Below are 72,089 nucleotides of genomic sequence, written 5' to 3'. Positions count from 1 at the left end.
AAATATAGGGGCAAACAACAAATTTAACTGAAAATTAAGGGACCTAAAACTAGTATTTTAGTTTATGCAATGCATAAAATAAATATTTAATTTTATATAATTATAATTTATAATAAATATTTATATATATATTGATTATATTTAAAAAAATTATTCAACAAATATTTTAAACATATAAATTATAATTTATATTGTGATACAAATTTACTTTTTAACTATTGATAATTTTTTAAAAATATATATGAAAGTTAAATTTAAAAATAAAGATGAAAAATAATATATTAAAAGGGATAAGCGGTTAAAGAATACAAGTATACGATTAAATTAAAGCCAAAAGGAGTGCTTTGATAGGGCCAAGAAAGAAAACTTTTTAGCTATATGTTAAATCAAATTAAATTTGAAATTAAAATTAAAATTATATACTTTAAATAAATCAAAAAGTAAATATATTAAGACAGAGTAATTATATTTAGATAACCAAAAAATTTCAAATCCAATCAACAACTCTCTTTTCCCTCTATTAATTCCTCTCTTCCCATCACTACATCATCAATTAAATCAATCATTTATTTCTCCTTTTATTTCTCTATCAAATTGTAGACACATTAAGTTGTGCAAGAAACAATTTTCATTAAGACAAGCAGTTTAAACATGGGTAATAACAACTCTTAAAAAGCACTATCTTTAAAGAAAAACTCTTAAAGATATTATCGTTAAAAATAATTTTAAAAAAAGCTATCATCCAAAAACAAAAACTGTAAAAAAAATAAAATCAATCATCCAAGATAAGAATTAGGAGTAAAACATTTAATACATTATATACAAGTGTGCGTGCACTTTTTTCTTTTCTTTAAACATCATGTGTATCTTTTAGAAGAAAAAAATAACCGTGTGAATATTGTATTTGGAGTAATAAAAACTAAACAGGATTGAACAATTCTAAGATCGAAACACATTATAATTACAAACGATTATTAACAAAAATCAATCCCTAAAGCAAGATATACTTTGAATGTTCTTGGTGGGAGAAAATTCCCTAGAGACAAATCTCATCCGTTAGTACTAGAAGATGAAGATTCAAAATGAAAAGAAAAGGGAGAGAAAGAAAATGACGAATCTATTCATTCTAAAATAAGGAAATTCTTGCTTGGGAAGCATGTCCCAAAATTTCCAATCTAATATTGTGTGACTACTAAGTCACATTTAATTTTATATTTGGAATGTAGCAGTACAACGTTGGATGCCATGACGTAGGAATGAGGATAGGGTGGGGTCTTCATTTTCTGGTGAAGCTTATCCGCAACAACAAATGTTAGGTGGGACCCACCTTTCTGACAAATTCAACATTTTATGGCTCTCTTGTCATTCCATACCATACCATCATGGCATCATCATGATCTTTCCTCCCAACCCTCCTTCTACCCTTTAAGCATGTTGGATCCACTCCCACTAGGAAATAGGAATCCAATAATTTTAATTTTTTTTTTCTTTTCACATGTCTCATCTTTTGAAAACATTCCTATTTAAAATATAATCAGACACTAAATATATGAACTTTTTTTTTTTTAACAAAATTTTGAACATTGATTTCGTTCATTACATTATAAGAGATTAGTTCTTCTGGTTAGACTCAATTTCCTTGGTAAAGTAATTCTAATTAAACATAATTAAGATGTAAAATAAAATAGATTATTGTGCTTGTTTTAGATCATTAAAATTCATATTTTTAACATATATTATATAAAATTAAACTCATTTTAATGTTACTTAAGTTTTAAAACATTTTTTCACTTCGTTAACCTAAAGCTCTTCAAAGATTAGTCTCATACCTTCTAAGATAAATGTTTGGAAACATTTTATGCTTTATGTAATCATATATTATCTTTTTATTAGAGTAACATTGAGGTCATAATGACGAAAGTTAATTTTTCAGTTAAGATTTATAACAAATTTTACCAGCCTTAAAAAAACAAACACGTGTTCAACTTATCGCATTACATTACACGTCATTTCTAACACGTTGGTGGTAACGAGTCACCATCCCCAATTCACCAACAGCTACTACTATCTTTTGTTGGTCGTAAACCTGCACCCACTGTTTCAGTTTCAACCCTTCAACCTTTGAATGTTTTTCAATGAGTTAAACAAAAGTATGCTTCAATACATGTACGGAGAGAAAAGAAAGATTCACAGAAAAAGAGCATGAAAATAGGATCAACATACACTTAAATTTTAGAGTAAATTTCACTAACACCTCTTTTAAAACTTTAAATGTTACATTGCACATGATTCTTCTCTTCTCTTAAATCCTTATAGGAATACACGATATATATTTTTCAAATAATTAAGAAAGATTTATATAATATATACAAAATGTCAGTAATATTTTTTAAATAATTAAATGAAATTAATGTACAAATAGAAAAAACAAGGAATGTTATATATAATATTTAAAAAGTAGTAATTTCATCCTCATAAAATTTTTCATATTAATTTAACTCTTATAAAAATAAAACATATTTTTTTATTAATCATCCATGATAATTCTGTTATACGATTTTTTGACGTAACTAACATGTAATTAATTTTTCTCTATCATCTTAAACACAAGGACATCAGAATTTTTATTGTTTCATTTTCTTCTTAATCTCAACATAAAGTGCAAGAAAATTGTTTGTTGTGATAAAACATGATACTCTAACCAATTAAACTAATAAATTAATAAATTAATTATGTTAGAAAATAATTAATATCACTATATATAACATTAAATTTTTAATGTATATTTAATACATATATAAATTTACTTAATAAATTTTATAACAATTAATTTTGATTTAATAATATTTTTTTTTACACATGTAATTTGGATTGTCAATTCATATAAGTTATATGTAAGAACAATGTTAGAATTATAAAAAATAGGCTGAGTGTAGAAGAAAAATGACTGATTCAAGAAAAAGAAAATCCCTGTATATTGTATATTGTGGTGTAAGTTGTAACAAAAGTTTAAGTTCGAAACCAGGCCAACCGGGTTTATGTTTTGAAGCCCAAACTCAAGCCATCTTAAGTTAAAGCCCAAGCTCAGATTTTAACTTCTTCATTACTCGTAAGTTGTAATTAACCGAGTTACTAGTTCAATATACGATATTATTTATATTTAATAGTAAAGATGATTCAAATTTTACTTGATGAAAAAAATTCAAATATAAATTAGTAAATAATTTTCAAAAATATTTATAAAAGAATATTTGATCTATAGTGTAAACATTCTTAAATACTGATGATAAATATTAATTTTTTTAATTTATTAATTGTATGATAGATTTTTTTTTTATTTGCAATCTACTACTCACTATTGCAAGGTTTATTTTTAGTAAATATTAATTCACGTTTTTTTAATATGAAGACATTTTTTTATTATATTTTCTGTTTCGTTTTAGCACAGGGTTTGTGTTTAGTAACTCCTTCATTATCATAATTCTTAATTGCCTTAATTGCCACTGTATAGATTCTTAACATTTAACTTAATTGTATGAATATATTTACTTTTCTTAATTTCAATACATGACATAGTATAAATGAATAGGTTAATAAATAAATAAAAATCAAATTGTTTGATTTAAAGACATAATTTTTATACATTTTAAAATATATAATACGATTTAACTTTTGGAATTAAAATAATGATTAATAAGTAACACCAGACAACAGACTTGTAAATTAGAGAAAAAAATATAAAGAAAAATTATTAAAATTTGAAGAAAAAACTAACTTTTCTCAAAAGTTCAATTTAAAAGAAAATAAATAAAGTTAAAGATTAAGAGCAACTAAATATTAAGCATTTGTCACATTTTATTATCAGGTTGGGTTGACGTTAGCTTGGATGCAAAATTCCTAAACTCAACGCCCAACTTAAGGGCCATTACTTTGTGCACCCAGCAAAACAGTGAAATTCCATTTTCATTCTTCCGTAAAGCTGATACAGATTGGTGAATCCATGAGCTCAATACGAATTGACCAATCCATAAAAATATAGGTTTCATAAAAATTTATATATGTAAAAAAATTAATTATTAGATCAAAATTAATTGTCATAAAATTTATTATCTAAATTTACATGTGCATTAAATATACATTAAAAATTTATTGTTATATATAGCAACATTAATTATTTTATAACATAATTGACTTATTAGCTCAGTTGGTTAGAGCGATGTACTAATAACGTAAAAGTCACATGTTTAATTTTTGCATAGATCATTACTTTTTAAATTAATTCTTAAAAAATATTTTTGAATTTTTTTTAAAAAAATCGTTTAGGCCTCATACAGATTGATCAATTCGTATTAGAAATATGAATTGACCAATCCGTATGAGGCTTACGGATTGGTAATCCGTATTGGGCTTATGCATTCGTCAATCCATATTAGCTTTACAAAAGGGTAAAAATGAAATTTTACTGGCTATACCCACAATTGTGTCGGGTGCACAAAGCAATACCCCCAACTTAATTACTTTTGTTTCATTCATTTAGGTTGGATCCCATCTAGTTTTAGTTCAAGTAGGTGGAATTGACCCATTTCATGATTACGTTTTGGGAGTTGCTACGTGCACCCAGCATTATTGCTGGGGCACCCAGCAAACAGTGAAGTGGCAAAATTGCCCTTCAATAATTCTTCTTCCGGAAGAAGTATATCCGTAAACTTTTCGGAACAAGCTTTTCCGGAAAGTTTCCGGAAAAAGACTTCTTCCGGAAAAAGAATTTGGGAATTCCGGAAGTAGTCACAAACTTCGTCCGGAAGAACCTTCTTCCGGAACTGAACTTTTTTTAAAAAAAAAATTATTTAATATTTAATGCGTATGTAATGACGATTTTGCCCTTGTGTAATTTTCTTTAAATTAACGCGTAAACGCTTCTTTCTACTGCGCTTTCGCTTTCTTCGCTTCTTTTTACTGCCTTTCGCTTTCTTCTGCTTTGTTTCTTCCGGTTGCTTTGTTTCTTCCGGTTGCGCTTTCGCTATTTTGGTGGTGGTCCCGTGAAGTATTTAGAGATTCGGTGGTCCCGTGTTCGGTATTTGAAGTTTTGTTAGTGGCTGTTCTTCCTATTTTGTCGGAGGTACGCTTTTATGGGTATTTTTTTTCTTTTCCGGCTACTTTTTAGAGAAGAAAAGTAGTAAAAAAAATGTGTATCCGGAAGAAATTTTAGGCACTGACGCCTTTTCCGGATGAAGTGTTGCCGGAAAACCCTTCCGGAAGACCTTCTTCCGGAAGTTACTGAGGCCTATTCCGGAAGAAGTGTTTCCGGAAGTGTTTTCCGGAACCACTTCTTCCGGAATGGGCCTCAGTAACATCCGGAAGAAGGTCTTCCGGAATGTTAAATTATTAGATTTTTTTTTTATTTATGTTTTATAATTTATATATATATATATATATTTGTTTAATAATGGATTATTTGTTTAATTAGGTATAATGGTATATATTGTGGACATTAAAATTTATAACAATAAAATTCATTTAATAATTTTTTTGTTTTATAATGATATATATATATATATATATATATATATATATATATATTTCTGTTTTATAATTTTTTGTATTTCTGTTTTATATATGTTGTGGATAATTTAATTAGGTATAATGGTATAATATTAAATGATTTAGGTAACTTAAATGTATAATGGTACAAAAATGTTTTATTAGTTGTTTATTATAGTGATAAGTTTAGTTTAAGTAAATAATGTAGTTATAAATTTAGAATATAGTGATAATTTTAATATAGTCGTGTATGATGCATATGTCCTATTAATATGTTTGTTATTTAAGGTGTAGTAAATTTTTGGATGTGGTTATATGATAATTTGAATGTACTTGTGTATGATGCATATGTCCTTAAGATGGACGAAGATCAATGGAGGTATGACTTTGCGATGTCACAAGAAGTTCATATGGATTATGATTATGATAATCAAGAAGAATGTGGAGTGAATGAACCACATGTCGATTGTTCAAATGCTTTTAATACATCTCAGGTAATCATAGATAATTTGAGTCATTGGTTGAATTGATGGTTTGTATGAAAATTAATGTGTTAGGGTTGCGTTGTAGGTATTCGCTACTCGAGATGATGTTTTGCAATGGGCTCGAAAAGTTGCCCATGAAAATGGATTTGTTGCAGTGATTATGAGATCTGACACAGAGACCGGTAGCAGAGGAAGAAGTTCATTTGTGTTAATTGGGTGTGAAAGGAGTGGTACGTACAAGTGTAGAAATAAAGAATTCGTTAGAAAAGACACCGGGAGTAGGAAATGTGGTTGTCCCTTCAGGCTTCGTGGGAAACCAGTGCGTGGAGGGGAAGGTTGGATGGTGAAGTTGATCTGTGGGATTCATAATCATGAATTGGCGAAGTCCTTAGTTGGACATCCATACGCCGGGCGATTGACTAAGGAAGAAAAGAAAATTATTGCTGATATGACAAAGTCGATGGTGAAATCGAAAAACATCTTGCTAACGTTGAAGGAACACAATGCCGACAGTTACACCACGATAAAGCAAATTTACAATGCAAGAAGTGCATATCGTTCTTCAATAAGAGGAGCTGATACCGAAATGCAGCATCTGATGAAGCTTCTCGAACGTGATCAATACATTCATTGGCATAGATTGAAGGATGAAGTTGTGGTGCGTGATCTGTTTTGGTGTCACCCAGATGCAGTAAAGTTATGCAATGCATGTCATCTGGTGTTTTTTATAGACAGTACCTACAAAACAAACAGGTACAGACTCCCACTACTTGACTTTGTTGGAGTGACACCAACGGCGATGACATTCTCTGTTGGGTTTGCATATCTGGAGGCTGAGCGTGTTAATAATATTGTATGGGCTTTGGAACGATTTCGAGGCCTATTTTTAAGACACGATCGCCTCCCTCTTGTTATTGTCACTGACAGAGACCTAGCACTGATGAATGCAGTTAAAACTGTGTTTCCCGAGTCTACTAATTTGTTGTGCAGGTTTCATATCGATAAGAATGTGAAGGCGAAGTGCAAATCTTTAATCGGGGAAAAAAATGCGTGGGACTATGTAATGGATAACTGGGGTACTTTGGTTGATTGTCCGTCCGAATACGAGTTCCATGAGTCATATCAGAAGTTTCAAGTTGCTTGTTCGCCTTGGCCGATGTTCGTTGACTATGTTAACGACACATGGATTATCCCCCACAAGGAAAAATTTATTACAGCATGGACGAATAAGGTCATGCACCTAGGCAACACAACAACAAACAGGTATTAACAACTGATTTTATTTGTTAGTAACGATTAATATTAAATGGTATTTAATTGTTGTATATTTTCATGTTTGTTGTGTATTTTAAATGTAGGGTTGAATCAGCTCATTGGGCTCTCAAAAGAGTACTACAAAATAGCGTTGGAGACCTATGTAGTGTTTGGGATGCCATGAACAACATGATCACGCTGCAACACGTCAAAATTAAAGCATCCTTTGAAACCAGTACGCATGTGGTTGGCCATGTATATAAAAAAACCTTATACAAGAGGCTTCTTGGGATGGTTTCGAGGGATGCTTTAAATCAGATTGCTTCTGAGATTGACTGTCTACGTTATCTCGGCAACAATCTCTCTTCTTGTGGTTGTGTGATGAGAAGCACGCACGGGCTTCCTTGTGCATGTGAGCTTTCTAGGTATACTGCTAGCAGCATCCCATTGGAGTCAGTCCATCTTTTTTGGAGGAGACTTTGCTTTTCAGACCAAGGGTTATGTGAGACGGAAGTCACCATCAAGGAAGAAATAGAGGTCATATCTAAAAGGTTTGATGAACTTGATGTGGCTGGCAAAGTAAATCTGAAGAGTAAACTTCGAGAAATCGCATACCCTGATCATAACTCTATGTGCCCTCCTCCATCAAAGGTGAACACTAAAGGTGCACCGAAGAAACCGATGAAAAGAAGTCAAACATCCACAAAGCGTGATCCGTCTTACTGGGAGTATGTTGATGCTTTTCATTCTGTTCAAAGCAGCAACTCTCCAGTGAAACGAAGTGCATCATGTTCTCAACCGCGTCAGCCAACAAGGATCATCCCGATGTTGGATCAATTTGCGTCATTCTTTCAAGGTTTCATTCGTGACGTTGTGGATGTGAAAGCGGACGGTAACTGTGGATATCGGTCCATTGGCGCTTTATTAGGTATGGGGGAAGATTCGTGGCCGTTAGTGCGTAATGAATTGCTTAAAGAACTTGGCAGGTGGTCGCATGAGTACATGAACCTCTTCGGTGGCACAGAGAGATTTGAACAATTAAAGTTGTCCCTACTTGTTGATGGATTTTCAAAGGTATGTTTTTAGGTTAATTTTTTTTAATAACAATGTTTAAATTACTTACATGTGTATGTTTGGTTCATTCAGGTTAGTGTGGACAAGTGGATGGATATAACAGACATGGGATATGTGATTGTTTCACGGTATAACGTAATCCTTGTATCGTTGTCCCAACAACAAAGCATGACATTTTTCCCTCTTAGAAGTCAACCACCACCTGACTCTTCTGGCCACCGCATCATATGTGTCGGTCACGTGTTTGGAAATCATTTTGTTCAGGTACATTGAATATAGTTAGTGTAACAATTATGCAATGACTTCGCTTGTTCGTTTGGCACGGTCAGCGCATGATATAATGTTTGTTCATGTACAACAGGTTTATTTGAAAGACCATTGTCCGTTGCCGCCCCCAGCGCTGTTGTGGTCAACCAATTGTTATTCTCAGGCAAAGCAATGGGCAATTCCATATATTAGTAGAATGCAGGAATACACAAGCTTGATGTCAATCAAAACACACTATGTAGACCTAAATGAAGACTAAACATTCATTGTTTATTTATTTGTATTCATTATGCGATATAATTCGTTGTAACCCGTCACTAACCAATTAATATTATCAACTACTCGTTTGGTTAAGCAAGGAAATTGTTGGTCCAACAAAAATCATTTACGCGTACAGCATACATCATTGTCATAATTGACAACACATAATGACATGCATGCGTGTTACAGTTTGAGCGTGACAACACATTGGTTGACTTCAGTACACATTTTGAAACTAGCAGTCGCTCAACAACACATTGGTTGACTTGACTACACATTAGCGACAACACATTGGCTGACTTGACTACACATTTACGCGTGTCTATTTTTTTGTAAACAAAGTTATACAAAGGCTCGGTCACAACCATCTATATATATGGCAGACTAGGCTACTAAATCACACATTATCTTGCTTTCAAATAATCTCCCAACTGATACACAAACTATGGCATTTCTAGGAGAAACTAGCAGTCAGACGATTGTCAACTCAAGGTTGGCTTTCATTTATCCAAATGGATCGATTATTCACAATGATACTGGGGTTTACTTCCAAACTTCAACTCCGGTGCCCATTCGAGTACCAAATAGGTGTGATTTTGCAAGCCTAAAAACCAAAATACACAATACCCTTCAGCTATCCGACAAACAATTTTTGGATGAAATTCACTACCGGAAGCCATTCACCGATACAGGTAACCAAATTCGCTTTGAGTGTATCAAATTGATAAATGATGACGATGTCAACACAATGTTAATGTGTAATGATCAATTTTCTTGTGTTGGTCCGATTGAGTTATTATGCACCGTTGGAAGAACACCAGATGGAATAATAAACTTACTTGAACGCACTATGCCTCGTATTCATGACGCGATCCTGTATTACAACGGCAAATGGAACATGCCACCGCAGAACAAATTTGTTGGTTGCGCGTTCACAGGAAAAAATCCTAAGAAATTTCAAATTCCTTCAACATGTACCATCGATGAACTGAAGAATTTAATCAAGCAAGTTGCACCTAAAGGGATTCCCCCTCTTGGAATTCACGAATCACAAACAGTAAGACGATTGTTTTTCCGCCAACCAGCTCGGTTTGAGTATTCAGATACGGTTATAAAATATGAAATAAATGAGCTGATCACCAACGAAGAACTGCTGAAGGTGTTAGTACAATCTAACTACTGGAAAAAATATGGACCAATAGAAATTTTAGCTGTCTTTACTAAATATGTTGAAGACGAGGTCAGTGGGACGTCGCTAAACAACTGAATGTCATGTTTAATTTTTTGTTTTTTTGTTGATGTAACCTTTATATATTTACGGCGTGTTTAATTCCCATAATAAAGTTGAATGCGTTGTTTCAGTGGTCCAAAAATTTAATTGTTAAAAGGGTTCATTTCGTAGTTTTTTGGATTTTGAGGCTTTGTTTTGACGTGTTAGTTGACGGAACTGGGGAACGGGACTATTTTTTTTGGATTCTTTGACGTCCAAACATGAGAAATGGCCGCCCTCCATTGTCTCAGGGCACAGGCACACCCACGGAAAAAAATCCCAAACATGGGTACTTGAACATGGAAAAAGGGTTCATTTCCTATTTTTTTGGATTTTGAGGCTTTGTTTTGACGTGTTAGTTGACGGAACTGGGGAACGGGACTATTTTTTTTGGATTCTTTGACGTCCAAACATGAGAAATGGCCGCCCTCCATTGTCTCAGGGCACAGGCACACCCACGGAAAAAAATCCCAAACATGGGTACTTGAACATGGAAAAAGGGTTCATTTCCTATTTTTTTGGATTTTGAGGCTTTGTTTTGACGTGTTAGTTGACGGAACCATGGAACGAGACTATTTTTTTTGGATTCTTTGATGTCCAAACATGAGAAATGGCCGCCCTCCATTGTCTCAGGGCACAGACACACCCACGCAAAAAAATCCCAAACATGGGTACTTGAACATGGAAAAAGGGTTCACTTATGAATTATTAATCATTTTAAAAACTTTTATTTTTTATGTAATTCTGACAAACAAAACTCATGATTCTAGGTTCCCTTTTTTTAAAAATAAATTTAAAACAACCGTAAACTTCGCTTAAGGACCACAAACAATCGGAATAACAAACTATATTATAAAATAATAAACTGTGCAAAACACGTCAACTATATTAAACAAAAACTGTAATAATTACAAATATTCATGTCAACTACAACACAACAAAATAAATACAATGATCAATGGTCCGTGCGGCGTCTCTGACGAGCCCTGACCGTCCCATCAGCACTGGGTCCCCCTCTCGCGATCGTCAGGCAGTCCTGCATAATGTCATATAACTCTGTGCCTGCAGTGACTATCCTAAGGTTGAGCACACGCTCCAACCTCTGTGCAATCGCCTCATATCCCTCGTAATCATCCTGTCAAAGTCAGTAAAAACATTTATTATGAAATTCAAAATAAACAACAACTCATAAAACATTAAACGCGCAAATAATCTTACCACATATGGAGGGGGGTCAAATGCCACTGGAACCTGGGGGCTGGGCGGCTGTATGTAGTCCTCAGGGTCTGCAGCTAGTGCATCCCTCTGCTGGTCAGCTGCCTGGGTCGGTGTCATGAAAGGGTGAGATATGCGGAAAAACCACTCAATGTAATCCGCAGATACCTGCCCAGGCACTAGACAAGGCTGACCCGCAGGTAGTAAGTGATCCGCAAACTCCATCCACCTGTCATCTATCTGATCCTGTGACAATCGTGCACTAACAGGCGGCGGAGGGATGCTCTGGATGTAACCGAACTGGCGTACCACCCTCTCCGGTCGAACTGTGACGATCATAGGACCCCATCTGAGCTGACCCTGGAACGATGAAATCTCCTGAAACGCCCTAACACCCCGATGCTCCGTGTACGGCAACCAGGACACATCTGTGACGGTCAAACCATCACAACGTGCCCTGTAGGGTGCTCCTGTGATGCCCTTCATGTGCGCCTTCGACGTCAACCACCGGGAAGCACGTGGGGACGTCTCCTGGTATGTATCGTCAGTCACGCACTGATGCACACTAGGGAAGTGCTCATAGATCCAGCACTACACAATAATTGAGGTTAACATAACATAAAAATATGTTTAAATCATAATCGAACCTAACATATTAATAAACACAAAATTTACCTGAAGTAGCGTCAAGTACCCCGCAAGCTGTCGGGTGGTGGTCCTACAAGCCTCATCTAACTGGTCATACATATGAACCAGCGCGGCAACCCCCCAAGCGAAACCACCACTATGAGCGAGGTCCCGGAAAGCGTCAAGGTGGACCACATGCACGTATGTTGCACTCTTATTAGCAAAAAGAGTGCAACCGACAAGGTGCAGCAGATAAGCGCGAGCTGCGACAATCCACCGCCGGGCCTGACATCTGGTCTCATAAATGTCACGAACCCATCCTAATCGTACATATGCTCCACGTGTGAGTGCTGTCTCAGCTCTGGCCTCTTCCTCAGACACTTCCAGCAACTCCGTAAGCAAGAATCTGGCCTCCTCCGTAGAAAGAGCGTGGAAACTGTGCAAGGCGCCAGTGATGGGCAAATGTAGGATGGACGACACATCATCCAATGTGATCGTCAGCTCTCCTACAGGAAGGTGGAAGGTGCTAGTCTCACTGTGCCACCTCTCCACAAATGCGGATATAAGTCCAGGATCGCCAGTAATAACTGAACAATCTATCAGTGGACTTAATCCTGTGGCAGCCACCAGGCCTTCAATCTCAGGCACTGGCCTCCCAATCAGTGTCACCTTCCTCCCATGTGACACTAACTTCAAATCAGGACGTTCCTGATTTGAAGTACAAATTATACAATTATTAAAAAAAATTTATCATAAACAAATAAATAAACAATGACAAATAATTAACAAATTAAAATACCTGTCCACTCCACACGGCATGTGCAACATGCTCGGCAAATGATGTGAGCACTGACGGGTCTCGTGGACCACCAGGGAATCCCTCTGCAGCATCATCACCATCTGACCCCTCACCACTATCAGCACCCTGTGCGTCCACACGCATCTCAGGTGCCTCCGTAGGCTGCTCAGAGACATCATCAGTCATGTCAGCGACGTCCTCAGCCATATCACGTCCCTCCGCAGTCATCTGATGAACGCGTAGCCTACGGGCTGAGGCAATAGGCCTACGCCTCTCAGGAACATCAGCAGCATCCTCATCAGCAGGTCTATCTCTGCCTACAACTCTACCTATCGCACGACCTAAACCTCGTGTTCTGGCCATGATCTGCAAATCATGTCGAACACGTATTTTTTTCGGTCAAAATATACACAATTTTCTTTATAAAAAAACAACTTTATTTATAAACAAATAAGACTAACTTAAATCAAATTATTTTAAAACATACACAACATAATTTTTTTAAAAAAATTAAACTTCATTTATTAAAAAAACACTCCTAATGTAAAAAAAAATTATTAATAAACATCCACAACTTAATTTTAAAAACAAAATTAAACAACTTCATTAAAAAAAAACACAACTAAATTATTTAGTAAACATCCACAAGTTAATTTTTTTTTTAAAAATAAACAACTTCATTTATAAAAAAAACACAACTAATATAAAAATAATTCATTACTAAACATCCACAACTTAATTTTAAAAAAAAAAATTAAACAACATCATTTATAAAAAAAACACAACTAATGTAAAAAAAATTAATTAGTAAACATCCAACTCTTAATTTTTTAAAAAAAATAAGAAACTTTATTACTTAAAAAAACACAACTAAATTACTTAGTAAACATCCACAAGTTAATTTTTTTTTAAAAAATTAAACAACTTCATTTATAAAAAAAAAACACAACTAATATAAAAATAATTCATTACTAAACATCCACAACTTAATTTTTTTTTAAAAATTAAACAACTAATGTAAAAAAAATTATTTAGTAAACATCCACAATTTTTTTAGAAAATAAAATACTTCATTTATAATAAAAAAAACTAATTAATTTAAAAAAAAATAGTATTTTTATAAAACTTCCAAAACACACAACTTTAATTATAAAAATAGACAACTTCATTTTTAAAGAAAAAACACTAATTTAAAAAAATCAACAATAAACAAAAACAAACACAACCACTTTTATAAAAAAAAATTTACAAATTAATATTTAATAAAAATACACAATGTAAATTATAAAAAAAAACATGACATCAAAAATCCAAACCTCATTTTTCATAAAATCTATAAAACAAAATAATCAACAGAAATATAATAATTCATTTAAAAAAAACAAAAATCATTTTTCATTTAAAAAAAAAGAAAAAAAAAAACTTTCCGGAAGAAGTGTTCTTCCGGAATAATTCCGGAAGAACACTTCTTCCGGAAAGTTTCCGGAAAATGTTCTTCCGGAAGTTCCGGAAGAACCCCTAACGGGTCTTCCGGAAGTCTCGCCGTCAGCCCCCTTTCCCCATTTTTTCCGGCACCTCCTGCACTCGTCTTCTACCCTATGGTTCTGCTAACCTAAGGTTCTTTTAACCTAGCCTAATGCTACAACTACACAGTGCATAATAAAACCAAATGGAAGGTTAACGAAACTTACCTCGAACGGCAATGGCGTCCAGGCGAAAGAAGCAGCAGCTGGGCTCGCGGTGGCTTGCGGTGGAAGAGAATGCTCCCGGAAGAGGAAAGAAAAGAAACAAAAGCAAAAGCAGAAAGTGAATCCGGGAGAAAAGAGGGAGCCTTTTAAAATTTTTTAATGAAGGGCAAACTTGACCTTTCAATAAATTGCTGGGTGCACCAGCAATAATGCTGGGTGCACCTAGCATATCCCTTACGTTTTCCCTCTTGTATTATCACCAAGTTTAATTCCTTTTTTTACTAGTCATTTTATTCCTTTCACTCATTAACTTCCTTGCATAACCACCACCTTTCACCAACTCTCTCTAAATTCATATATAAATAAAAATAACTAATTTCACATTAAAAAAATAGTTCACACTATTTAATTTCATTAATCTCAATTATAAAATAAAATTATTCTAAAATGTCGAAGTTGTTATCATAAATAGAAAAAAATCACTAAAATAGAATTACAATTTTTAAATAAAAGATGTTTTATAAATGATTTTATTAAATATGGGTAAAATTAGTTAAATCTACCTATATTTGAGTTCAAGATGGATTAATTTGTTTAAAATTATTTGTTAAAATTAACGCTTATTTTAATAAAATAAACAATTTTCTATTTTTTTAGTATTTGTCTAAATTACTTCTACTTAAAAAAATAATTTTCTACATATTTTAAGAAACAAATCCTATCTGCTTTTTAATATATATATATATATATATAATGTTTATTGTAAAGTTATTTTTTGAAAATTTAAACAAACTCACCTACAAGATAACTTCTTTTTGCTTATATTTAAGTATAAAAGTAAGTAATTTAGTTCCTTATCATCAATTAAATCCAGTCTATCTATATTTAATTTATTCCCTTTTACAATGTCTTCAACACGTTGTGCCTCTTATGGTTTATAAATAGGATGCTTGTAATAAACATGAATGTACCCCTTATGAGTCATAGTTCTTAGTAGAAACATTCACCATCTTAATAAGGTCTGCATCTACTTTTAGCAGTTAACATAAAAATTTGATACATAAGGATATTAAAGATCATTAATGTACTAAAAACATCAAGCATATCATTATCATATCCAGGCAATACATCTACTCGGCTCCATTCATCGGCAAGTTTACCATGTTTTCCTTTAACAAAGTTACCTCCGTGATGTATGTGAATAGTTACCATTTGCAAAGGAGTTACTAAGAGTTTTAAACAATGACTAATCACCTCTGTACATAGTAACTGTATATAACTAATTAAAAAAATCTTAATTACATTGCACATGCAAGACACATACATTGGGGGACCATGAATCCATTTTTGGCAACCTACACAACTTAGCGACCTACAAGTTTAGGAAGCAGAGAAAAGAATCGGTTACCATGCAACAAACATAAAAAGACAAATTATACATACAACATAAGGATCACACCAGTCACATTTAAATTCAATAAACTCACATTTTTTGGAAGGACAACACATCTACCATGCGTTTAGTTATGTGTCCACTACAGTTACGCGTCAGCCACAATCTGATCCGTGTTCAGTTCAAAGCTTCTCTCTTTAACTTTTGCGGCTTATACAATTTTGACGTGCAAATTGGAACTTGTGTGCATTAAAAACGCCACTCCAAACACACGCTTAAAGTTTCATACATTCTCCAACAAGAAATGCTGCCAAGTCAATAAAATCTAATCCCTGCTTTGTATAGCATTTCCCGATCGTATCAACGGGAAATGCTAGTTAAACGCATTACTACACTGAATATAAAGGTAGCAAATACTTATTTGCTTGAGCAAACGGGCACAAACATTCTTATCTGCATTTTTTTCCTTTTCATTCTCTAAAACAGTATACATCTAACAAAAGGGATAGGGGCATCAAGGCGATGAAATGATATAATCAATAGGAACAGAGAACTTTCCAATGAAAATCCAATTTAAGCTATCCTAAAGACTTCTATGATTCAAAGGACAAACCTTGAGAAGTAATGCCTGCAAATGATTTTTAAAGCAGGTTGAAATCAATTTCAAGAAACCACTGCTTCTATAAGTTAAGGGTATACGCCAATTTGCCATGCTACCCATGTCCAATTGTCCATTCTAAAAGTAGGACAAGTGGATACAAAATGAATCGTTTTAGCACTTGTTAATAATATTTGCAGCATTCATGCCAATCTCCTTTTTAGTTTGTTCACACACAGGGACATCTCCAATGTACATGTCAAAGAAAGCCCCTGAAAGTTAAAATATGAGATCACCGAGTTCAGTTTGATACTCTAGACAAAAGAAATACAAAAATTCGAATTGGTGCAACGCAAAGACATGTTAGAATATGACTTACGACACAAATCTTTGCTGTGAACACTTCCTATCTGATTCCCACTAACTGTACAGGTAAAATGCACACTTTCAGTTCAAACATCACACAGAGAAGGCAGATCAAAACGATGAGTTTAATCCCCATCTGCCCTAAGGCAAACATTATAGACATGTTTCAAAAGTCAAATACGTGTTGGCAAAATATAACTCACTTTTAGTGATCAGACGTCCATCAACTGTTCGTTTGAACTCAATTACTGTTCCCTGCAACATCAAAATACATCTAATGTAACCCTGACATCATTAACAATTTAGTATAGCAGAGAAGAAAAATATTGGTAAATTATTACCAAAGGAATTGAGATATTCTCTGTGAAGTATGAACCAAATGTCTTTAGGCAACTAAAGTCTGTGGATGGATTTGCCTGACAAAAAATGGGATTCAAAGGATGTTAGAAATTAGAACTAATCCAGTGTAGAAACAACAAAAAATCATTTTCCTAGAGGTAGTGTACCTTTACTAATCGAGCTCGAAGTGATTTTTCAAAAGCACTGCAACCAAAAATACCAAAAAAAATCATTAGCCTGTTGCTTTGCAATTTTAATTTTATAATCAATTGTATTGCTTAACATCTTCATATTGAGGTAGCACCACTGCATCAGAAGAGCATCAGACAAGCTCTTTTATAAATTTCATCCAGTTGTTCCAAAAATTACTCAAAATGAGTCAAATCTAAATTAACTAAATCATGTTCTAATTCGAACATGATTCAGCAAATTCTTAGCGGGAAAAGAACAAACTTCTCAATATTGGTACATCAAGATTTGTACAATAGCAATATGGAAAACCGAGTGCAATTTATTAGGACTTCAGAAACATTCCAAAATAGTGTTTGAAGACTAAACACCAGCACAATTAAGATTAATTTTTTTATAGAAAAAAATAAAGTATATCAGAAACAAAAGAAATAAAGAACAAGCAGGAGAGGATAAGATATCTTTCAAAAAATGTGAAGGAATGCCAAATCTAATTGTTAGAAAAATAATTTAAAATCGCACAACTCAGAGGATAAAATTATTACTTACTCTTTCACGCTGTTAATTTTCATACCCCTGCAATTTGCAACAAGTCTAACAGTCATATTGATATCCTCCCTGCAATGTAGAAAGCACAACAGTTCCATTAAAATTAGGAGAAATCTTCCCCTCAATAAAATTTTAGAGATTTATTAAAAAAGAACACATGATGTTTGAGACCTGAGAAGATCCTTGTAGAAGTCATGATGGTTATTCAATTCATCAGCAGAAATTGATGCATATTTTGGCCCCAATTTCTCACAGAGGGAATATGGATGAACATCTGTCAAAGAACAAGTGGTACTCAATAAACAGGTACTTTTGCTAATAATATTACACAAGAAGCATCAATACCAATTCTTGTCTGTTCAAAAGGAAGGAGAAAATAATTAAGTAATCAAGAAAACTTACAAACTCCAAAAGCATAGACCTTCAGTGACTTGATTTTAACAATTGTCATGGTTCTGGATCCTGTTCCAACCAGGACCTGAAACAAGTTTAATAGATCAGTTTATGTAAAAACAGAAGGTAAATATGGAATCTCAACCAAAGCAAGTGGTAATACCATAATAGGCCAATAAATTCAATTCGAAAGGAATTAGAAAGTGGAAACTAATACAAGTTACCAGATCACACAACTGACGAGTCTTGGATTACTACATATGATGCAAGGAATTGGGAAACAAGTTTACTATTCTCATACACCCAATTACATACCCCATAAGTCACCAGATATGGTTCATGTTAAGTGTGACTAACTGGAACTTGGTTGGTAATCAGTTATTTCCATAATAACAAATCAATTTGTGATTCAGTAAATTTCAGTTTCTTCTTTCAATTCTCTTTCTCTCAAAAACCGTAGTATAGCTGTGTCCTCTCCATTGTTCATCCTTTTCTTTTCTTCTTTTTGCTTCTTTTTATTTCCTCAGAAAATATATCCAAATGTTTCCTTCATTTTCCCTCAGTCTCTTACTTCCATCAAATCAATTTCCATAGTTCTCAAAATTCTATTTCAAATCTTGTCCTATTTCTGATTCATGACTTGCATTTGGGATTGTTTACTATATCATTTGGTGGCCTATGGAGCCCGATTGCCAAGTGATTGGTGCCCAGTGATAACTCTGGCAGTAGATCTAACAATAACACTAGTGAAACTCATTTCAAAATAAAATTTTCAGTTCAATTTCTCTTATGACAATTCTAGCAAAATTCATTTTGATTGGGTCGTAAACCATTGAGATACAGGAATAAGAATAGCCCTAAAGAAAGTCCTACGAAAACTTCTAGGAGTTATGAACTTCAATTAATACAAAAAACTTCATCATTCAATTTCAGATTTGTTTCTTGTTAGCCAATTATGATTACAGCATAAATAGTTGCATTTTGCAATTAGTGTTTTATGTTTTGTTAATATGAGATGTATTGTTCATCCCAAAAGTTGGAATGCTAGAAAAACATCCTCTAGCTGGGAGGTACCATCACATGGTTCATTGGTTAGTTCAATGATAAGTTAAACGATTAGTTATTTCTCTACTTGTATTTAGGTCTTTCTTCTCTCAAGTCTCCTCTTTCTTCCCTCATTTTTTCCTCTTCTCTACCATTTTTCCAACACTATTAGCTATTTCTACAAGAATTTCCAAAACAAGTGTCTCTTTACACAATTCAGAGAAGCATCAACACAAATACATTCATGCAAGAAGCATTGACACTCGAAAGCACCTCGAGTCCTTGACAATGAAGGCGCATAAGGTGTCGGACAATGCCTCTTGCATTTCTCCAGGAAATGTGCTCTCATGTGGAATGGAAGACTTATAGGACAGGGACAACTCCACTAAGGTTTTGGCACCTTGGTAAGTGGTCCCCATTGGGAGTTGGCCAGTTGGGTATATGCAACCGTAGGCTTCCTTTGACTTGGAAAATAAGAAAAGAACGATTTTATCCTCATTTAATGTTGCCCCTATACGGCAGCAAAAGACATGCCATTTGCATCTGACAAGTACAACTCCCAACCATGCCAGGCTAAGAAGCCTAACTGAATAGACTTGGAAAGCACCACCTTGGCCATTATAATCCTCTTTTATATATACATCCCCCCTCTAAACTGTAAAACTTAAATCAAACAACAACACCAAGAAGAAAACCATGGTCAATTTGGTACCAGTCACTCAAGCATTTTTTTTTTAATCAGCAAAGAAAATATATTGATGATGATACAAGGGGTACCATAACCTCAAGCATTTGATTCACATCTTCTACTTCATATCATCCCCTCTTATAAGTATTTTCATGAACAATCTTGTTGTGTGGTAACCCACTCCAACACACTAGCTAGCCAAGTTCAATGCAACAAAAAAAGGCTAGCTAAATTTCTATTCAACCATGTTTATTTGATAGCCAACTTTACCAACTAGACATTATTCATGCAAAGAATCTAACAACTGAATCTTAACTAAAACTCCAAAATAAACATCAGCATGGAGCACAAAAATAATTCATAAGAGCAGAAGGCCCAAAAGAACCAGAAAAGAATTTTGCAAATAAAATATTAACCTCAGAGTTTAAGTTGTAATTCTTCTCTCCAGTGAATAGATTGTCTAGAACCAAAGGAAATTCAATACCAGTTTTAGGCTCCACTGCAGGTTTTGCCTGGCTCAACTCAAGACACGGTAGAAACGAACATCCTTGGCATTCAACTTCCTTAGGCACTTGGTCCATGGCTCCAAAAATTTGCACATCAGGATTGAGCAACGGGCTAGCTAGTACATTTGATGACCTATATGTAATTTAAAAAAAAAAAATTAAATGTCACAAAATCAAGAAAGAAAATGACACACACAAACGTAATCTAAGCTTGAATTGGTGAAAAGTTATGAAATCTAAGGGAATGCAAAAGTAATGAGGCCAATTACCATTGTTTAAATTTCTCTAAGTTGAAAGAAACACAATGGAATATGATATACTCTTTTAAATTATGTTCAATCCAACACACTCATTTTTCTCTCCCCCAATTTGGAAATGTAGGAATGGAACCACTATCATTCTATCCATTTTATAAGCCTAAAATAGTGTCATCGTCAACCAATTAGAGATCGTGACAACCAACAATTCGAGGCATAAATATCACTTTTAAGGTAATTATAATAATAATGTGTGATTTGATTAAAGTAACAAAAAGACTTTTTACTACTGAAGCGTTTGATAGGAGAGAAGTTTTTCATGCCTGGAAATCATGATTCTTGAGAATTATGTTTCTTGAGAAAGAGTAAAATTCGTTAGATTGATCATCGGAAACATGATTAGCAGGAATTATGATTTCAAGCATGAAAATACACGCCTCCTACATTCTAATTAAATTCTAATTTTATTTAATTTCATTTTATTCAATTCTAATTTTATTCAATTCCATTCTATTCAACTCCACAATCTCATCATTTCACATCCAAACATATCTCAAAAACTCAATCAAATCAATATCGGGGATGTTTAGTTTCCATTTTCATTTTCTATTTTCATTTTTTGAAAATTATTTTCATTTTCAAAATATTAAAATTCTGAAAACATGTTTGGTTTGATTTTTTGTTTTTTATTTTCAGGAAATAAAAATACTTAAAAGATATATTGACTTCTTGTCTTTTTTATATTTTTAGATTTGTTTAAAATTACATTCATTGTCATGTTTTCAACTGAAAATTAGATTTTATTATTTTCATTTTTCCTAAATTTATTTTCAGTAAAAATATTTTCAAAAATCCAATCAAATACATTTTTATAACCATTTTTTATTTTCAGTAAAAGTGAAAAAAGAAAACCCGTCAAACCAAACACCCCTTATGTTTTCATTTTGGAGAGCGACACGTACAAGTTTTGAAACGGTGGAACCAACGCAACAGCCAGCGACAGAACGGGGAACAAGCTAAGCCTCTTCGCTTCTCTCCAAATCATCCTCATCGCCAAACTCGAAATCTTCCCCAACCTCACACTCGAAAACGACGATTTCCACTTCGATCCGAACGGAAACCCGAACACGCGCACATTCGTCGTCGACCCAGCCTTAACCTGCACGCTACCGAACCGGAGCGGCGGCGAACCGCGCAAGGAACGCGCCACATTGGAGCTCGACGCGCGCGAGAGCCAGAACAGCAACGCGCCGGAGAACCGCGACACATGTCCGAACGCCTCCTCGAGCGCGAAGCTTCGGGAATTTGTCGCCAGCGAATGCAGAAAATGCGAGCTCAGAGAAGAGCTGCGGAACACGAAGGGTTCTAAATACGTGAACACTTCCGGATCCGAGTATAGCGATGGAAGCCAAAGGAAATCGTTGTTCATCGCGACGGACGCACGCACGCGATCGATCGCTGAAATTGAAAGGAGAATGAGAAAATGAGAAAACGGAAAGGAAAATAATGGGTTCTGTTTGGATCCGGGAATTGAATGAGAAGCGATTAAGCTTTTCGGTTTTCGCGAATCGCGACGTGAATATTGGCGATGTTTTTGTTATGAGAGAAAGGGAATTAAAGAAGAGGGGGAATAAGCTTTGGACAGGGAATGGGTCAAAGAGGATTCAATTCAAAAACAATCTTTTGAGGGTAAAAGTGGAAACGGAAAAATTGTAGACGCACTTTTTGGTCACGTCGTGTGCGTTTGACGACTAAGGAGTCTCGATGGCCCACCGTTTTGGACATAAAATGACCTTTGAAAGCGAGTTAATGACATTTGTGTCCTTCGGAATCTTTTTTATCACACGTGATGGTGGCAATTAACGGTTAGGTCGGTTGGGTTGGGTGCTTCCGGATACTCCCTCATAATAGTACTTAATTCATTGAGGTTATTTTTATATTTAGAAGTTTTTATTTATTTTATTTTAGTAAAATAATTCTGAATCTTTTACTTTAAAATAAAACAAGATTTAATATAACATAATAGCTTAATCATTTACACATATGACTAGTAATATAATTATTATAAAAATCAATTATTTTTCTATACGTAACAATTCATTATTGTGTATTTATACATTGTTAATTTAAAGGAATGTTAAAAGATTATTTTTACATAAAAAAATTTAAAAAGATAACGTATGAATGATATAATTTATCAGATTTTTTAAAAATATTTTAAAGATTTTATAATTTAAATTTATTAAATTTATATTATGAGAATTTTAAAAAAATTTATGAATTTATAAGATTTAAAATAATCCTATTAATTATTTATAAAATTTGAAATAATTCTATTAATTATTAAAAAAATGTTCAAAATTACAAGGGCCATTAAAATAAAGTTAGGGATTTTTATAAGCAAATACAACACAAAATGTGGACATATACCCAAACCTCATAAGTCTAAAAGATTAGTCTAAATCATAATGTAATCTCATAAATCTTTTCAATATCATAAAATCCCCTAATAGCATCATCCCGATTTTGCAATCCCCCAACAACATCATTCCAAGAACCAAGACCGTATAAAATTCCACAACATAGAAAATAAAATCTACATAAAAGAGGATATAAACAGTGGGAAACCGATGTTCAGATTACATGTGCGGGGAGAAAGAAGAATATAGAAAAACAAAAGTCTTAAGGTTTTTGTTGAAGATTGTTTGATGAATGTAATATTTATACTTTTTATTAAAAAGTTATATGAAATTCATCAAAATTTATAAAAAACAAAATCATCAAAATTTATATATTTGTGAATATAAGATGAGTTTTTATAAGTTGAAAAAAATCTTAATGAAATATTATCAGTTTTTTTAGGCTTTTTAAAAAATCTTAATAATCCTAATTGAATCCCACAATTTATATCATTTAAAAAGTTTTGATTAATAAAAAAATCTTTTAAATCTTTCAAAATCATAATTCATTACACTCCTTTAATATATATGTTTTTTTTAAAAAATATATAACAGTTTTGATACAACAATTTTTTTCATTATCGTTTAACCATAGTTCCTTCAATGAAGAATTTTTTATTGTATGTTAATTATATATTTTATTTATTTATTTTTGACATCACAAACCAAATCGGAAGTTATTTGTTTTCATTATTTGGTATGGATAAGCTTTCTTAGTTACTATAATTAGGAGAATGATTTTGATTTTTCTAGTTATCATTTTTAGTTATCATAATTAGGACATGATTTAGACTTTCCTAATTACCTTAATTGTATTATCAACTAGGATTTGTTATTTATGTATTTTTTTTACCCAAACTCTAATTGTGAATATCTAGCCGTGGAAATAGGCTGGCTCAAAGAGGCTTCGCTTAATCATGCTAGACTAAAAAATTCTTTTTCTGTGAATAAACTTCAAAATAATATATCTAATTAATGGCTTATGTGATATAAATTATTGTTAACTATTGACATTTTGAAAAAGAAACTATTGAAATTTAGTTTAGAGATAAAATATAGTAGAGCAATGAACGATTTAAAAAAAAAAAAAAAACGAAGTGTTTGGACACAGATAAATTTATCATATTTTGAGATGATTGAAAGGATGTGAAGATAGTATGTGAAATAGATGTAGAAAATATGCAATTAAAAATAAGAAATTATAATAATATAAAATAGATATTTGAGTTGGGCGGTGCCGTGTGCATATTTTACGTCATTTTCCTGAACATAATCTAACACCGATTTCCACGAAACCCGAGTAGCACACGAGAATTCGAACACCCCTTTTCCCATTCCTAGCCTTAAGTGAACATTTCACATGGGATAAACTTTTGGTTTACCATCAATTGATTGAGAAACTTAATTTTTTTTTATCTTTAATATCAATTTTTAAAAAATAATAATTCTGAAAAAGATGTTTTTTGAAAATATTTTTTAATTAGAAAAAATTTCAAAATCTTAGTTTTTCAAGTAACTTTTTTATTATAGTAAAAATATCATTTTACTCTTTATTAAATTATTTAATGTAATAAAAATACTACATAATTATTTAATTTCTACAAAATTTATCTTAAAATTTCAATGGTCAATCAAATAAATTTTATTTATTTTTAGAAAATATTAAAATTTATGATTTTTGAATATGAAAAAACTTTTCTGATACTAAACTTATCTTAATATTTTGTTTTAATAATTATGATATTTGTACAAAGTTATTTCCACCCCAAACAAGGATTAACTTTCATCTGAACCCATAAACACATCTTTCCAACAGAATCTATTTTATACCTAAGAGATCAATCACAATTCAAATCTTAAATCACTTCATTAAAGAATTCAAATCTTAAATCACTTCATTAAAGGACAGCCACTACCATTTGTGTCATTATTAATATAAAGATTAGGACATTAAACAGAGATAAAATGATACATACTTCATTTCATCATTAATCATTTGTGACATTATTGATATAAAGATTAGGATATTAAATATAGATAAAATGATACATGCTTCATTTCATCATTAATCATTCCATTTTAATTTAATAAATTAAAAAGTAAAATATATTAAAATTCCATTCCATCTCACTCATCCAATCATAAATCTAAACACAACCAAAGGATTAATAGACAAACTAAAAATTCGGACATGTCTTGTGCCTCCCTCAACCGATTGCCGTTCAACAAAGGTAGTCCTTAATTTGAAAATTTTGCGTTTGTATTACGAAGCATAAGTCAAGCACGTAAGCACAAGTCATGATAGCCAACAACAATGGTGCCAAAAGAAAACGTGTATATGTAAACAATGTGTTAAAATAGTGTGATGAAAGTGTCTCAAGCATCATAGAAAAGAATAATAGTACCAATGCCGACCAATATTCGAAACGAGTATTAAAAGCAAATTATAAGGTCTGAATTCAGAAGTCGACAAAGCCAGCACATGACACTTGGCACATCTCCAAATTATTTACACGTGTGCATGCATATGCATGATGCATGCACATCAACACAAGACCACTAGGAGGCAAAATATAATCACTAATAGTATGAAATATGAAATATATCATATGATTAGTGATTTTCAATCTATTAAAGCATGATCACAAATCATGATATCAAATCTTGAAACTTGAGTAGTAATAGACTAGTAGTAATAAATTTGCCCTTTGAAGATGGATGTGGAGATCAACTCCAAGAAAAGGCTTTTCTTTCTCCACAAGATTAACTTGAAATAATATTCAACAAATCGATTTAATATTTAGTATACCTGACTCCCTAGTATACCCAAAATCTGGTCACCTCTTCAATGTAAAAATATTGTTATCCCTTTTTATAACATATATGGTTCATCACTGCTCATAACAAGCCAGCCTCAAATAGATTTCTCCGCCTCAAAGTCTCATCAACAAGCTTGAAAGTCTTCTTCACAACCTTCTGATCAAGGGCAGTGGTCCGGTAGATCTTAAAGACGCGATCAACACGATCAGGAGCAGTGCTCTGGAAATATGACTCCTCAAATTTTTTCTTCACAAACCTGAAAAAAATAAATATCCAAGTCAATTAGTTGTGTTGATTATGAACAATTAATCAAGTACTAGGAATTTTCTATTTTCCCGTTTTTAGTAGTGGCTCTTTGAAGATAGCTAGGGCCGTTTAGTTCAAAAATATGTTTTCTGTCTTCACTTTTAATAACAAAAACATCTCTTTATTTCCTGTAAGTTTGTACATGAAATAATGTGAACAGAAAACAATAAAAAGTTGTTTCTAGTCATTCCTATAAAACATTGAGTTTAATTTCTATACACTGTCTTTGTAAAAAAAAAAAAATTATATTATCAACCAATCAGAAATCATGGGAAGACTTTTAAGGTAATAATTATAAAAGTCAGCAAATTTATCATACATGACAATTTGTAAATGGAAAATAGTGTAAAATTCAATTAATAGACTATTTTCTCTAAAACATTTGAAAAGAAGAAACAAAAATCTGCATAAGAGACAATGAAAACAAAAAACAATAAAAAGTTTCTAGTCTCTCCTATAAAGCATTTGAAAATAAGATAACATTTTTATAATTAAAAGTTAAAACATAAAATGAAAATAAAAATCATTTTCTTAAGCCTAACAGCCCTTGAGCAATTATAGTAAGGTCATAACCTTGCTTATTATGTTATATAAGGTCATCAACATGAGTATAAATATGGTTCTGATGAAAACAAAACCAAGATTCTTAAGGCTTATTCATGCAATAGAAAGCAGTTATATAACAATGCAAGAATGTCTAAAATTTGGAAGGCCTCTATTGGCCAGGATCAACTACTTTTCCGTCAGCAACATTCTTTATTCTATATGCCTCAGCAGTATAAAGAAGTTGCTTACTCATAAGCATGCTCAATTTCTTGTTTCCCTGTTGAAACTGGTTGGTAATCTTTGAACCACTCGCATACATTAAGTGGGACCTGCACAATGCAAGACATTATTAGACTGAAATGATGATACCGCTCCAGCAAGGATAAAATGTACAACATTCAGATGGTTCTTACTTTCAGGATCTTCTTCTCAAATATGTCAAACTTGTTTAAGAATAACATGAAGGATGTTTTCTGTGTAGAAAAGAGAATGACATCATTTTTTTGTGAGATAAGTAGAAAAGTTAACTGACAAAAAAGTACAAAGGGACCTGAGAAAGAAAAGTATGGCATAGAAATTTCTACGTAATTGTAGTAGAAGTTGAAGTTAAAAAAGACTATAAAAAGGAAACCTCAAAACATGGTTGCTTCAGGATCCACTCGAAAAGTTCCTTAGTCTCGGTCATTCTGTTTCTGTTTTCATCCTCAAAAAGTGTCTGATCATACCTGAAGGCAAGTGTGATGTCGATACCTTATTAGCTTTGTACGTTTAATAACTGTGATGCACTCTTGCCAGCAATATTGAAAGAATACAAGAATTAATTTGTTGACTCAATGTCCTAGCACAAACTATCTTATGCAGACCTTTTTTTATTAGTAACTAAACCAAACACCCACTCAAATAAAAACTTCAAGTGAACCTTACAAGTGCGAAGAACAGATGTATATGCAAAAACCTTATATGTGTTTTTGAGATTAGACAATTTCATATTAAAATAAAGAGTTAAATGGTAGACCATACTCGCTAATTGCAGCACAGAATATTACAGCTGAAACTCCTTCAAACAAATGGATCCATTTTCTCCTCTCATTTCTCTGGCCGCCAACATCAAAGAGTCTATAGACTTCACCACTTTTCTTACTTTCCCCAACAGGGCTGTCAAAATAGCAAAGACTTACCAATATATGTTGATGAGTAGTTCTACACTGTATGCCATATTATGTTAAAGAAAAAAGTAAAGTGATAGTAAATATAAAGTACTTTTTTTTAAGGGCAGTAAATGTCAAGTATATATATCAGTCACACACACTAAGACAAGCATAACAAAGATCATTTGAAAAACATACGGAAAAAAAAGTAATGCCACCAGTTTTTATCGCTTATAACTATTTGGATGATATGAGAAGGTGGACATGGATATCATGTAGTCTGGATAAGAACAGAGAATAACATAGAACCATGAGCAATGAGGACCAATTACAGCAATCAAATGTCAGGACAATGCTAGAACAAGAACTGTTAAAAGAATTATAGGTTTAGGATTAGGAAAGAATAGAGAACTAGGCAGCTCAAAAATATAACTGATAAATATAAATCTTAACTTATTATGATTTAAATTAAAACTATATAAAATTATTCTTGTGTTTCGCCAAACAGTTTAAGAATTGGGATAGTGGGTTCATGACAGAGAAATTGGGAAAGTCTTGCAATACCTCTTCTTCTAGATGGCCAAAACCACGAGACGGCTCTTGCTACTAGACTTTGACACCTATTATGGTAACACCATATTGGCTAACAACACTAATCTAAGGCAGCTCCACCTCACTTAAAGACTTTTCATCATAGGATAGGCCAACTATCTAGAAAGACTTTATCTAATGAACAACCCTTTCCTCAAATATATCTGGATGTGACTCCACCTTGTTGGAAGCTCCTTACATAGGCAGCTATACCAAACAGGCAGCTCTTTCCTCCCACCTCAAACATAACAAGATTCATCAAAGACAGTAGTAACTCTTACTAACAACCACAACTAGAAGAACAAAGTAACAAACAACAATAACAGAAGAGGAAGAGAATAAATGCCATAATTTAAGTATTACTTAAGGGATGTCATTCAGACATTCTCCAATTAATAGCACTCAGCAAATGTATAAATCTAATACAGTTTTTTATGTCCTATTTGGAGAATATTGTGAAATATATACAGAGAGAAATAGTACAACAACAAAAAGTCATTTCCCCCTAAGTGGGGTCGGTTACATGGATTAAACGTTGCAATTGTGTTCAAGTTTGTGGAATAATCATTTAGATCTAAGTCTGTCTTAATGCTTTCATTTAAAGCTTTTATTGGTCTTCCTCTACCACTAGATATTATTCCCATCTGATCAACTCTTCTTACCAGGCTTCTATTGGTCTCTTTGCAAATGACCAAATCAGAAGATTCTACCATCTTTGCCTTAATAGGTGCTACCACACTTTTTCTCTAATGCTTTTCTTATCCGAATCTTGTCTTGTCTTGCATTCATATATAGAGAAATGATGTTACTATAAATGATGGATTGTTCAACAAATTTGCTTCTTTGTTTTCCAGTTACCTCTTTAAATTAGCAAGAATCATTATAATCTCCAACCCCCCCCCCCCCCTCCCAAACAGGCCTTCATTCTGAATTTAGAACCAACAAGGACAGTAATAAGCATTTATTTGTATTATTTCAGTAGGACAAATGAAGCCAGCCAGCATGTTTACCTGAACTGGATCTCAACAACGCCAGAGGTACGCACTCTTGCATACAAAACATCCTCCTGCAGTTGTCAAACAAAGTGAGGAATTATGACAATTTTTTGAATGTACAACCATTTCAAATTTAAGGGTCTATGACTTCAAAGAGAAAATAAAAATTCAGTGAACTTCTTCCAAGACATATCCTCTATTTAGTCTGCTGAATGGGCACCAAGTTACTTTTGCAGAATATAGTATGATTAATATCACAACAATAATATACCAACAAGATGAGTTGATTTATGCACAAAAAGACAGCAAAATAAGGCCAAACAGGACATACTTACATACCACTAATTACTTGAGATCAAGAATGGCACACTTTATGACTTGATCTTTTTACAAATATGAAGCAAATAATTTTTTTCAGACCCTTTTAAATCACTTTTCTTATTGGTAATAAAATAGAAATGTCATGAGTTGTAACCCATGCCTGTTGAATGTTACACAAGCAAAGGTAAGAAGAGAAGAAAATTATTTGGATCCTCAAACCCAAAACATCAAGAAAATAAAAAATACCACACCAACCAGGAAGAAATAAATCAGATCTGCAATGTACCAAGGGCAGATAAAAATGAAATTATGAATTTGATTTAAATCTATGTAAAAGTATGATAGATTTTCGCTACCTTTGTTGGCACATAATTTGTGTCAGACAGCCTTTGCAAATTTTCCATGAAATAATCAGTACAATCTGGAATTTGAAGCTCACTACCACGGGCATATGTCTCCTACAGAAAGTAAAATATGTGGTACATAATACTAATTAACTGATGCCAAAAAAATAACTATAGCGAAATTTAAGAAAAAGAAACCAAAGTGTGCCATCTAGCCACCTGAATTGCAGGATCCTTCCACAGATTCTCAATTTCCTGTGCAAGCTCCTTGGTGAGATATGGGTAATCCAGCCTGCCTCCAATTTCTGATAACTTTTCCCCAATTTCCTGCCAGAACAATTCTGTCATGAACCAACTATCCCAAAAGCTTAAGCTGTTGGATGAACACAGGTGAGAATGGTTTTATACTATATTTCTACCATGCCTTCTCAGGCAATGGCTATTTGGGCTTGAAGTATGGATAATGAACATGGAAACCTACCTTGTGCCAAAAATTCAACTTTTTATATGAAGAATGGGGATGACAAGGATCAAACTCTAAACCCCTTGGTCATAGAGACTTTGATATCATGTCATGAACCAACTATCTCAAAAGCTTAAGTAGTTGGGTAAAGACATGTGAATGGTTTTATATTATATTTCTAATAAATTCATTGATAATTTGAGGAAAGCAAAAAAAATTCACTAAAAATAAAATTAAAATAAAAAAGAAGCCTGTGTATAATTGATTATAGTTCTTTAAAAAAATTTGTTTAACAAGATACCACATTCTAAAATTCTTGGTCATACTATAGTAAGGAATAATAGAGATGGTAACAGTAAACTACCTTATTTTCATTGGATATAACATACTTTGAAGAATCAACATCATTCTGGGCAAACTCCTTTGATCCATCATGCAGTAACTGTATAAACACATCAAGTACATATTAAGGATTACACTTTACTCAGTTAGCTCCAATAAGACCCGATTCACAGAAAACTTTTTTAAACTATAAGCAGTGGACACTGCAAACTCTGTATTTTAAAGAGAAAAATAATTAACACACCCTTTCAAGTATTGCGTACTTTTATTGTCTGATACACATTAGCATGAATGACTGGTAAGTAGCTTTTTAGTTCTGCCTCGTCAAAGCCAGTTTGAAACAAAAGTTTTATCTGCATATTACAGACAAAATAAACAAATAAATATCAACAATATAGCAAGTATATACAAAGCTAAAAACAAGGACAACTATGCATTTTCTTACCTGCTTAAATATTGTGGACTTCCCTGACTCTCCAGCTCCTAAACAAAAGGAAAATTGAAACATTTAAATAAGTCCAGAAGAAAAATAGCAAACGCGACTAAGCAATAAATTAAGCAATTATTGCATATATGATTCAATTAAATGAATATCTCAATGAATAGGAACAGGATAGACCACATAACTAACGGAAGTAGACATCCAAGATAAATAAGGATAACATGATATCCTGTCTGATCGGTTATTCCAAATCTTAAAGGCCTGAGCCATGATCATGAGTATAAAATTATCAAATAATTTCCTGAACAATAGAAACTAAAACACTTCCTGCTACAAAGCTTTTATTTAGAAGAATGAGGGATGAAAGCATTGAATACTTGACCACTTGGTCATAGAATCTCTAAATACTAATATCATGTTAATCACCAGCTATCCCAAAAGCTTGAGCTATTAGGTGAAGACTCGAATGATTTTATATCTAACATACATATTCTTATGAATCAGGTAAAGCTCAATAAGAAGATAAACAACTTTCTTTTTTTAATAGTAAAAGACCTTGTACTTCAGAGATTGCAGGTTTCTCCATAAAGGAGACAAAAAAATGATAACATAAGTGACAGTGCCATTTCTGAGCACCGATTTTTTTTTGGAAACACTCTAATCACCAGCAGAAACTACATACAAACAATATTTGGAACTCCTTCAAATCAGGGAAGCATTGTCACCACTTATACTATACTAGATTCCAAGTGCTTATCACTTAAATTGGAAAACTTTAACTTTACGATGTATTAGTGAAGCATACACAACAAATCGATAAGAAAACTGCCCAAGCAAAATGTACCAAGTAGTAGAAGTTTCTGAATATGCTTTTCAGCCTTCGTTTCTAATTCTATTCTTCTTTCAATCTCTGCAGTCTGCAGATGCACACACATTAGTCAAATTAAAGGCCATGTATGTAACACTTCAAGATTAAGAACTTAAAAAGTATTTACTTTGTTGACTATAACAGACCTGTGCACTTTCTTCAGCATCAGCATCATTATACCGGCGATTTCTGCTACAGAGTAAGCCCATGTTTTCTGTTACAAAAGACAGCATAGAAGATGACTAATCAAGCTCCACCAGAAATCACACTTTGTTTCAATGCCCTTCTCTAATGCGTACACACATTAGTGGGCTTGATTTCACCTAACAAAAAACTATGATAGTGTCAGCAGCCAAAACAAGACAAACACGACCTGCGTCCCTGCAAAGTAAGATCTCAAGTCACTTCATAAGTTGATATTCCACTCAAGCTAATAAGACAGCTGAATGAGGTAATAGAGATGCAGGCACAGCTAGATAACAGGTTGAACTAAAAGTCTAAAACCTGCATGTGCCAAAATACGCAGGCACAGCTAGATAAGAGGTTGAACTAAAAGTCTAAAGCCTGCATGTGCCAAAATATTTGCCACGTTGCATTTGAAGTTGAGAACTATTCTCAATAAGTTATTTTCCCAAAAGGCCAAAATGCTATTGTGAATGGACAATAGGAGATTCTCCACTCTTTTGCAACCGGGGAACAATTTACTGGATTTAGTGATCACATATGAATAAAGTATGAGTGACACAAAGGTCCAAGGCAGTAGCACACAGCAATGTACCCAGAATTTCACCACATTTGTGGCTAAGCCCACCAATCAGATAATCTCACAAGCAACCCCATGTTGAGGACAGGGTTATGAGGATAATTAAGATACCCAGGATTGTAATAGAAATTTACATGACCCACTATTTTGCTATATCTTAGAGTGTGCTTTTTGAGTTCCCCAAAATAATCAACTCATAAATCTCTTGTGTGCTAACCCCCCTGAACCCTCCCCCATCCATAGACATAAAAGAAAGTAATCAATTCATTTGGGCATACACTTTCATTTTTCCCTTTCTTGCTTTTCTTAATTTTAGTATTGGTCAGTTAGGCCCCATACCTAACAACAGAAACAAATCAATCTCTTCAAACTGAGCAAGAAAATTCAGCGGCTCAAATGCTACTAAAACCATTAGCATGCAATATTCAATCAACCCATGAAAGTTAAACAAAGAAAAGAGAATGCATTCCAAAATGGTACACAAATCAAATGCTAGATCACACGAACACACACAAATTCAAATGAACACATCCACATCTCGATGTGAATAAGCAAGTGCAAAATCAATTACAAAATCTCCTCAGCCAAAAGAAAATCCAACCCATCTCAAATTACCAAGAAAAGGAACGATCTTGAGAGAGAGAGAATAAGAATGCAACAGCAAAAAATAAGAGGGTTACCTAAAAAGAAGTAAAGGGTTTCTTTTTTTCTACTTCTTTTTTTTTGGCAGTGTTGTGAAAGTGAAGGCTGAGATATGCCACTAGATTTGGCTGATGCGTTGGATGAGAGATTGTTGAAGCTAAAAAGCAACAATTTCAGTTGCTTTGTTCATTGCATAGAGAGTAGAAACCAGGGAGATACATCACTCCAGTATATAAAAACATAACAACAACAACAATAACTTATTTTTGTTTAGTTTAAGGTAATAGTAATATAAAATAATGGATTAGAATATAATTTGTATTTGGGGTGTGTGGGTAATAATGGGTACACAAAACAACAAGTACTAGTGTGTCATAGAGACACAGAATTGAATATGATATGGGAAAAATTGGAAGGGAAGAAGGGAAAAGGAAAATAGATTAGAGATTAAAGAAAAAGAGCGCCGAAAGCTGCTAAGGTTTCTTCCTCTTCTTTGGCTTCGGTCAAAGACAGAGACACAGAAAGCGAGGCCAGAGCAATTACTAACACTTTTCTTTTGGAGCTAGTTTGTCGATTGTCCCTTCTTTAGTTGTCCATGTATTGTCTCCTTCAAAATCACATAGTTTAAAAATTGTATTATAAAATTAAATATTAACATAATTATATGGACAACATAGACATAATGGGAAAAAGAACAACAGAGAAGTCAATTTCTTTCTTTTACTATATATCTTATTGGAAAAATACATGCTAACAATAAGTTTTAGGCCTGATTGTAAAAAGAATCTCTAGTTTTTTTTTTATTTTATTAAATTAATTTTTCTATTTTTTAAATTTATTATTGTAGTTTTTTATTTTTTTCAAAATTTACTATCCGAATCTCTAGAGAAAAAATTAAACATTTATTGTTAGTTTATTTTATGTTAATCATTATCAGTGATTAATTAAACTAAATTAATTACATTAGGATAATTTTTTAACTGTATTAAAAATTGGTGGTAAGTAAAAAAAGAGGGACAAATTCCCCTTATCATACTCTAATTCTCAAACCCATGATTCCCAACCCTTCCTCCTTTTCACGTCCCCTTCCCAACCCTTCCTCCATCTCGTGTTTCGTTCTCAAACCCTTCCTTCATCATAGTTTTGTTCCCACACCTCATTGTGCCACCCTTCTCAAGCCTTCTTGTGGTTGTTTCATTCCCACACTTCGTTGTGCCTCCATTCCCAACCCCTCATTGTGTTTTCTTTTCCCAAAACCTTGTCGCATCTCCTATTGCCTAACACAGTCTTCGTGTTTGTCACTTCCTCGTCGATGTCGTTCCCATGGGAAGGAGTGCATTGTCGTACAACTCCAAGTCCCAAAGTCGAAGAGGTCACGCGCACAAAGCTTCCACACCTCTCCTTGTTCAACCACCAAGTGACAACGACTTCCGTCGAATCAGAAGCCCAAAAACTCGACAAACACCAACGAGGAGGAGACTAATCACCTCGCGCGTCTCGCATTCTTATTGCTCAGTTTGGGTTCGTGTTGCTGATTTTGGGAATTAGGGATTTTTGGAAATGTGAAGATTAGGGATTTTGGGTAGATAAAGTTTACGTTTTGGGGTTAGGGTAATTGTTTCTGAAATAATTATTAATTACCTAATTACTGATGAAGATAAATTCGAAGTCGCGTAAATAATTAATTATTTTAGTTACCAATAATGATATTTCCTAAACACATAACTATCTGTGGAAGCAAAGCTTTCCAAGTTTATTTTGATGATGTCAAGGAAGCAAGTTTCAAGAATCAAAGAGTCGTTCAATCAAGATTCAAGTGAAGATTCAAGAGAAGACTCAAGATATGCAAGAACTTCAAGAAAAACATCAATATAAGTATAAAAATATTTTTTCAAAAAAAAAGATTGAATATCACAATTTGTTCAAAAGAATTTTTCAAAGAAAAATCTTTTACCATAGTTTTTACTCTCTGGTAATCGATTACCAGAAGGCAGTAATCGATTACCAGAAGCCCAAACAGTTTTATAACTGTTTTACAAAGTAGTAATCGATTATCATGGGCATGTAATCGATTACCAATGTTTTTAAACATTGGATTTCAAATTTTAAAAGTCACAACTTGTGATAAAACATTTTCAAACTTGTGTAATTGATTACACAACATTTGTAATCGATTATCAATGTTTCTAAACGTTGGTTTTCAAATCTAAACATGAAGAGTCACATTTGTTGATGTGTAATTGATTACACTATAATGGTAATCGATTACCAGTGACTAATTTTGAAAAATAAATTGCCAAAAGTCACAATTTTTAAAGTGACTAGTTTCTGAAGATTTTTTCAAGAGTCACAACTTCTAAAGTGACTAGTTTTCAAAAGAGTCACAACTTTTAAAGTAACTAGTTTCTGAAGATTTTTTCAAGAGTCACAACTTCTAAAGTGATTAGTTTTCAAAAGAGTCACAACTTTTAAAGTGACTTGTTTTCAAGAGAGTCACAACTTTTAAAGTGATTAGTTTTGAAGAAATTGCCAAGAGTCACAACTTTTAACTTGGCTTTTTAAGAGCCATCAAATGACTATAAATATGTGACCATGGCACGAATTTAAAAAAAAAACTTTCTAATCCATTTCTAAACATCTTTCTAAGAGTTTTTGTTTAATACTTTCTTTGTCAAGAAAAGTTCATTGGTCAAAAAACTTGTGTTATTCTTTTGATTCATTCCTTCTCCCTCTTGCCAAAAGAATTTAAAGAACTAACCGTCTGATAATTCTTTTGATTCTTTCCTTCTGCTTCTTGCCAAAAGAATTCAAAGAACTAACCGTCTGAGAATTCTTTTGATTCCCCAAACAAAGAATTCAAAGAACTAACCGTTTGCGAATTCTTTGTCCAAACACTAAATTTAAAGAACTAGCCATTTGAGAATTCTGTGTAAGAAGCGGGTAACTTCTTAGTTGTAATAGTGAATACAAGGGAGGGTACATCCTTTGTGGTTCGCTTCAAGTAGAGGGTACATCTACTTGATTGTTCAAAGAGAACAAGGGAGGGTACATCCTTTGTGGCTCTTTGCTTGTAAAGGATTTTACAAGATTATTGAAAATCTCAAGAATCGTGGGTTGCTTAGGGACTGGACGTAGGCACGGGTTGTGACCGAACCAGTATAAATCTTGTGTTTATTTTCTTCTTCCTTACACTCTTTAAAGCCAAAATTGAATTTAGTAATATTAAGAATGATAATTTTTAATTAGTCAAGACACATTCATAATTAATTCAACTCCCCCTTCCTAATTATTTCGAGACCACTTGATTCAACACTATCTCTTAAACGACCAATTATATGCGGACATATGATAGTTAACGTTATAAGCTAACAATCAATGTTCAATTTTTTCTTCTAGAGATTCAGGTAGTGAATTCTGAAAAATAGGAGGATTTTCGATAGTGAATTAAAAAATAAAGGGACTAATTTAGTGAAATGAGAAAAATAAGGGACATTTTTGCAATTAAACCTAAGTTTTATTATAATTATTGTGTATAAAAAATTGTTTCAAAATCATTGTAATTTTAGATATTTAATGTAATATAATTTTTTTTTTCAGTTATATTTCTTACCATATTAATGAAAGATAAAAAAATGTATAAATAAAATAAATATTAATAATGATACAAAGTTAAAGCTATAAAATTATTATTCTTTTTTATTTTTTTCTCTGTAAAACAACCTAAAATAATTGACAAAAATTATTTTGAAATAGAAAAATAGTATATACTTAAATAAATTTGTATATTTAATTCTTGGTACGTTGAAAAATTGATTATGAAAATATTAAATTTATTTTCAATAATTACTGATTGAGTTAAGCATTTAATTAACCAACATGTTTGTTAGTCCGAATAGAACTACACTTAAATTTCTTAAGGTCAGCTTTGTAAGGAAAAAAAGTTTTAAGATTGAGTTTTTTAATGAAAATAAAATATTTAATAGGAAGTTTTTGTTAAAAGTTATTAACTAGTTGTTCTAAAAAAAATTAGTATCCACAAAATCAATTCTCACTAATATTATAATTATAATTATAATAACTAATAAAAAGCTCACTCAATCACACTGTGAAAGGTTCATATATTGGACTTATTTGCGTCTAAATTGCACTTTACAACCAAAGTTTCTAGAGGGGTTTACGAAACGGAAATTCAAAGTAAAAGGTCAATCAATGGTCTTCTTGTTGATCATTCTTCTTCTTTTTTTCAATGTTTTCTTTACCTGATCTTTGATCCCACCATGCTTCTTTATTACTAGTAATTATTTGATATTAAGTTGTTATTAAAGTATTGTGTGAAAGTTTGACTCATTTATGATCACAAATCTTCTACTTGTTGACTACAAGTAACATGGTATGCTATCAATGAATCGAACTAACTGAAATTAATTCGAATTTTGATTATAGTAATTAATTCATTCAACTTGGTTTTGGAATTAAATGTTAGATTTAAGTTAAAAATTGAGTTTATTAAATATACCGATTACTTTAGTTATATATAACTTGTTTAGTCTATGAATTGACATTACTGTATATGTAAGCATAAAATGTGTATCAATTCAAAAAAGTTTTGATAGTAAGAAATGAAAGTTACTAGGTAAATTAGTTTTTAGTCCTTATTATTTTATATTATAATTTTTAGTCTTTTAAAAGTTTTTTTTGTCAATTTTTAATCTTTCATTAATTTTCATCACTAGTTTTAATCTCTCAATTTTTTTTGCCTATTTTTAATCTTTTATTTATTTTTATTATTCAAGATTTGTCCTTGTTTTGTCTTACTTTAATCTCATAATTTCATATATTTTAGACTAATTTTGAGCAATAAAAATAAATAAGGAACTAAAAATAATCAAATTTCTTTTAGGGACTAAAAATGCTAACAAAAAATTAATGAAGAACTAAAAGTTGATAAATAAATTTTGAAGGACTAAAAATTTAAATTTTAAAAAAATAAAGAACTAAAAGCTCAATTAATCAAAATTATAAATATTGTTTGTTAGATCATATTTAAATGATCAAAATTAGAAGAAAAAATATGCATATGTCTTTTTAAGTAATCATGTAACTACTTTGCTAACTTTTATGTGATCAATTAGTTTTCAAGAAAAGCAAATGAGAAAAAAAATTGTATGTTTTAATCTTAATTATCCAATAAAAAATCTAATAATCAATATTTATTTCACTCACTCTCATGAAATTAGTCATCTCACGTGATATACACATATATTCATATAAGTTATTTTAATTTAATATTTATTTTACTTTTTATGAAATAAAAAAGCATGCATTGTGATTTTATCATAATGAATTAGAAATCTATATTATATATATGGATATAGATATAGATGTCATACACATCAAATATCATATACGTAAAGATCTATGTTGTTATTTTGTCTTACATTTACCAAACTTTTATATTTTATATTATCATATTTTGACTACTAAATGAACCCTTATTACCAAACAATAAACTTAATATTAAATTCTGCTTTTTGTTTAACTAGTATTTTAACTTGCACAGTAAAAGAATAAATGTTTACTTTAATACAACTTAAATTTATAACCAATAAACATTTTTAACATATAAATTATATTTAATATTTATGATAAATAATTTATATTTTGATATAATTTTATATTTATTTATTAATAATTTTTTTAATATTAAAATTTAATCTATAAATTTATAAATTAGGATAAAAAGGCTAGATTAAAAAAATAAGCAATATAAGAAAATCAAATTATAGGTTTTCTTTTTTACAAGAAACTGGAGTTTTATTACACAAGACCAAATCATGTTATAAATAATGAGAAATAGTAATTTGAGATGATCAATAAAAAATTATTATGCTAGTTAACTAAAAACACGGTTTTAAAAAAAACTCTTAAAAAATATGTTTATTTAAGAATAGTCCTAAAAACTTTATAGATATAATTTAATATAAATATTAGAATTATAATATAGGATAAATAAAGTTATTGGTTTGAGTGAAACTGAGATTCAATTTCCTCCTTAAATATGATATTGGTTTGAGCTTTGTGATGAAAAAACACATGATTAGAAAGAACGACACTATTATATCTAATCAACTAAGTTTTTTGACATTAATGTCATGGTGATAAAAAAAATAGAATGTTATTATCTCCATTTACTTTTATTGGTTATTCGTAGAGAAAAAATGTTCATTTTTTTGTCGGTAATAAATTCATTCATAAAATGCACAAGGTGCGCTCATAAAAGATACAAAGAAATGTGTCCAACGAAGATTTTACTATCGACATCTGTATGCTAACCAAAGTAAGACCTTCCAAAACACCAACATTTCATCATACTCTATTACTATATCCCTTGATACCATTGGTAAAAGAGATTGAATTTTAATCTATATGCTTATGATGTGCATAGGAGAAGATACAAAACTTTTGGACAAGGAAAAAGAAAACAACCACACCACTACCAAAAAGTTCGATGAGCCAAACATTTCACTTATGCAACAAACACACGAACGGATCCATCATCCACTACTAATACAAGATAGAGAGTTCTTTTTTATATGATTTTAGCCATGGCTAGATGAAGAACATAATTTGTTGCCACAACACCTCCAAATCAAGCACTTTATCCTTAAAGATTATGGCAATTCTTTGCTATCAAAATTTCCACATAATAGCACTCTAACCAATTGACCACCAAAATTTGTTGGCCTTACCTTGCAGCACATGGGCATTTTTCCAGCACTTGCATATTTCTTCTATTGAGATTTACCTTAGTAAGGAATCTATTATGAAAAAACCTCGAAAGGAAGAAAGCCACCTTGGGTGGGATTTTGATGTCCCACAAACTTTTGAAGATATCATCCTTTTGTCCTCTAGCATATGTTCTCTACAATGGCATGTATGTCAATTTAACCATGAATTTAGTTGAGGTGTCTCTCAACTAAATCTATCAGTCTTCTCCTTGTCCACTAGTGTTGGCATTATCAACTAAATTTTGCAAATCCTCCACTATACCCTATCCCATTCAAACCATTGTTGCCTCCATTTAAAGTCCCAACTCCATTTGCCATGTTTCATTCTTCCCATTTTATGAATACTCTCCCATTTTTGCTCTGATATAAGGTATAGTCTTGCAAAGGTATTTTGCAAACAATCCTCCCAACCCATTTATCTTCCCAAAACCTCGAGTGTTTCTCATCCCTAATTTTCCACTCCATCATACTATTAACCCACCCCTTAACTTCACTGTCACACACTAGCCTCAAATCCTCCCACCAAATGGACTCATTTTTTTTTGTAAGGCAAATGGACTCATTTGATTTCTCCTCCTCGTTTAAATCTTGCCATCCAAGGTGTTTTGACTCTAGAACACTTCCCCACAAAGATCCCCCATGATGGAACAAGTTCTATTTCTATTTTGTAAGCAAGGCCATATTAAACAAAAAAATGTTCTTTACACCCAACCCATGTTTTTTGGTCTACAATTTTTGTCCCAACTAACCCAATAAATCTTTTATTTGCCATCCTCATACCCCCACAAAAACCTTCCTAGTAACCTAACCAATTTCCTAGATACCTATTTTGGAATTTTAAAGAAAGATAAAAAGAAAAAAGATATAGAGGAAAGTACCACATTTATGAAGCAAATTATTCCAACAAAAGAAAGATGCTTATGTTTCCATGTAGAGAGCTTTTTGGTGACTTTTTCAATGATTGGATCCTAAGTCTCTACCTTCCTTGGATTTGCCTCAATGAGGATACTCAAGTACACTAGAGGAATGGATAGAATTCTACAATTCAAGTATCTTGCAAATCTTTCCTCAATACCTAACTCCACCCCGATCCCTCTAAATCTACTAGTATAGAAGTTGACTTTTAAGCCGCATGCAAGTTCAAAAAACTCTTAATCACTACCACATTGTTAATATCCATATCACCTACAAAGATTGTATCACCAACATATTGTTAAAGACTCGCTTCAACTCCTTACTTCCCCATTTTAAATCCAAAAAAACAAGTTCTTTGAGGAGGCCTCTCTTATTAATCCACTTAAACCTTCTGCCACAATGTTGAAAAGGAAATGTGTTATGAAATCGCCTTCCTTTTTGCTACACAAACACATTAGTTGGGCTTCCATTAATAAGGATGAAAACAGAACTAGAAGTAAGACATCATTTAATCCACTTGATCCATGTATCATGAAATCCCGTTCTCCTTATCATGTAGAAAAGAAAGTGCCAGTTGTAGTCTACTTTGAACACCAAGCATTTCCTCCTTTTCCATCTAGCTTCATCCACAACTTTACTAGTTATCATCACACTATGTAGAAGGTTCCTCCCCTCCCCTCTTCCCCCTCCCCCCCCCCCCCCCCAAAAAAAAAAGCACTTTGGCTCTCATCAATGACTCCATGTAATGCCTTTTGAAGTCTTTTTGCCAATATCTTGTATAAGCAACCCACCAAGATATAGGTCTATAGTCTCCCCACCCTTTTTGCTCTCTTATTTTTGGAATAAGAATGATGAATGATGCATTAAACCCTCTAGAGAAATTACCAGATATATGAAAATCTTGAAGAAAATTGACCACATCTCCTTTCAAATAACTCCATAACTCTTTAAGGAACTTGAAATCATAACCAGGAAAAAATGTTCATGGGAGTACTTACTGACACACTTTATCTATGTTGTTTGAAAGAAGAAGAATCAATAACCCATGCTCTCTTGGGGGTGTGAGAGTGTTAAGAGGATTTGGTTAGGGTCCAATATAGGAATTTTCCCAAACTCTCCCATTGTTAATGTGGCAACTTGTGTTAGTGACGTGCTATTACAAAAGGACTGGAAATTCATAATAAGACTTTTTGAACTAATGTGGTAATCTGGAAACGAAGGAATAATTGGGTTTTCTTGCAAAGAGAATTGAACCTAAGATAGATAATGGATTGCATGAACTCATTGGGTATGAACAAAGTGAGTCGACTGATGGAATGATAAAGGTTAATTTCAATGCCTTCGTAAAGAAAGGTTATGGATTGGGATTTGGAGTCGTGTTTCATGATTAAAATGGAGAACATCCGACCTCAACTACTTTCTTTACAATTGCTTGCTTCGAATCTCTTGTGGCAGAAACTATGACCTTCAAGGTTGTTAGACTCGTGATTCTATGTAGACTCGTTTAGGCTCCGTAAACTCGACTCATAAAATCGAATTGTAAACTCGTAAGAGTTTACTAAATTTAAAAAACATATTAATATTCCTATATATAAAATCATAACTAAATATTTTAACCCTAAAATAAATCAAAATAGCAAACTTTAACAATAATTCATCTAAGATACTCTTAATATAATCATCATATTATGAGATGCTTCTTAGATATTCTAACTGACCTTATATCTATCGCTTACGAATGGTTATACTTGTTGGAGTCAGATCTCACTCACATTGTAGGTATAACACTCAATACCTCACTACAATGGCTATTTGTGATTCTATAGTTGAATGCATAATAATACACACTTAGGAGATGAATGCAGAGGGAGAGGGAAGTGAATTTTTATAGCTACAGCCTACACATATACACGTATTTTGTTATTAGTATGAGACTTTGAGTAATATTTATCCACAATAATACTTATTGTTGTTTAACAAAAATGCAATGCTTGGTAAACCATTAATGGACATGAACATGATTATCCATTCGGAAAATAAAAAAAAAACATAAACAAATAAACACAATTGCATACATTTGGATTTGACAATTGAAGCAAGTTTTAGAAACACACAAGACTTGAAATGATGTTGCATTTCTCCAAACAAGGAAACAACAAAAACATAAATGCAAAGAGAAGATCAATGAGGCCGAGTGTCATCAGATTGGCCACATCAAGGTAAGCAAAAAAGTCAAACTACAAATTTAACAAGAACCTAAAAATTTAACAATGAAAGAGAACTTCAAAAAGAGAATATGAAAAGAAGAAAACCTGTCGTGGAGGATGATAACACAAAAGAGAATAATAGTTAGTGACTTTGTCTAACTCCCTTCAATGTCGTCGTAGCCACACACTTCACCATCACCGCGACCACCACGCACTCCCACAGTTGCGATCTCGTGGAAGAAACATGCACTCGACGTCTCGCCCACTCGTACTTCCACTTCTCATCGTCGTCGCGACCCCCATGCACGAGCACGGAGCACCTTGCCTTCACTTTCGCAGTCACACCATCGTGATGGAGTGACAGAATAGTCGGGAAAAAGTAAGGAAGAAAGAAAAACACAAACCCTCAAACAATAAGCACTCTGGCGCAGACATGAAGGGAGGTGCAAGAAAGAAAAATGAAACAATGTCGTTTCATTTTTCTGCAAACCCGCAAACTTGATGTAGACTTGCAAGTCTACGTTAACTCGCCCGAGTCTACTCGGATTTCTATTCTGTTACCGTTTTAACTCGCAGAATCGTATGATTCTATGATTTAAACCGTGATTTTGACAACCATGATGACCTTTAGGTGGGCTATAAGGACATGAGTAGATATATGCTTTTTCTAACACTATTTTTGAAATTGATAGTCAAATTCTCTACTTGTCATGGAAGAAAAAGGACAACACGAGCATATCATATCAAGCTGGAATCATGAAGGGTTGTGAGGCCTTAACATGTAGAGGGAGTGACTTGCCAAATTCTCACACAAAGAGAGGAGGCCATCTAGTGGCACATAAACTAGCTAGCTTTTGAATTTCTTGAAATGTATTGGGTTAAGAAGGCTCCCAATCATATTATGGCTTTTTTTGGAGTCTAGTGTACTTGCCTTAAATTTTCCTATTGATCAATAACGACAACATTTACCTAAAAAAGTATTCTCTATTTATTTGTTATTTTAAAAATTTAACATAAAAATAATTAATATTTTTCAATTATATTCTTGAAAAAAGAAAAAAATAATAATTTATAAAAGGTTTAATATGTTTTTAATCCCTAATAAATACTTAATTTTTGTGTTTGTTTTTTAATAAATTTTTTGTGTTGAGTCCTCAATAAAAACAAATTTTTTTTATCCTTGATATTTTATTTTAATCATAATAAATTAATAAATTTTATATTTGTTTTCTAATAAGTTAATTCCTAATAAATTTATTAATTTATCATGGAACAAATATAGAATTTATTAATTTATCATGAACTAAAAAAAAAATATCAAAGATAACAAATAAATTTTTTATTTAGTTAAAGATTTAATAAAAACAAAAATTTATAAAAACAAAAAAAATAGAATAATCATTAGAGATGAAAAGATAATTAAGCATTTATAAAATACTATCAAATACTAATAAACAAGAGAGATAAACCCCGAGACGGATTCTGTAAAACAGTGGTACCGTGACGAGCTGCGAGCTCGATGGAGGCGGAATGGTGAGCCTGAACGTGGCGGCGAGGTTCCCTTCGCGCTTTGATCTAAATTATATTAACGCCAAAAGAGGCACGGCAATGGCTTCAGGGGACCAAAAGGCACCACCCCAAACCCAAAGGTTGCAAATTTATCCCAATACAAATTCTGGGGTCTCACCTTTCTGGAGAGGTAACTAACTCTCTCTATCCTATTTGAAATTTCCACCCCAAATGAAAAAAAGTTTAATGTTTTTTGGTTTTTGTTTGCAGAAAAGTACGAAAGAGAAGCCAAGAGGTATTGGGATGTTTTCTACAAGCGCCACAAGGACAGAGTTAGTTTTTCTTAGTATTATTGTGTTTGTGTTCTCTGTTAATGCAAATTTTGTTGCTCACTTGTGTATTCTATCAATACTACTTGTGTATGTGGTGTCTCTTTTTTTTGTAAAGGCAAAAAGTTGAATATTATTAATAAAAACTGGTCATTAACACAAACAAAGAGTGTCAAAAACCAGAAACAGGTCACAACCAGTAGATCCAATAATAGTGGATAGAATTTACATTTCAAATCATCCCACACAAGCTTCCCATCCATGTAGTGTGTGTTTGTTTTTCCGTTGAACACCCCCCAAACGGACGTTCAAGGATTTGTTGCGTCTCACAAAACGGTGCTTTGAAATGCATGTCCGTGGAATGAAACGGTAAAACTAACATAGCCGTAATCATTTTGTTCATAGTGCCACACAGCCTGATAATTGCAGATGAACTAGCTCAGTGGTATTGAAAATCAGCATTCATGTATCAACACTAAATGCTTACAAATTGCCACATAAACAGCCTCTTACTTTGTATTGAGTCCCCACTTCTCTTTTCCAGTACCTGTTTCCACTCCCAAAGGACCATCCATTTTGTGTTGTATCCTACCCGATAACATAGAGACTATATACCTGGTTTTTCTGAATTCCAACTATCTTAATATTCTACCAGACATGCTCTCGGGTCATTCAACCCACATGAATTTGGATACAGAAATGGACCTTTATTTTTTAACCACTGCCACAAATGAATTTTAATTAATTCCAACATAGCATCCAATCCTTTTTTTGTTGCTGTGAACACCAAAGAGTTCCTATTCTTCCAATTGTTCCACACAGCAGCAAACCAGACGACCTGCCTGATTTGTGCCTTTTGATATGTCACTTACCTAGTTTTAAGTCTCTCTCTCTCTCTTTCTCTTCTTTTCTTTTAATAAATATCAAGGCATTTGTTATGTGTAATTTGACTTTAGTGGTAATACCTTTCTTCAGTTTTTTAAAGATCGGCACTACTTGGATAAGGAATGGGGCGAATACTTTTCTGTGAGTAAAAGGAAATAATATCTATTTTTATTTTATTTGATTTGTGTTTTCTCAATGTGGTGTAATGGCTTAGTGATTTTCAATTTTCAGGGGGGAGGAAGAAAAGTGATTTTGGAGGTATATATTCCTGGATCATACTCTTTCTGCTTCTGTGGTTTATTAGTTTATCCTTTATTGTTTAACTGACTCAGAAATTATAATGTTGAGCATATATAATGTTGCTATTGGATTAGTGTGAAAGGAAAGAATAATCATCCTGATTTTATTTTTTGCATGAACCATACTGTGATCGTGGAGATAGAACCTTCCCACATTGATTTTCTTCTCTTCTATTCATAATTTGTGATATTTGCAATGGTTGTTTATTGATGAAGTACATTTTCTGTTTATTCTCCTCTCCAGGAGGTTGTTGGTCTAGTAATTTTCTTAATAAGTGATGCTCTCTACTAAACAGGTTGGCTGTGGAGCTGGAAATACTATCTTTCCTGTCATAGCATCAAATCCAGATGCTTTTGTTTATGCATGTGATTTCTCACCACGAGCTATTGAGTTGGTTAAGGTTGGAAGTCTCCTTTTCGTAAACTCTATGCCCAATCATCATCTGTTTGTATGTGCTTGTATAGTGACTTGACTTGGCTGTGTGTTTTTTGATTCAATCTTGTTATTGTTAGAATGTAAGTGAGTAAGATTTAAGAAGTTCTGCATTGGGTAGGAATGAGCAATTTGATTTGATCCACATATAAGTGAGAAGGACCCACAAACCTACTGCCTTGAGGTTTTGGGTTGGATGTGGTGTCAAGTTCACTTGTTTGGTTTTCTTGTGACTCATTGATGAAGATCTCCCCAGTGTTTTATCTTTTTGTATTCCCTAACAGATCTGTTAGTGCGAATATTTTTGGTAAGGTTCATGCAGAGAAATGTAAATTTACACAAGTGTCTGTAACCTTGTGTAAATCATGTTTTATCAAATAGACAGACATTGAGGAACCATCTTAATTTGTGATCTTTAATGCCACATTATGGGTATAAATTGTGGAAACTACCTCTTTTACACAGTTTATCCATTAGGATGTAGGTGGAATTTTTCAACTTTTGTCCCTTTAGAATGTTCCATTTGGTGGTCCTCTTCCACAATTCAGCTAACTTTAGGCCTTAGGAGTTCTAAATCTCTTTTGATAAAAGGGCGCACTTTATATTTGTTTAAAAAGAATGAATTTGTACTGCCTATCTATTGTGTTATAAAATAAGGAATTGTAATACTTTTTGTTTATATACATCTAGTGAGGACAAAGTTGTTTTCTTTATTGCAGACACATGAAGACTTCAAGGAATCCCATGTTAGTGCTTTTGTCTCTGATTTGACAGCTGATGATCTGTGCAACGAGATTCTTCCATCTTCAGTTGATATTGTTACAATGGTATTGAAATTCTGAATGGCAGTTTAAAACTTAAATGTAGACTAGAGTGATTATGGGATAACATTTTCTTTTGTTAGTTGCAAGTAATCAATTTTCTTGCCTTATTTCTGATAACTTTTTTGCTCTTATTATTGAGAATTAGTCATGACACTTGTTTATGTAGCTGACATTGTAAGCAGATATTTATGTTGTCTGCAGTGTCCCCAGAAAAGATGCCTTTAGTTTTGCAAAATATTAGAAAAGTTATCAAGGTAAGAAAGAATTCATCATATTTTCTAGAAACCTTGCTAGATAACTTTTTTGCATGTGATGTAAGTCATACCCTTTCTCCATTTTCAGCCAAATGGATATGTGTTGTTCCGAGACTATGCTACTGGAGACCTTGCTCAGGTGGATTTTGTTGCACCTTATTTCTTTAACTCTTCTAAAAAATTCAAAAGTGTACAATTTGTTATCCAATTTATTTTCTTCTGATAATTATTTATAAAACAATAGTAAATACTAAATAGAACTAAATGTGTCAGAATAAATGAAATCAGTAAAAAATTTCCTTGACAGTCATACGAATTTATTGATGAATTAGAGCGGCTGAAGGGAAAAAATGAAGCAGAGAATATTCATATTCTTTCCAGAAAAGCCAAATGTGTAGTCATTTGGACTAAATTTTTACTGAAAGATGATACTTAGTGATACTAGAGATACTTTTTTTTTTCTAAATTATCTTTGATGACTAGAAAAATCCAAATATAATTCTTATTGTTTTAATATTTTTTTTTATCAGCCATCTTATTGTTTTAATATTAAAGCGATTTAAATAATAATGTCTGTACTTTTAGGCTTTAGTTATGATTATTAATAGGTGGGTTGATTCTATACCTCATCTTCCTTATTTAACGTGAAACTGTTAGATCCTTACTTCTTAAATAAAATATGGTGATTTTTGGTTGATAGGTTTCTTATTTGAGTATGTGTTATTTTTGGTTGATAGGTTTCTTATTTGAGTATATGATGAGTTATATATCTATTTTTATGTTCTATAGGAAAGGTTCTCTAGCAAGGATCAAAAGATTAGTGATAACTTTTATGTTAGAGGTGATGGCACTGTAAGTTTTCAGTTCTGTCCATGTTACCTTGTAACTTAGCCCTCATGTGACTTTCTTCATTTCTAATGTAATACTCCTTTTGTTTCCTGTCCAGCGTGCTTACTATTTTTCAAATGAGTTCTTGACAAATTTATTCAAAGAAAATGGTTTTGATGTTCACAAACATCATGTATACTGCAAACAAGTTGAGAACCGCTCAAGGGAGTTGATAATGAATCGGTAATATATTTTATCACAAGTTCATTTTGCTCATTTTTATATGGTAATAATAGTTTTGTAACAGTTGTGTTTTTGCGTTAGGTAACCTATCATATAAAATGCTTTCTTGAACTTGTGGGTTTAGATTTTAAAGATAGGAGATTCCATTTGTTTGCCTTCAACATACACACACATATTGACTGATTATTCTTTTATGTTCTTCTTTGTTTGTTGGTTTCAGGCGTTGGGTCCAAGCTGTATTTCGTGTATCAGATAGTTCCAACTCCTCTTCATGTATAGGAGCCGAGGCCAATCATCTTGACAGTGGTAATGACAATAAAGAAATCAAGAAAAACAGTTTGAATGGTGGTTTAAATGATTCTGCAGTTGACTTGTCTGAGGGTGTGGCAGTTGACATGTTTGGAGTCTTACCTTCCAACGAGTATGAGGTAAGGTTCTCACCTTTGCTCAGTCTTTGCTTGTTCACTTTTAGTTCTTACAAAAATATTAATCAGATTCCATGTAATCATTTCTTACCTTCCAATCAGGAGAGTGAAAATTAGATGAACTCCTCCTCATGACACTCTTTCTCTTCAGTTGTTGTTCCAGCTTAGAAGCTTGATGTACTAAGTTCTCCAATTCCACATGATTTTGCCACTCCACAACATCCCTTACATCACTATTTAGCCCATGTAGGAAACGAGCCATAGTAGCCTCTCAATCCTCCATAACATTAGCTCTAATCATGGAAACCTCCATCTCCTTGTAATACTCATCAACACTTCTACTACCTTGTGTGAGTCTTTGTAGCTTGTTATGAAGCTCTCTTTGATAAAGAGAAGGAACAAATCTTCTTCTCATCAACCTCTTCATTTCTTCCCAACTATCCACCAAGGGTTCTTTATATCTCGCCCTCTCCCTTTGTAATTGGTTCCACCAGATGAGAGCATAGTCAGTGAGTTCCATGGCTGCTTCCTTCATCTTTTTATCCTTAGTGTAATTGTGGCATGCAAATAGTTGCTCAATTTTCATTTCCCACTCCAAATATGCTTCTGGGTCACTCTTTCCTTGAAAAGGGGGTATGTTTAGCTTTACTCCTTCAATTCTGTCCTCTCTAGCATCACCTTCATTATTTTTCCATCTCCTCCTTCTACCTCTACCATCATCGCCATTTTCTTGATTTTCTAGTTGTTCAATTATCCCATACAGCTCTTCGGTATGTTCTGTCAACATTCTTTGCATTTGGGCTGTAATGGCATCAATCAACAATTTATTGTCTCCCCCTAGAGGAGGGATACCATCACCACTTGTACCTGTCATATTTCAAGTAAAGGACCAAAAAAAAAAAGTGGAGTAATAGGACCTCACCACTTTTCTCATGTGTTTATACTCAAAAAGATGTACCACTTGTGTATAATGCTTTCTTTTGTGACTTTTTTTCTAATGTTTCACTCTTTGCCTTTTACCACTCCCTCACTTAAGTTCTTACTTGAACTAACAATTTGTAATCAAGAAGCATTTTTAAAGGTAGCAATCACAGAGCTTAAACAAAATTTTAGCACCAACAAATGCAAAGTAGTAAAGAGCAATTTCACTACCAACAAACAAGCAAGACAAACATTAATTTTATGGAAAAACAATGATTAGAGAAGACACTTGACACTTAGGAATTTAATCAAACAAGTGCGGTGCAATGAATTTAATGAACACAGCGGATGTACTTTTTTTTTTTAACTTCTTTTGCTGCAGATTTTTTTTTACTCAAAATGATTCTAATAATGAAATATATAATTTTGGAATGAAACTTTGAAGTTGCAGCAACTGAGAATGAAACTGAACTAAAATCCCCTACAAAACAAGCAAATATTTAACACTCAACAACAACTTAGCCCAAATCACATGGATTGAAAGGATTAAAGTTTATGAACAACGATGAACATGGGATGAACTCCAAGAACACAAATGCAGAATTGTATCAGTGAACAAGAACTGAAGAAAAAGACACACCGGGAAATTGAAAGAATAAATTATGATCAAACACAAGGCTATAACAAAATTGCACAATTCAAATTTGAGCAAACAAAATTTAGGGGTTTAGGGTTACCCAAAAATGCAGAACATGATGGATGAACTCATCCTTATTTCCAACCCTAGAGCCTTGCTTTGAATACCAAATGATGTGAATCCCCTTTGCCTTGCTTCAATTCGGATCAATTCTAGGATGGAATTCGCACACCAATTGAGCTAGAAACGTATTTTAACCTTTATTTGTTTTTCAGCCTACAAAACTCGAATTGGAATGATTCCAAAACAAGGTGAAAGACGACGTTTTGAAATGCAATTTAGGCACAAAAAACACCGAAAAAGGTTAAGTAAAATGAGAGATATGCAAATAAGAAATTCGAACAGAATTACAGAAATAGCATTACGGAAATTAAACAAGGAAACAAAAAATGTGAAAGGAAGAATAAGATAGGTGCCACAAACAATGATGTTTGATAAGCCTTGAGGATTGCCACAAGAATTGAACAATTCTTGATAAGATCAAATGGTTCAAGGCAGAACCCTAGCATAGATAATTTTCACACTTCAATGATAAAACCAGCCAAAAGTCCATGTCCACTCACTTCACAATTGATTCATACAAATCAGTTCTCATATTATTATTGTTTTTTATTAAATGCCTTAGTCAATAATTGTCTTCTATTCTCACTCCACGCATGCAGGCCTCTAGATTTTGGGTCCCTTCATACAATTGGATTGTCCTTAGATTAGCCATTATATGCTGCAAAGCTTCTTGGATCGTTTTAGTTCTTGCTCTTGTCATGAGCCCTCCTATGCCTTGTATTGAGTCTTGGGCTTCCTTCTGGGCTTGAGCTTGGTCTTTTTGATGTCCTTATCAATCTCTCAACTGTTTCGGTGTTTTGGTTTTTAAAATGCTTGTTTTTGAAACAATTTTCAAAACTTAAATTGATAATAGACCATCAAACATTTTTTTTTTATATTTTTTAGTTGCTAAAGGTGGGGTGGGAGGGGTGGGAAATGTCAGGGATGGTGACAAGGAGAGCTTGCTGAAGCAGAAGAGAATTAAGAAGCATTTTTTTTCCTTTGAAAAATTGTTTAAAAATAGTTTTTTAAACCATTAAAAATAGTTTTTTAAACCAGAAAGGGAGAAAATAGGCCCTAATTTTCCTTCAGTATAATTCTCAATTTTGATAAATTTGGAGCATTTATGTCATTAACATAAGCTTTATGGCCTCTATTTTTTGCTTATTTTTCACAATTGGTTTCCTTATTTGCACATGTGTTTTCACTTTTCATCACTTGAGTTTTTCCTGTTAGATTATTGAGATCAACCTTAGAGGCTGGAATTTCAAGATTAGTTTACTTTCAAAAGAGTACCAGCATACCTGCAAGTCAACAGGTTTGATGCTGTGGGAATCGGCTCGGTTGATGGCGTCTATCCTTGCAGAAAATCCCAACATTGTTGCAGGAAAAAGGGTCTTGGAGTTGGGGTGTGGCAGTGGGGGAATCTGCTCCATGATTGCTGCTAGAGATGCTGATCTAGTAGTTGCAACTGATGGAGATGGCTTTACACTTGATATCCTGACCAAAAATGTTGCATCCAACATTGAGCCATCATTACTGACTAAGCTAACCACAAAAAAACTGGAGTGGGGAAACAAGGACCACATTGAAAGCATAAAGGAAGTAGTGAGCAATGGAGGGTTTGATGTCATCATTGGCACAGATGTGACATATATTCCTGATGCTATATTGCCATTGTTTGCAACTGCTAAAGAACTGATTGCTCCCAGTGGAAACAAGGAAGATGATAATGTTCCTGCACTTATTCTTTGCCACATCTTTCGCCGAGTAGACGAACCAACCTTACTTTCGGCTGCAGCCCATTTCGGGTTTAGATTAGTGGACAAGTGGCCTGCTGGAACTTCAACTAATTTGTCTCATAGAATTATTGGCAATTGGTTTGTTGACAATGATTTAAAGGATGATCTTCCTAGTACAGCATTAAACATCTTGCTCTTCTGCAAGGAGTGATATTGAACAACTTGATTCTTCTCTTCATTACTATTAAAAGTGAGAAGTAGAATGTAATTTCCTAGTTGATTCATTTAAGTACTCGACAATCCGTGTGGGCTCATTTTTGTAAGTTTTTGGTGGAGAGTTCTGTTTTATTTATTTATTTATAAATTTTGTAGCTTTGCTCCCCCACTTGGGGGCCTTAGACACGGACACGTGATAGTTATGCACCCTGCATCATTTGCTAGGAAATGCAAAAGGACCACTTTCTGAGTTTTTGTTTAGTAATTATGATTGTCAATTACTGTTTTGTTGCTAGATAGTTTTTTAGCTGAATCATTAGCACAATTGACGTCAACAAGCATAAGAAAATTCTAACTTTGAGCTTCTTTGGTTCTACCAGGTAATATAGCCAACACAAGCTACTTTAGACTAGTAAAGAATTAAATAAACAAGCTATAATAAAGCACAAATGTTTTTTCTTCTTTCATTTTCACTTTGAATTAAATTGATTGTATTAACAATGTAAAAGTTTTTATAAATGTCATCTAGTTAAATTATGTATGATTAAATTGTTAACTTTTGTAATAATTATTTTAAAAGTAGTGATTTTCAATTGGTAGACTTGTAAAAGTCTTATTCTTTTACTTCTAGTGTTTTTTTAACAGCTCTTTTAGTCTTTTACTTCTAGTACTAGTTGAGCATTAGTTTAGGCAGCATTATTGCTCAGGGTAATTTTACACATAATGTTTGATAAATTAAGTTAGAGTTTGTTTAGATTCAAATGTAGTTGTCTGATTGGATAAATCAAAGCAGTGAAAAAGACCAATTATCCATCCACATAACTATAATTTATTTACTAAAGTTCTTACAACTTTTTTAAAAATTATTTTCTGTATGGTTATTGCGGTCCAAAGGAGGATATCTTGCAGATGGTATTCTTATGCAACAAGTCCATTACACCAATGGAACTTACCCCCTTCCTTCGTACGGCTGAAACTTCAGAAATAAAGAAATGAAAACAAGGACCACTCAAGAAACTGTCAATTGAATTCACTACTCGCACATTCACTTTTTATTCAAATTAAAGCATTATATTATTTCTTTTGTTATAAAAGACTAAAAAGTATGTTGATTTTCTATGAACAGTTTATTCCTGGCTGCATGCACATATTCTTGGGTTCTATATCTGCATAGGGTGCAGCACTCTATTTACCTTTACATTACAATAAGGTGAGGAGTACTCTTCCATTGAAAAATCCTTTGTTTAAACATTAGGCAATAGATTGTTTAATCTTCAAAAGCTTAAGGGGTTTTCCCAAAGAAAATTAATAAATATTATCATTTAATCATATAATATATATATATATATATATATATATATATATATATATATATATATATATATATATATATATATATATATATATATCACATCAAATATCAATTAGATAAGCTTATATAGAGTATTATTTAATCATATAATATATCAATTAATCGATAAATATTATCTTTTAATCATGTAATATATCAATAATCAACAGTACTCCTCGACTAATTAGATTAATCAATTAAATGATAATATAAGAGTTACATGATTAAAATCAAATTCTACTCTAATATACATGTTTTACAATGTGGAAACATATAAGGCACGTATTATTAAATGATTAATTATTCTGCTTAACAAAAAGAAACAGTATATTAATAAGTATATTGTTTCTTGCTCTAATCAGAATTCATGCTTAAATTGGAAAGGAAGCAGATACAGTTAAAATCCAAAGATAGAATTAGATTCCCATTAATAGTGCTTGTTCAGAAAAATTGGTTAGTTTAGATAAACTGAGACCACTTGATGAAATTCTCGTGACATGCAGAATGACACTCCCAATAATTAAAGATTGACCAGGTAGTTACATGCAAATTGCTTTCATTACTTTTATTTTAATTATGTTTCAACTTTATGTTAATATTGAAGACTCGATCGGCATCCTTCAAAACAACTGTAAGTAAAAAACAACAGGTCTACAAAATAAGGAGTAGGATATATAACAAATCTAGAATTAATTATGAGTACCGTTTGATTTAACTTGAAATTATGTTATTATTAAGAGAAATGCTAACTACACTCTCCCTTATACTTTCTATTTAATATTTTTCCTATAATTGGTTAAAATTTATTAAAAATTATCAATTTTGATGGATCTCACTTATCATTTAATGATTCTCTGATTTCTGATTTATATATGAGATTTATCAAAATTGATAATTTTAAAAAATTTCAGTCAGTCATAAAGAAAATGTGTTATTAACTTTTCTGTTATGTTAATCATACTACTTTTGTGAGACAAATGAAAGTGAAAACAATGAAAGGAGAGATTTAAAATTAGCAATGTATGGAGACCAACATTAGATATAGAACTTTTTTTCTCTCTCTTTTAAAACCTTTGTTCAATTTCACCCTCAATAGAAGCAAGCCCTACACAATTAATTAGCATAATTTATGCCTTTTGATACTAGCACATATGTATTGATCAAAGTATTACATGATTGTGTATATATAGATCTTTATATCCATATCATCACTCGTTTTTGCTAAAATTAAATATAAAGGTACACATTCATCATTTAGGTATATAACAAGATAAATCCACAACAACAACTCCCTTTCCACACACAGCTCTTCCTTTTTTCAACCATAAATATATAGAAAATACATATGTTTGTCTTAGTTTCACACCATTGAAACTTTTGCTGGAGGATTCAATTGACGTTGATCCATTTCATCAACAAGAATTTTTACAACCTGAAAGTGATATGAGAACTTATATTCAGTGAAACAAATGTCAGTGGTTGAAAATTTATATACCAAATACTATAGTATCTAATAGGGACACAATATCAATATACCTTTTTAATTTCATCACAAAAATAAAAAAACGTAAAATTAAGTTCCATGACATAATAAGACTGACTGAATTAACTAAAGAAAGCAACTCAATGGTATGGAAATTAACTACTTCCATTTTTTAAGCCAAATTTAACTATTTCCATTAATGCATGTCAGAGAATTAATATGACTTAATTTTTCTTTAAAAAGCTAAATTGGTTCATAAGAATATACTATATAAGAGCTACTTCAACTCTTTACATTCCCAAAAATCAGACTCTGGCATCCTTCTAACAAACCGATTAAATACACTCTAATAATACACCATTAGCTAGAAAGAGAGATGAGTAAACAAAAACCATGCTCTAATTTTAATCAAATCTATCACCACTACTGCAAAATCAAGAAGCTCATTGCTGATAAAATTTTCTTCTTAACTGAGTATCCTCCAAACCCTAACAGTTTGGTATGAACTCAAAATCAGGAGTATAATTTAAATATAATTTTAATTTTCATATAACATATATCAGATGCAAACATAGCTAGCTGTTGTTTCTTAATTAATAGTATAAAACCAAAAGATCACTTTCTAGGATTTTCCATAGGTGCTTTAATTAGTCAACATTTAACCTCTTAAAGGTATTAGATTCGTAGGTTAACTGAGAGCATAAAATCAAAATTCATCAACTAATTAGAGTCACACATACTTGTATTTGTGAAAACAAAGCGCACACATGTGCCTCAGACAAGCAGAAATAAAAAAAAAAATGCCTTTCATTAGGAAACTGATATACTTCAAATCAGCATGCTAATTTGGAAAAGACGGCATGCTAATCAAGAAATATCCATATATGCAAGAACAACAGTAATATGGAAAAGACATACCTGTGATAAGGAATGTGATGCGCATATAACATATATACTATTGAATGATATGACTGCAAGAGTCCAAGTTGCTAGCTAGGGTTACTTAATAGCATATAAAAGGGAAAGTGAGAAAGAAAGAAACAATATATATATATATATATAATATCACAAAGGATAACAAGAAAGAAATGATGATGGGTGACAGATAGAGAATGAGCACGCATAGTTTCAAGCATGAAATCTTATATCATCCAAGAAAATACCATGTGTGCTCACTCTCTTCTGTCACCTCTCTTACCCTTCATTAATATATCTCCATAGAATTAATGAAATCTGATGTGTATCACTACTCCTTATAACTAAAGCTAATAGTAATAATAACCTGCTGCTTCTGAAATGGGTAGGATGAGGGTTAGGGAGAGAGAAACAAACAGGGCCTTTTTCTCACTCTTTCTCTCTACATTCAACAAAAGTTCACTTTCTATATATGGAACAAATGAAATGACAAACTTGAATGCCCTTGTGTGAAGAGGTGAAGGATGCAGGGTTTATATAGAGCCAGAAAGAAGGAATGCTTGCATCACGTATACACGGAATAAATGTGGGTTTATCTTCCATTGCTCACTTATTTATAATATTCTAATTATAACAACTAAAAAGAAAAAAAAGGAGAAATTAGAAAAACAAGTGTAAAAATTAACTTTATGATCTTTACATATGTATATGCAACAACCCCAACCACAAGTTCATTATTCTTTGCTGCTATACCAACGGTCTTTTATAAGCCCTAACCAGCTTAAAGGCATATGGACATTCTAATCAAGGATTTTTGTAACAAAAGGATTTTTGTCTTTTTAAATTTATTTACTGGAAGAAAACTTTTATTTTATTTATTTGCCTATTAAAAGTTTAAGATAATATTATATTCTCTTTGTTTCAAAATAAGTGTTCCATTTGAAAAAAAAATGCCTCAAAAATATGTTAGCTTCTCAATGTAATATTAATGCCTTTTTTCACTAATACTTCTAATAAGTATAATTTTAATTTTTTAATGTAATACTAATACTATTCACTTTCATTTATTTAATAAGATTAATTTTATAAAATTATTATTCACTTTCATTTGATTATTATCTTTTCTTGATCTATGTAAAATAATATAGAACGACATTTATTTTTGGATGGAGGGTGTAATTATTAATCTTTCAATTATTTACTTAATTTCTTTAGTTCTTAAAAAAATTACATAAACTTATCATAAATACAAGAATTAATAGTAATTTGTGGATGATATAATATGCGATGGTCAAATAATTAGCTAATTACTATGTAATTAGTCTTTAATTAATCTACGAAAAAAATTCTGGTTGGCCCATGAAAAAAGTGCTTGTGAGTGTTTCCAATTGATGCGATATTTAGCTAGGACGTTAACTTCTTGATCTTTTAATTTTTTGTCATTATACACGTGATTAAGGGCATGTTTATAAGCTTCTCTATAAACAATTACATCGGAGAAGGAAAAAAAAAACTTTTCCAAAAGTTAAAATTAATAACTTATGCATAAACGTATTTATATAAATTCTTTCGTATTAGTTTCTTCACGAGATAATTTTTAACTTAGAGTAAGCTAATTTTAACCTTTTCTTCTTGATTTATTTCTATGAAGAAGTTTATCTAAATAATCCTAAAAGCTACTAGAAGCCTAGAACATATTACATCAATTAATCCCATTGGGTTATAAAATTTTAATTTCAGTCAAAGACGCTAGCTGTATGATTAAGCATATATTCAAAACTGAATATAAATTCACTTTTTGAAAATCGATGAGTTATATCTAAAGATTCTTAAGAACGACAGAAAGTCATTAAGAAAGGTTCTTGTTCTGAATGATCATGCCAAAAACTAATTAAGTGCAACATTATTGTTGTCCATCTTAAAGGAATATTCATGGTTGTTATTAGGAACAATATGCTGCAGATCAACACATGGAAGTATAATGGCAGGTTCCCCTTTCTTTAATTAATTAAAGAAGGAGGGGAGAAAAAAATACAGTGGAATTGCTGTTCATCACGAGTTAAACTAGCCAAATTAGTGCTTGAAAATTTTCTTAAACACAAAGATCTAATGCGGCGCTAAAGCAGTTTAAAGTATATTTGCTTTATGCTTTATATTAGTTAAATCATTAATATTGATGCAAAGTAACTCATTGACGTCAATGTTCGAACCTATCACTGCTCGCTAAGTGCATGATTTGAGTTTGAGCCTAGCTTATGCCTTTAAAAGCATTCCCCCTAATTGTAAGATATATAATAGAGTATTAACATTTCATTGATGGTACTTTTGCACATGCTTAGGGCATTAAAATTAATTATATCATATTAAACGTGAGTAATGTCATGGTATCTTAATAAATATTTTATTTTGAGAATCATTTAATTTTAAAAATAAATGTACTTTATCTTTTCAAAAGTCAAATTCAAAAAATATTTGATATGTTTAAATGGTAATATTATCACAATTCGTCATGATGATTATATTATACAAATTTTCTGACGTTAACTATATATAAACATAATTTTAACTAACCACTTTGATTTGTTCATGTGCTTGACTCAACATACAATCTATGCCATATCCCATTACATAATGTATCTATTAGGTCCAATGTATGGAAAGTGGTGGTCCTAACTCTGTGATTGATCTACCTGGATTGATGATGGATGGATAGCCTTTTGAGATATGAGGGGCTCAATCCAAACTCCTTGATCGGGTCTACACATACAATAGTGAAATATTTAATTACAAAGGTACTTTGACACTTAACAAAAAAAACCCACGCATGCTGGTAATAATAAATGTGCTTACTTATATACTCCTTCAATAATGGACTCAACTATAACATTCGTATGCTAACAAAATTTATATGACTGAAAATGGACTCTATTTCTATGCTTAATGGTCTAGGAATAGAAGTTATATATTTTATTCTTGAAGTAATAAGGTGACTTTAATTCAAGGGATAGCTGACCATGGTCAACATGTCCTTCAAAGGATAGGACTTTGGATCTGAATTAGACCTTAAACCTAATCAATAACAGTAACCTCGTGATCGGAGAAAGTTAAGGCAATCATTTTTGGTAAATATAAACTAGTATGTATAGTGTCCTAAGGTAGGGATGTTGGCACATTAAATTGGATCGATTTTAAAAAGAAAATTAATTTGATCCAATAATTTTAATTTTATTAATTTATCATTTAATTAATTTTTGATTTTAATCATATTTTTAACTGTTTTTAGATACTAAATAAAAGGTAAGATATGTAATAAAAAATAATTTAAATATTAAATATTTTATTTATATGTCATTATATAACTAATAATAAAATACTTATACATCTTAACTCAAATAATTAGTAAAAATATCTATGATTAAATATATTTTCATAAATAGATATAAGCTATATGATAATTTATAAATATATAAAAAATAAAAATAAAAATGGGTGATATTATAAATTTATGAATAAAAATATATATATCTATAAGTTTAGTTTAGATGAGTTTCTAAAATTAAATTTGAAATTCAATCCAATCAAGTATAAAATTTTGATTTTTTTAATTTTTTATATGTTTGATTTTCGATTTATTTAGATTTTTAGATCAATATTTTCGATTTATGTATATCCTTAATGATAGGGTGTTTCACGCCTGACAGGCATGATATACAAATTTTGAGGCCATTGCCATATTATATATATGAACCTAATAACCATATCTTAATATATAGAAACTATATATATAGCTAGATATATATCGTACCACTTCTAATGATGATACGAGGTGGGATACCACAAAGGGCATGAGAAAACTTTCCCCAATAGGAAGTGCCATATGAATATAAGGTTTTCATGTCCCTTTTTGCTGAACAGGGAGGACCATATCGTTACTTACGTGGTTTGTTGATTCCGAGTGTTTGATATATAAAGAGACATGAAATGACAGGGCGAAAGAAATTAAACAAATATTTTGTGGATATAGTATAAGATAAACAATGGCCACTTGCATATCATCAACACCAATTACGATAAGCATCTTCCTTCTACCACTCTTTCAATGTTACTTTTTGGGTAAGGGGTGTAGTAAGCGTTATGGCCACTAAAGAAAATAATTAAAGAGCTCAATTTTTTTGGACTAGAGCAAGTTGATCCTTTCTGATGTGCTACGTGCCCGGCCAGTTCCACTTTCGGCAAACCTAAACGGTGCATTCATATTGCTAAAAAAAATATCTAAGTATATGAATTAATTGGGTGAAATACCTTGTTTAACTTAATCAAAAGTCTTTGATTTTAATCTTAAATATGAACCTGCATTAAATACTTGAAGGGTATACAGAGTTTTACCGCCCGCATGATCATATTTGATTTGAATAAAATTATTTCTAATAAAAAATGTTTGTGGTCTAAACAAAAAAATATTGTTAAAAATTAACAATTAAAATAAATGATTATTTTTCCAATGCATGGAAGTTTTTGAAATCTATGTACAAATAATTAACAACTTGGTATTTGACATGTAGACGTAGTACATATACAATTTTGAAATTCTTTCTCGGGTTTTCTTCTCGGTATGCATGCATGTATACCTATTTATTTGTTAGTGGCTTCCAAATTAAATCTCCAGAATTAGTCACCTAATCTAGTAAGTCAAATAATCTCAAAAAATATAATAGTTAAATTAAAATGGTGGTTCAAGAAGTAACGAGTTTGATTTTTAAAAATAAAATTTTACATTCGAATTTTATAAGTAGATCTATTGACTTAGTTCATATTAATTGATGTTTAATGACATAAATGTGAATCAACTAATACAAAATTATTTGAGTTTAATTAATGATTTTGAGATTTAGTGTTGACCATATAATTATGTTAAATATTTAAAAAATAATTATATCTAGCTTTAGAAAAAATGTTTTCTATAGAAGATATATGTATTTTTTTTTATAAATTATATGTATTTTCTACTGAACACAATCAAGTTCAAATCAAATAGAATTATTATGAATATCAAAGTTTTCCCTTCAAATATAAATGTGATTTTATACCAAAAGAAAGACTAAACAAAGTTTAAACTAATTTATGAATATAAAAAGTTATGTATGAAAAAAAGATTGTAGTCAAATTCATTCACATAATTAATTGAGGCATACAAGCATATTGCGTGGTTGGGGTTGATTTGCAATGGTATGGAAAAGCCAAGTGGGTGAATTGATTCCATTGACTTGAAATGATAAACCCTTAACATACACTTGTCCTTTGGAATTTGTTGTCAATTAAGTGTGTTGGAAACTGGCCAACAAACAAAGACAGAAGCAAGCATCGCAGCAGCACCACCCTTGATATGATCTCTCTCATTCATTCTAGCTAGCCCTTGTGAGAAACGAATGGGCCAGTATTCTTCTATATTAATTATTTTTGATTGGTTATTATTATTAATTTGGCGTCAGAAAGAGTGGTGTGGTGGGGTAGAGAAAGTATATATAGCCAACTCAGGCATGTGAGTTGGATTTGGAGCCATGTGCTAGAATCACACACACACATCTTTTAATTTGCTGGTGTGCACAGTGCACGCCAATATTGGCTCAGTGTGGCGGTGTTGTTGTTGTTGCTGCTGCAGTGATCCCCACCAATGCACTATCTCTGGAGAGTGCATGCCCCCACCCCACCCCTGCACTATCACGGCACAGTGTGCATGCTAGGGAAGCTGGATCATGTGTATTTTGGACTTTCTTTTCAAATATTTTAATACATACTATAATCTAATCTTCTTTCCCTAGCTTATTTTAGTTTTATGGAAAAAAAACTTACTTTATTCCTTTTGGTTTTTTAATTCAAGGGTAACAGAATGGCTGTGACTTTGTAAGATTAAAGGAAACTAATTGATACTTGTTCATATAATTGGAATGAGACATGCAACAAGGTTCTTTCGCATTGGTGAATTAGTGATACAATTGAGCATAAAACAGGCTACTCCTAGCATATCTCTCTATGCGTGATTCGTCAAACACATTTTTTTAGGGTTATACTATTTGAATATAAAATTTAGTATGATAACATTCTATATAATTGTAGAATTAACCCATAAGATTAACATAGTTGGTTGTATAAGATCTGATTGTATTTATATGTACTAAAAAATTTGTGTTCAATTTTTATTATATATAATTTTTTTAAAATAAATATAGTTATGCATCTCAAACAAAATTGATTTTTGATTTAATGGGTTGATGATCAAATACAATCTCTCACCTAAGATAAAAAAAAATATAATTATAAAATTTAATGATCATATACTAATATAATGTATAAAATTTTTATACTATTATATTCAATTATAAGTTATTATTGGCATGACTTTTAAAATGCTCTCACATGCATATAACATATATAGTAAATATATAGTGAGGGATACATGAAAGTGCAAAAGAAAACAAATCTAAATTATATAATTAAAATGAATGATTAAAAGATATATAACACGGCATGTAAGAGATAAAAGCACACAAACAAGTAACAAATTTCAACACACACACATGCATATAGCATCGCGAGCGATGATAAATGAAAGTGCATGAAAAACAAATCTCAACCATATGATTAAAATGAATGCTTAAAATATATATATAGCTTAGCATTGAGAGATAAAAGTGTGAAAGTAACAAACCTCAATTATATAATTAAAATTGTTGTGGGTGTAAGTGTGGGTACGGTGATGGTTAAGATTAAAGAGTTAATTTACAGTTACATGATTACTTAAAAATGTCATATATTTTTCTTTTAATTATTTAAATGAGATATAATGATTTGTTTTGTAATTTCATATAATAGAAATAGTTTTCATTTAATACTATATATATAAAAGACAAACATGTTAAGGGTTGCGGGGCAACTTCCCTCACAAAACTTCAAACTTTTCTTTAATATATGAATAATTATAAATTACTATCATAAGCACTTTTTGTAAAGTGTTCAAGAAAGTTTACGAAAATAACTTACAATTTATTTATCCACAAATTATTTTCAACTTATTTTAATAAGATTTTTAAAATAACTTATGAAAAGAACTTACAATTATATGAAAACAATTTTACATTTTTTTAATTATAGAATATATGATAAACACTTATTCAATAATTAAGTTATGTATCTTCTATAATTTTTTTTTTACTAAAATAAAATAAAATTTATGCACCCAAATAGCTAGACTGTTAAACTTTTCATTTCTCTAACACTCACTAAATATGTCTTATTTATTGCATTGTGATATTCTATATTTATTAATATTCAATTATTTTTTAATATTAACAGTTGGATTTACAATTACCCGATGTTTGATAGGAGAAAATTTTTTTATGTCCGAGAATCATGAATTCTGAGAATTATATTTCTTGGAAATAAATAAAATTTATTTAATTGATCATTGAAAATTTTTAAATAAATTTTCTAAGAATAAAAAAGTTACACATATTTTTACTAATTATTGACTACATTATATAATTTAATAAAAAATAACATAATATATGTTTTTACTGTAGTAAAAGGAAAAATAAACTTGGGGAAAGTAAGATTTTTGTCTTCTCTCATAATTTTTTTTGTGAGAAACTGATTAAAAATAATTTTGAAAAACATCTTTCCCAGGAATGATTTTTTAAATGCATATCAGACAGAGAAAACTAAGTTTTTCAACCTATAATTTATGAAAAACCAAAAACTTTTTTTCTAACAAACGTCCCCTTACATTCTTTTGAAATTGCAAAAAATTAGAATCCCTTATTTATTTATTTAGACTGCTTGAAGATTAAAAATTAATATTGGATTTATATGATTATCTTCATCTTTTACTTATTCTTTTTTTATCTTTTCATATACATACACATCACAAAAATACTTAAAATAATCAAAGGATTTTTTTTAAGTTTAATGATCATACAAAGATAATGTAAAATATTTTTATATTCTTGTTTAATTATAAACCAATGTTAATATAACTTTTAAATAATTATTATAATAATTAATAAATTTACTATATATAATAAATTATGATTGAATGACACTAAAAATCTTTTTCCGTTGCGAATGTATAACTCTCTTTTTTGTTATTCATATACACAAACTTATGGATCAAACGCTTTATATCATATACTTAAAAAGATCATAATTATCTACTAATCATATACATTATTTTATTTATATTGAGGAGTGCTGTATAGCAATATATACTAACACGCTTTTTGAAACACTTTGTTTTTGTTAATTAAAAATTTTAAATTATAAAATCACGAGAAAGTTTCACATAAATCAACACGAATTTGTAATTTTTAACAATAGCAAAATATGTATTATAAAAAGTGAGTTAAAATAATACTTTTTCCGGATTTAAATATAAGAGAAAAAATTATTTCACGCTAACTAAAAAAATTAATTAATAATATTTAATTATATCATCCCAATTAAAAAATAAATTATTTTTAAAATTTTCATTCATTAAATTTTGATATATAAAAAAATAATTATTAAAATTAAAACTCTTATTAAATGAAAAATGTTTTAAAAATAGATTCATTGAATAAAATAAAATTAATTACAATTTATTTATATTTAAATTCAGAATTATTTTTTTCTTCTTCTTATATTTAAATTCAGAGTAAATTCAAGTAGTACTATAGCATTTCATTTTAGGAGTATTCATATGTTGGAAGTGTAGCAACATGTGCAGTCTAAGTAGTTTACGAATGGAGTAGCATTTAGCCACACATGATCATTGGCGTTGGCTAGATTTGATATGCTTTTGTAAAGCATGCCTCCTCGGGAGGTGGGATTCGCTTGTGAATTGTGATTATCACCCAATGAGGCATAGTGATTAATTAAGAGCACAAAACTGAGTTTGGAAGGTAAAATTTGATTTCCCAAGACATGTGTAACGGATCGAGACTTGCCAAAGAAAAAAAAAAGAGCAAATCCACTTTCAATCAATGGAGGTTGTAAACATAAAAAGATGTCCTCCCTCCAGCCCCAAATATAATAAAAAATAACCCATTTTATACTAACTAAAAAAATAGTTAATCATATTTAATTATATTAATTTTAATTAAAAATTTAAATTTTGATAAATATTAATCAGTATCATAAGCGAATTAGTTAAAAAATTTAACTAGAAATATTTTGATTGAAGGTGAAAAATTAGGCTATTTGTAATTTTTTTTAATTTATATGATAAATATATATTTTTTCTTTTAGTTCCTTAATCAATAGTAAGCAAGACTTTTAATTTTTTTTTCAACTTATTCATCATTGGAACTTGATATAAGGAATAAAAAGGAATTATTGGAACTAAAATTTCAATTAAATGAAAAATATTTCAAAAATAATAATATTAAATAAAGTAAAATTAGTTAAAATTTTCTTATATTTAAAATTAAAAAAAATGATATTTTTTCTTATATTTAAGACGGAGTAATGACACTAGAGCCTAAATAATTAGATTTGTTACTGCCCTTCTCAAAATATTTGAGTTTTTTTTTTTGTTTTTCTTCTTCTAAATTCAGAGTAAGTTAAATGATTATATTTTTAGTCTTGTATTTAAATGTTTGTTTAATTTTGGTTATCTCAAATTAATTAGTACCACATTTAGTCAACTTAACTTTTTAATTATTAAAATTAAGTCTTTTATCTCAATTTTTTGTGTAGTAATTAATGCAAATATGATGAAAATTTGATGTGATATATGAATTCATATAGATTAATAAAACAAAAAGAATAAAAATATTTGTAAAAAAATGAACTAGGCCATTTTTTATTTAATTATTTACATATTTTTCTTTATTAATTTATATAAATCGATATCACGTCATACTTCCATTATATTCTCCTTAATTATTGGATGGAAATTTGGAGTGAGGACTTGATTTTTCTTTGAGATGAGTGAGGACTTGATTTAAATAATTAGAAAATTTTGAGAATTAAATGCAAATAACTGAATTGACAGGAACAAAAATTATACATAAATTAAAGATTAAATTAATTTGTAGGTCCACAAATTATTTAATAATTTTTAATCCTTGAACTATTTAAGTTTTCAATTGGGTTCTTGCTCAATACTTGTATTTATTTTTTCAGTAGATTCTTTCATTTAGTTAATTGTGGTTACGAAAAATTAATCATAATGACCTAAGTTCTAAACCCATTATTTTCACCTCTCTAGATCAGTATTTTTACATCTTCAAGCTAGGATTCTTACCTCTACAAGTTCTAAACCCATTATTCTCAACTAGGTTCTTCAATCAATATAATCACCTCCACCAAACCTAAGTACATATTATTTCACAAGTCTCTTCATCTTCACCCTATAATAACCTTGATGCAAACTCACATAATTAATCACTTGGATAGTTAAGGGGTGTTTGGTTTGGTTATTTTTTGTTTTCATTTTCACTGAAAATAAAAAATGGTGATGAAAATGTGTTTGGTTGAATTTCTATTTTCATTTTTAGTGAAAATATTTTTCCAAATGAACCAAAAACTGAAAACAATAAAATTTCGTTTTCAGTATTTTCAGTTGAAACCAGAAACCTCATTTTGGGTAAAATGAAAATACAGTGGTAAGGAATGTAATTTTAAGTAAATCTAAAAATACATTTCCTTTTCAAAACGCATTTTCAGTATTTTTATTTTTTGAAAGTAGAAAACAAGAAGTCAAACCAAACATGTTTTCAGAATTCTAATCTTTTGAAAATGAAAACAATTTTTAGGAAATGAAAACAAAAAATGAAAAATGCAAATCAAACACACCTTAATTTTCCCTAATTACAATTGGACAAAAGGATCCAATTAAAAATAAATACTCTCTTTAATTTTAAATATAAGAAAAAATACATTTTTCTTGGTTTCAAATATAAGAAAATTTCAATTAACTTTACCTTTGTTTAATACTACTATCTCTAAAATATCCTTCATTTAATTGACGTGCATCCCATTATGATTGTGATCTTATGTTATTTTAAGTAAACTAACAAATATTAATAAATAGATAAAAAATAGTCGTAATTTTATAAAATCAACCGTATATCATCATTAATTTATTTATAAATTTTATTGTCCACCTTTAATATTATAAGGGATATAAGTAAAAAAAAGTAATTAATATTATATCAAAAGTTAAAATGATAATTATTTTGGAACAATTTTTTTTCTCTTACGCAACAATTATATTAGAACGGAAGGAATATTTTTTAATTGAATTTATGCAATTAAATGCGATTAACCTTAATTAGCGTGACATTTTTTTTTTATGTATATAGTTAAGACAGAAGGAAGTACAAGTTGAATAACTCAATTAAAAAAAACAAGGATCTAACTAAAATTAAGTTTAATTACTACGGGGTCCCTGAGCTGTTATAAAGTTTTTAATTAGGTCCCTAAACTTGTATTTATTTTTTATTTAGGTTTAACAAGGACTTAATTAAAAAATAAATAAAAATTTAGAGATGCAGTTCAAAATAAAAGTTTATGGACCTATTTAAAAACAATAAATAATTTAGGGATCTAACTTAAAAATCATCAACCTCTGCGGACCTTCACGCCAATATTCTCAATTTGGAGGTTCTAAACTTAGTATTCTTAAGTTTTTCAATCAGCTTAGAACACGCAGGAGTCAAAATACAAGTATGTAGAGATTCATAGTTTTTTTAATTAGGTCCCTAATTTATTTGTAATTTTTAAATAAATTTCTGAACTTTTTTTTTTGTTTCAATTGAGTCTTAAACTTGTATTTGTTTTTTAAACTTGTATTTGTTTTTTAATTAGGTCCCTATCAAACCTAACAAAATCATTGTTATCAGAGCTATGGCAAATGCACTCTTTATTAAAAGGAACTTTTTTCTTCTCTTTTTACTATTGGTTTACAACAACAAAACTTTATCATCCTAGGTGAGGTGAGTTATATGGATTGATCACACCACCATGTCATTTGGTACAGTTAAAAACCATAGTTTTAGAAATATTATTAAGCCTCAAATCTCCTTTGATGATTTGTTCCAATGTCATTTTTGTCTCCCTCTTCTCCTTTTTCCCAGTCTAAAAATCGTACAATTTATTCTTCTGAACGACACATTTTGTGGTCTTCTTTTTACTATTCGTTTACATGAATGAAATTCATCTTTCACATTTCTGTGATATATAGGCCTAAAATACATTCCTAAAATCCAATAGCAGCAGCAACTATACGAATTACTTTCTTTTCCCTGTGGGAGGAGCTTCGATTCTTGTGATTGGATGAAACTTAAGAGCAGTGTATTATCATCATTATCACATATGATGAAACAATATTCAACAAGTGCAAAAACTGTATGACTAGGAAGAGTTTGTGTACAACGGGAAATGAAAATAGTTGTCATTTGAACAGACTATGCTGTGACAGCAGCTTGTTCTTCAACAGCCTGCGATTCTGGGACAAGGGCGCAAATGAGGTTACTGTCACCGTACACATTATCAACAGGTCCTGATACACATGTTACATTTTTAGTCTATGCATCTATTACTCAATTAAAATTATGCTGGTACTACATTCAACATAGTCCACAGACTATGAGAAATGTTAGTAACACACTAACACACTTTATTGGGTGAAATTGGATCCCACTAATTAAATATGTGTGTCTCATTCCTCATTTAGTAAGTTCTATCCCCAAATTAGTGGGATCCATGCTTTTCAACCAATAAAAAATGTGTTAGAGAATTAAAGAGTATGATATTAGCATTTCTTGTACACTAAATAAAATGAGGGTTAATTATGAGAACTTGAGAAGGATGTCATAAAATACAAGAAATTATTATATGGATTAGGATCAAGTGGTTCGAGCCAATCTCTAAGTAACGCATAACTACATTTTTTAAATTATTGCTACATGTCATGTGGAGATCGACTGAAATTACATGATTTTAGACCATACAATAATTTCTCCATAAGTAACATATAGTTATGAAACAACTACATGATTACCTGTGCTAGGCCAGAACTTTGAAACACAGACATGAAGCTGGGAAGGCTGCATATTCCCTAGAGTAAGGCTTTGTCCATGCATCAGCCATGAGCATAATGATAATCAATAGAAAGTGCAGGAACTAGGTTCAAATTGTGAATGAAGTATGCAGCCAATGGTGTATGCTATTCTTAGTAACATTATATGAATGAAGAACAAAAAATCTTTTACAGTACATTGTTGTTACTTGTTAATGTCAGCCTTTCCTTTTTCAATCTCAGGAATATCTGCTCTGATGGAAATAAGAGCATCCCAGAACCTGTCTAACCCAGCCTGCAATGATGTTTAATGGGAACAGCTTACAAGTATTCAGAGCATGAATAATTCTAATCAATTGAAAATCAACTGCAATCATGGAATGGACTTACCTTAAAGCCTCTTAATCAATAATGAATTCATGAGCAACTGTTCCATTGACTCCACGTAAAAGAACCGGGTAATAATTATGAAGGAGTCAAAGTAAAACCAAGGATCATGTACAAAGGAACAGTAATATGAAACCAGAAAAAAAAAGGTTCAAAGAAAAAAGTTTGCATTCAAAATGGCTATCTTTGATGCATCAGTGAATCCTTTAGAATCCATAATGGCTATGAAAGTGTAAGAGATTGGCAATATGAGTGCTGAGCCCCAGGGTGCAGCAGAGATGGTACCAAGTGGTTGAGGTTTGTCAAGGGCAGGAATTTATCTTTATTATAGTAACAGATAAAACAAATACAAAGACAAAGGTGTTATTAAACAGCAAGAACAAAGTCACACAAATGTTTTATCTTCACAAGAATTTCAGTTCTTGCTAAAGCAATGCACTTTTTAATGGATATAATTGAAAACATGTATGCATATTATACATAATGTCATCCATAATAGGCAATAAAAAAGCACTTACCACAGAGTGTGAAGGTAAAAATGGTGCCATGTGCTTTTTTGCACCAATAGGACCCATGTCAGGGCCACTTCCTCCATGAGGGATGCAAAATGTCTTTTGGAGATTGAGATGGCAAACATCTGCCCCGATCCAACCTGGCTAGTGAGTCCCACCTGTAAACATGAACCAATGATTCAACTATAATTTGATAATTGAACATTTGAACATAAATCTTTTGAAAATTAGGCACAAATTGTTAATTTTGGACCAACATGATACGAAGAATGTGGCAACAAAACAAACAGTTGTCAAGAGTTTTGTAAGACATGACTGAAATTTTGGATCAATTCACAATTTGGAGAAGATTCAAAACTAAAGAGAAATTAGTTCCATGAACTATATGTCTTCGGTAATACAATATCATCCTGAACAATCTACCCCAAGAACAATTCCTGACAGACACTTGGCCCAACACTAACTGCATGAATGTAAAGATATATATAGAACAACAAATACCTAGCTCAGTTTCCCTTAGTACTTGTTTTAGATTCCCATAAATAAGAAAATATATATATATATATATATATATATATATATATATATATATATATATATATAGAACAGAAAACCTGAGCATTCAAGTTGGCACCATCCATATATACTTGGCCTCCATTATCTTTTTTTTTTTTTTTTAACCATGTTATTGGTACGAAGTATCTAGTGGTTCTGCCGATGACTAATCTTTGTCGGAGAACCTGACTGACCACCTTTAGTGGGGTTCTCGCCTCTCAACCACGTTTTCTCAATCCACAATACTCGAACTTAAGACCTTTCTTAAGGGGATTGAGTCCAGTATCACTCTGACCAACAACTTGTTGGTACTTGGCCTCCATTATCATGAATAATCTTGCAAATCTCATCAATATACCTTCCTCATAAACACACTGATTTGAAGGATATGTTACCTGTAATTTAAATCAAAACCAAAC

General features: G+C 31.6%; 4 protein-coding genes and 1 long non-coding RNA gene across 10 annotated transcripts; 1 reads left to right on the top strand and 4 right to left on the bottom strand.

The window, feature by feature from the left end:
• Window positions 1–15,560: 15,560 nt before the first annotated feature.
• On the bottom strand, window positions 15,561–22,446 carry LOC114385513 (fatty-acid-binding protein 2-like). 2 transcript variants are annotated; one of them, XR_003660890.1, is made up of 11 exons: window positions 21,766–22,446; window positions 20,457–20,679; window positions 18,318–18,393; window positions 18,087–18,189; window positions 17,916–17,984; window positions 17,345–17,381; window positions 17,180–17,254; window positions 17,042–17,093; window positions 16,852–16,896; window positions 15,969–16,744; window positions 15,561–15,853 (listed from the first exon to the last, which is right to left on the bottom strand). XR_003660890.1 is itself a non-coding variant. In XM_028345627.1 (10 exons), the coding sequence occupies exons 1-10, from the start codon at window positions 22,230–22,232 to the stop codon at window positions 16,647–16,649; spliced, it is 1,245 nt and encodes a 414-aa protein (XP_028201428.1). In that variant the 5' UTR covers window positions 22,233–22,446; the 3' UTR covers window positions 15,567–16,646. The 2 variants fall into 2 exon arrangements, 1 of the variants encoding a protein (XP_028201428.1); XM_028345627.1 differs by having other exon boundaries at window positions 15,567–16,744.
• A 3,215-nt stretch (window positions 22,447–25,661) lies between these two features.
• On the bottom strand, window positions 25,662–34,413 carry LOC114385461 (guanine nucleotide-binding protein alpha-2 subunit-like). 5 transcript variants are annotated; one of them, XM_028345547.1, is made up of 14 exons: window positions 33,892–34,413; window positions 32,595–32,829; window positions 32,425–32,497; window positions 31,584–31,621; window positions 31,402–31,491; window positions 31,161–31,238; window positions 30,553–30,660; window positions 30,346–30,447; window positions 29,684–29,739; window positions 27,955–28,107; window positions 27,566–27,659; window positions 27,348–27,407; window positions 27,184–27,263; window positions 25,662–26,338 (listed from the first exon to the last, which is right to left on the bottom strand). In XM_028345547.1, exons 2-14 carry the CDS (start codon window positions 32,679–32,681, stop codon window positions 26,161–26,163), a joined length of 1,197 nt encoding a protein of 398 aa, XP_028201348.1. In that variant the 5' UTR covers window positions 32,682–32,829; window positions 33,892–34,413; the 3' UTR covers window positions 25,662–26,160. The 5 variants fall into 5 exon arrangements, with proteins under 5 accessions (XP_028201348.1, XP_028201349.1, XP_028201350.1 ...); XM_028345548.1 differs by having other exon boundaries at window positions 32,595–32,782; XM_028345549.1 differs by having other exon boundaries at window positions 32,595–32,771.
• A 10,817-nt stretch (window positions 34,414–45,230) lies between these two features.
• LOC114384798 lies at window positions 45,231–53,675 on the top strand. Its single transcript, XM_028344593.1, has 12 exons — window positions 45,231–45,462; window positions 45,543–45,604; window positions 46,577–46,627; window positions 46,718–46,744; window positions 47,082–47,186; window positions 47,938–48,045; window positions 48,225–48,296; window positions 48,385–48,435; window positions 49,086–49,148; window positions 49,243–49,367; window positions 49,588–49,795; window positions 52,689–53,675. The coding sequence occupies exons 1-12, from the start codon at window positions 45,294–45,296 to the stop codon at window positions 53,403–53,405; spliced, it is 1,758 nt and encodes a 585-aa protein (XP_028200394.1). The 5' UTR covers window positions 45,231–45,293; the 3' UTR covers window positions 53,406–53,675.
• Window positions 53,676–55,878: 2,203 nt separating this feature from the next.
• On the bottom strand, window positions 55,879–57,724 carry LOC114384645. Its single transcript, XR_003660747.1, has 2 exons — window positions 57,163–57,724; window positions 55,879–56,193 (listed from the first exon to the last, which is right to left on the bottom strand). It is a non-coding gene; the product is annotated as an uncharacterized LOC114384645 (long non-coding RNA).
• Window positions 57,725–69,602: 11,878 nt separating this feature from the next.
• Window positions 69,603–71,993, bottom strand: LOC114383780 (glycine dehydrogenase (decarboxylating), mitochondrial-like). Its single transcript, XM_028343521.1, has 5 exons — window positions 71,930–71,993; window positions 71,122–71,255; window positions 70,426–70,511; window positions 70,199–70,266; window positions 69,603–69,697 (listed from the first exon to the last, which is right to left on the bottom strand). The coding sequence occupies exons 1-5, from the start codon at window positions 71,991–71,993 to the stop codon at window positions 69,603–69,605; spliced, it is 447 nt and encodes a 148-aa protein (XP_028199322.1).
• Between the last annotated feature and the right edge of the window lie 96 nt (window positions 71,994–72,089).

The sequence above is a fragment of the Glycine soja genome, chromosome 14, assembly GCF_004193775.1.
Source record: "Glycine soja cultivar W05 chromosome 14, ASM419377v2, whole genome shotgun sequence".
In the NCBI taxonomy this organism is placed as follows: domain Eukaryota; kingdom Viridiplantae; phylum Streptophyta; class Magnoliopsida; order Fabales; family Fabaceae; genus Glycine; species Glycine soja.
This window is presented reverse-complemented; position numbering and strand designations above follow the sequence as displayed.

Bases quoted from the DNA above. Each gene is read 5' to 3' on its own strand.
- LOC114385513 (XM_028345627.1), bottom strand. From the start codon at position 22,232: ATGAACAACGATTTCCTTTGGCTTCCATCGCTATACTCGGATCCGGAA. The intron at 17,094-17,179 runs GTAATAATTTAC...TTGATGTTGCAG, and splicing joins AGAATATCTCAATTCCTTTG to GGAACAGTAATTGAGTTCAA. The intron at 16,897-17,041 runs GTGAGTTATATT...TTACCTGTACAG, and splicing joins TGGACGTCTGATCACTAAAA to TTAGTGGGAATCAGATAGGA.
- LOC114385461 (XM_028345547.1), bottom strand. From the start codon at position 32,681: ATGCTGTCTTTTGTAACAGAAAACATGGGCTTACTCTGTAGCAGAAAT. The intron at 31,492-31,583 runs GTAAGAAAATGC...TGTAATATGCAG, and splicing joins AGTCCACAATATTTAAGCAG to ATAAAACTTTTGTTTCAAAC. The intron at 27,264-27,347 runs GTAAGAACCATC...TGCATTGTGCAG, and splicing joins TTGAGAAGAAGATCCTGAAA to GTCCCACTTAATGTATGCGA.
- LOC114384798 (XM_028344593.1), top strand. From the start codon at position 45,294: ATGGTGAGCCTGAACGTGGCGGCGAGGTTCCCTTCGCGCTTTGATCTA. The intron at 46,745-47,081 runs GTATATATTCCT...TCTACTAAACAG, and splicing joins GAAGAAAAGTGATTTTGGAG to GTTGGCTGTGGAGCTGGAAA. The intron at 49,149-49,242 runs GTAAGTTTTCAG...TTTCCTGTCCAG, and splicing joins ATGTTAGAGGTGATGGCACT to CGTGCTTACTATTTTTCAAA.
- LOC114383780 (XM_028343521.1), bottom strand. From the start codon at position 71,993: ATGGAGGCCAAGTACCAACAAGTTGTTGGTCAGAGTGATACTGGACTC. The intron at 70,267-70,425 runs GTAACAACAATG...GCATGGACAAAG, and splicing joins GGAAAGGCTGACATTAACAA to CCTTACTCTAGGGAATATGC. The intron at 69,698-70,198 runs GTAATCATGTAG...CATGTGTATCAG, and splicing joins AAAGTTCTGGCCTAGCACAG to GACCTGTTGATAATGTGTAC.